General features: G+C 44.8%; 1 protein-coding gene, 1 long non-coding RNA gene and 1 other non-coding gene across 3 annotated transcripts; 2 read left to right on the forward strand and 1 right to left on the reverse strand.

Moving 5' to 3' along the window:
- Positions 1-9,140: 9,140 nt before the first annotated feature.
- On the reverse strand, positions 9,141-10,685 carry GSX1 (GS homeobox 1). The gene is made up of 2 exons (XM_077869646.1): positions 10,274-10,685; positions 9,141-9,805 (listed from the first exon to the last, which is right to left on the reverse strand). Exons 1-2 carry the CDS (start codon positions 10,683-10,685, stop codon positions 9,426-9,428), a joined length of 792 nt encoding a protein of 263 aa, XP_077725772.1. The 3' UTR covers positions 9,141-9,425.
- Positions 10,686-28,320: 17,635 nt separating this feature from the next.
- On the forward strand, positions 28,321-60,744 carry LOC144295792 (uncharacterized). The gene is made up of 4 exons (XR_013362883.1): positions 28,321-28,520; positions 29,176-29,260; positions 34,844-35,082; positions 60,620-60,744. It is a non-coding gene; the product is annotated as an uncharacterized LOC144295792 (long non-coding RNA).
- LOC144296639 (small nucleolar RNA U3) lies at positions 38,884-39,098 on the forward strand. The gene has a single exon (XR_013363661.1). It is a non-coding gene; the product is annotated as a small nucleolar RNA U3 (small nucleolar RNA).
- Positions 60,745-69,506: the final 8,762 nt, after the last annotated feature.

Here is a 69,506-nt window from a genome sequence, read left to right on the forward strand (position 1 = left end):
TGAAATAGATCAAGAAACTCAGCCTCAGGCAGATACATATCTGATGTTGATGATGGAGGGGTATTTTGATAACCTTTCCATTTAATTACAGGCAGTTTTCTTGATAGTGCACCAAAACATGAAAAGGGATAGTTTCTTGAATATTAGTTACAATGTGGAGTCTGAAATTATATCAATAAAATTTATGTGCTCTGTTACATTTCAATCTGCTGATTTGCCTTATACTTTGAATGGATATTTTACCTGTGCCTGATTTTGTAGTGCCACACATGGATCATCTGGAAAATGTTGATTCACTGAATTAATGCGTTATACACATGCTGATACATTTCATTATATAATATTTAAAAATTCATGTTTGTTAATGTCAGCATCTCATTAGAAAAATCCAAGTATTGAAAAGATGTTAATTTTGTAGTGATGGGTACATATATTCCAACATTTCAATTTTTGCTTAAAACCTCAAATTTTGGGTATCCCTGGGTGGCTCAGAGGTTTAGGGCCTGCCTTAGGCCCAGGGTGTGACCCTGGAGTCCCAGGATTAAGTCCCTCTTTGCTCCCTGCATGGAGCCTTCTCCTCCCTCTGCCTGTGTCTCTGCCTTTCTCTCTCTCTCTCTCTCTCATGAATAAATAAATAAAATCTTAAGCAAAACAAAACAAAACCTCAAATTTTATCAGCAGCAGCAAATATTGTCAGTTCATTTTTTTAAAGTAACAGGCTTACTTTGTTTTCAAGGAAATGTCTACCAAATACCCAAGTCTGAATAATTAGTTTGCCTGTCAGTTCTTCTTTCATGTAAAATGGTTTTCCATGAAAAAAAACCCCAGCTAGTTCAGCTTCCTACTTAACCAATCACTTGAGTGTTTTTTGTCAGGACTACTGTTTTTCATACCTTCATTTACAGTAGGCAAAAACTTAACATTTCATCTTAGAGAATATTAAAAAGGCATATCTTCAAAGTTGAAAGTCAAGTCTTTAAAGTTGAGCTTTAATCAAATTATCATTTCAACCACTTTATCAAGAACATTCTTAGGTGCAACTAGATACTTTTTTTTTTCCCCTGGGTGTGAAGAGGTCAAGAATACAGTGACCACTGCCTTGGTTTGTCTAAGGTGCAGGCAGTTTTGCCCACCTTTGCTTTTGCACCACTAGTGTAGATGCCACACAGTGAAAAAGAGAATTGAGATCTCAGTATCATTATGGAAATAGTTTTTGGCTTCTTGGACCCCCTTCAAGGGTCTCAGAGAAGCCCAGGGATTCATGGCTCATACTCTGTGAATGACTGAACTATAACATGGAGTAGTGATTGGTATCCAGAGTGGACATCTGTCATTTTGTCTGCTCCACATCCCTTCTTTCCTTCCAGAGACCTAGCCCCCACTTATTGTGTTCAACTGGAGCATCCAGTCATAGTATCCGCTCGAGGGCCACCCTTGGCCACAGTCACAGGATTGGCATATGACCCAGGCAGGGTCGATCTGTGGCTAGAATGGTTACCACCATGGACAACCTCTGCCACCACTCTGTGACCACTACCACATACCACTTGCCATCACTATGGGAATCTGGGCAAGAGAGAGATACTCTTGCTCTTTTGTCAGGGTGTTTAGCTGGGATGAAGTAAGCCTGAGCTGATTGTTACCATCTCCCCTTTTTGCCTACCTCCTAGCCCCACACTCCCACCCTGCAAGGAGAAAGCCTGTACAGCATGAAAGAATAATGCCAATGCACAGAGAGGAACAAAGTCAAAGGTTAGGGAGAGAGGGCAAGCTATCTCACCACATTGTCATGTCCCTGGAGATCCTGAGGACAATTCCATTTGGAACGTAATTGGTTCTGTGAACCAATAGATACCCTTTAGCTTAAAGTAGTTTGAATTCAGTGTCTAACACTCCGTAGAGAGCTGTGATTAGAAGAGTTAGCAAGCACCATGAGGACATTCTTAACAACTCAGAGAGTCTTCAGGGTGAAGAATTTCAGAGAATGTTTTCTCCCTGGTGAGTCAGAGCGAAGTATCACAGACTGCACAGTTCTGTGAATGTGTGTCAACCACCTCAAAGAGGCATGGCTAGGCAATCAGTCAGAGAGGACAAATGGATGTTGTATCTTGAGTCTCCATGTAGGCCGGAGCATGGCTTCCCTGTAGGTGTGGAAGCACCATTCCTACTGTCCTCAGGAAGCCCAGTGCTGTTCTAGGATAAGCCAGCTCATGCTCCAGTTGTGACTCATGCTATAACAACTGGATGATGAATTAAGAAACATCCACCCAAGTCTAAATGCTCCGGTTTGGCCAAAGGGAATGTATGGGTAACAATAGTGATGCAAAAGAGCAGTGGTCCAGGGAATCCTATTAAGTTGTACTGGTCACCTGGTCAGAACTGATTCTGTTTCAGGGACAGTCATACCTGTCCCAGGTCTGTTCACAATCCCATGCAGGTTCTATATTGCTCATATATGGCATAGATTACTGCATCACTCTAAATTCTTGGTTGCAGACAATCGCAATGAATTCTAGCTACTTAAGCAGAACAGGTATTGAATGGAAGGTCACCTGATAGTTCACAGAATCAATGGGAAGTACTGGTGAAATGCCTGGAAACCAGGCAGGCAGAAAGAGATGTAGCCAAAGTCTCACCACTGAGCAGTCTAGTTAGATGCCACCTCTAGGGCTCCCACCCTGGACTATCCCCATATCCCACCATTATCATAGGTCATCTGCCATCACTCGGGGGTTCTTAACTTTCTGGCCATAGGAAATACTGTCTGACATGCATCTCTGTGTCACTCTCCTCTAGAGTCAGACTCCCAGGGGAAATGTTGGACCTTAGGTCTGTGCACATGCCTGATCTGCTGGGAAGGTGGCAGAAGTAAATATCTAGTCCCCATTGGATCTTCTAGTGCAAAGTGGGACCCTTCATATGTCTACTCAGTGGATGCTTGCTTTATTCCAGAGCTGACTAATTTATATTTGACAAAATAAAATCTAGATGATGATCAAAAAAAGAGAAAGTGCTGGTCAGAACAAGGGGAAAAAAAACCCTGATGTCAGTTACATCCCTGACTTTAGAGAAGGGGAAACCAAGATCCAGGAACGTCATCATTTGTCCAAAGTTATAGGATTAGAGGCATAGTTGGGTCTGGACCTCAAATTCTTGACTCCTACTCCAGTAGACTTTCCTCTGCAATCTTATATTCTTGCATGAGCATGGAAGGGCTCAGAGAGCTCTCATCCAGGTCAGAGTTTGTATTCATTTGCTAAGGCTGCCATACAAAATACCACAGATTGGGTGGCTTAAACAACAAAAATTTATTTTCTCTACTATGAGGGCCAAAAGTTTGAGATCAATGTGTCTGCAGGCTTAGTTTCTTATGAGATCTCTCTCCTTGGCTTGCAGGTGGATGCCTTCTCTCTTTGTTTTTACATGGTTGTCCCTTTGTGTGTACCTATATCTGGAGTCTCTCTTACAGACACCAGTCATATTGGATTAGGGTTCACCCATATTACCTAATTTAATTACCTCTTCAAAGACCCTGTTTCCAAATACAGTTACAGTATAAGACACTAGATGTTTGGCCTTCATCATATAAATTTGGGGCAGGGAGACACAATTTGGTCTGCAACAGAGACACTCTAGAAATTCCTAACATCATGGAATCAAGGAAACAGACAACTACTTCCACCTGATACCTTTTGGTGAACAATGAGCCAATGGAGGTAGCTTCTGCCTCCCAGGATCCCAACAGCCTAAAGCTCAGTGGGACTAGCAAGGGAAGCTCCTCACTGCAGGATTGCCTGAGTGACCCCCACTTGCTCAATTCATATCCAGTCTCATCAGTTGCCCCCTGACTGTGGTGGCACAGGACAGAACTCCTGAGTGAACTCCTTCCTTAGCCACCACTGCCTGAAGTGAATGACAAGTCAAATGGCTCCCTCACATACTTCACTGGGCACTTCCTCCCTTGAGCTGGGAAGTCCCACACACAGCGGCTTGTATGCCAGGCTAGGAGGCATCAGGGTTAGCACCTGGGATTTCTTTGGTGGTTTCAAAGAAGCCTTCTAGAACCAGGGCTTGGATTCATCGTGACAGGATAATCTAAAGCAGAGCATTTAACTTCAAGATAATTTCCCTCTCCTAGAATCATCAACTTTTTTTTTTACCTTCCTTTTGTTTGAGCCTCTCAACACACACATGTTTCTGTTAATATATTAGTATTTGAAACTCACCTATGGGTTGCCATATATAAGACTGGATTCATGAGATTCTTGCCTCACTAGAATCATCGTATTCCTTACTTTGTGGGTGAGCTTAGTTCTGAAATAATCGGTAAGATAGTTACTTACCCTCGTCTGTGGTTCTGGGTTAGAGGCAGATAGCCTCAGGCAACAATGGTCCATACTGGTGAGACTTCTGTACCATCCCCCTTACATAGACCCCTTTTCTTGCCCCTGTACCTCTTCCACATCCCTTAGTTCTCAGGGATCTTCTGCTCCTTTATTGTTCCAGAGTCTTCTCTCAGAAAAAATTATGTATTCAATGGTTACTACTCTCAGGGCTACTTGTGTTGAATCAAATATGAGGGGCCTTAGCAAAAAAGAATTGATTTCTAGTTTCAAACTTACAGGCATTGACAAAACAGATAAGGAGTATGCTTCAGGAAGAACCATAATAGTGGTGGTGGTGGTGGTGGTGGTGGTGGTGGTGGTGTGTGTATGTGTTTGTGTGTGTATGACTTGGTGGGATGCCACCTCAAGCTCCTGTTGGGCTCCCATGGACATGACTGAAGTGGGATCCCAATTGTCTACAGGTCATGAGACAAATGGATAGAATATTATTGCAAAGGCTTCAGTGGCTTTGTAAACTCTGCTCACCCAGTTAAGACTGTGACCCATTCACCCTTTCAATCCACATGCCCCATGCTGTAGAGACTAGCTGACATGCTTCCATTGTGCAGGCATTTTTGGTATCTCCCCTAGCGTCCCCCCCACCCCAACCTTTTCTCTTTCCCGTTCCTCCTCTCACACCACACCTCAGTGCATGGACCAGTATCCCGGACGTATAAGGAGCACATATTCAGTGAAGGATAATTAAAGGAAAGGTAGAAAGGTGTGCTCAGAGTTAGGCTACCAAATCCTGGCCCCTGTGGACTGGCAAAAAAGATATGGCACAAAAATAGTCAGCAGAAAACACATGGGTATACATCAGTGGTTCTTAACCTTCAGTGTTTTTGCCCTCCAGAAGACATTTGACAATATCTGGAGACATCTTTAGTTGTCACACTAGGGAGGAAAGGGGGCCCTGGTGTCTAGTACGTGGAGGCCACAGATGCTGCAAAACATCCTGCAATGCCCAGACAGGCTTCCATAAGGAAGAATTATTTGGCCCAAAATGTCATTAGTATAGAGGTCAAGGAACTGGTCTAAGTGAAGGTGTAAAGAAGACTCCAATTTGGACTTCCGTGACTTCCAACACCTGGGAAATGCTTCAGAGGGGAGCTGGTACTTATTCTCTCTGAATGAGTAACTCCTGGGACTCCTGGAAATGTTAGCACTTGTGTGAGTTCTCCAGCTGCTCTGTGATGGATTCAGATCTGAGACTGTGAGTGGCCACTTCTATCATTCTGTAAATCAATCAACACCAACTCTGTCGGAGGCACAGTTGTAGGCACAAGTAACATCACCACCTACAAGATGAGTAACCATTTATTGAAACTTGGCAGACTTGTGCTTAGCATTTTATGTGAATTCTATCCTTTAATATTGCACAACAGCCCTGTAAAGGAACTATTAACATAATCCCCATTTACAGAAGGAGAAATTGAGGTTGAGGAAGAACCAGTGGCTTGCTCAAGATTGTAAGGAAATGGTGGAAACGCATTGCAAAGTCAGGCACTTGGATTCTAGGGTCCACACTCAACCACTGAATTGCACAGAGAACAGAAAGAAGCTGTCCTTGATATAGAATCGGCCGCCTGCATGTGGATTTGCCAGACTAAATGGGGATTTCCAGGAAATTTCATTCTAACTCAGTTTGATTTTAATTTCATATATATATTTTTTATTTCATATTTTGACTTGGAAGCCCCAAATTCCGGCTCAAAACACTGTGGGCTCAAAGAACGGATTCTGTGTCCCTAAGTGAGAAGCCCCGATTTCGGGTGGCTCCCCAATGGTAGGCGTGCCTTGCCCTTTTCCAAACCTTGCAGCGGAGGAAGGACTTCGGTCCGGACGGAGGCAGGGGGAGAAGTGTTTGAACCCGAGCGTGTTCGCACTCCGGAGCCGGTCGCCGCTCCGCCAGGCGGCGGCTGGACGCTGAAAGCCCTTGCGCGCCGCAGCCGCCTGCGTGCTCCCCAGCGCTGCGCTCCTGCCACCGCCTTGGCAACCACTGTGGCCGCCGCAAGGAGGCTGCGCTTTCTCCAAGCGCTCTCCAGGACACCCTGTCAGAAAGCGCAAGGGCTGCCCTTATGGGAGCGGGACGGCGAAATAAAGCCTTGGGTAGGGAAAGCTGAGAGGAAGAAAGGCACGCTCCCAGGAGAACTGGGTGCGTGTGGACCCTGCCGGCAGCAGTGGCTCTGCAGTTTCTGCGAGCAGCTGGGAACAGGAGGGACCTCGGCATAGGGTGGCAAAACTGCAGCGTTCGGCCTGGGGAGTACGCAGGAGGTTGGGGGAGAGGGGCGCTGTCCAGCCTCTACACATTTCTCCAAGCTCCATTTCCATCTTCTAATAGTCACCACCCTGTCCCAAACCCAAGGCCCTAGTAGGCCTATCTCCAAAGATGCCTTTCTGACGAGGGGTCTGTCACTGAAAGTTGGAAAGAGCCTGTCCCTGTATCCAGGGAAGGAACTGATTCAAAGTGAGCCCTCCGCCCTTTGCATTTACCATAGACCTGTTTCCCGAAGGCTGTGCTGCCCAGGGGCCCCAAACCTCAGTCAAAGGCAGACTGGTGGATTGCAAATGGCCAAAGGATATGAAACTTCACTCACCCAAGGGTTCTTAGAGTGGCGTGTGAGCTGGAAAACTGAGAAAGCATCCGAATCATTGATAAGAAAGCATTAGTTGGGATTCAATTCATGTTATGCCTCAAAGCGCCTCGGTTTCTTTTATATTGGTACAATTCCCCCCTCCCGGGGGTCTGGCAACGGGTCTGGGTGAGACTGGGGTTCAGACTGATGAAGACAGAGGAGGAACCAGGGAGGGTGCAGAGAGGCGGGTCAGACCAGCTCTCATCTGTCTCAGGCACAACCCAGGCATCTCACTCCAGAAGAACCAGGAATGCCCTATCCTGGAAAGCCAGATTGCGCTGTCTTTATTCTAGGAGAGCTGGAGAAAGCACCTCCCACTGAGCTCGACGGAAGGAAAAGATCATTTTAGAAATGAACCCCGCTTGTGTTGAGCAATCAAACTGGAGCACCTTTCATGAAAGAGGCATATATTTGCTTTGCCTAGACTTTGGAAGCCCCCGCTACCCATACACATATGGATGTGTGTTGGGGGGAGATAGATGTCTGGCAGAAAAAGAAGTGGCCCAGTTTTCCAGGAGGCAGACTTCTGGAGGCAGAAGTCTCCAGATTTCTGGAGGTCGAAGGAACCCAGATCCTCTGTCTCCCGGATCCGATTTCCTGAGCAGCAGAAACACCCCACTCCGCGGATGTGTGCTCTCCGTCTGGGCGGAAACCCCAGTAATTCCTTCTCCTTGTCCACATAATTCACAAAAACCTCGCAGATCTCCCCAAGGAAGGTTGGGGTGTGGATTTTTAGTTCCAATGGACTGGGGGGGGGCGTGTAATAAGAATGGGTGAGAACATAGGTCCCGGGGGCACCGGCGCCTGCTACATAGGGCCGCTCGCCCGGGACTCCCGCGGAACGCTCTGGGCCCTGGGAACCGTTGCCGCACAGTCTGATAGAATTTGCCTCAAAGCAAGCCGAGGGGGCCATTCCAGAGAAGGCGGTGCTATCTTGTTGGGAACTTATCCCTAACAAACAGGGTGAATAAAAAACAATTGATAAACATATCAGAGCGCAGCAAAGCACTGAGTTCTCCGGCTCACTAGGGAGTTAGTCGCCGCCCTTGGGGAGGGCGGTCTGGACTACCAAACCCGCAGGGATGCTGGCGGGGCCGGGTCCCAGGAAGGAAGGGGGCGCTGCAGGGGTCTGCACCAGAAGCACAGTGTGGGTGCGTTCCTTCCTTTCCTTCCGACTGGGCTCTGGGCTCTCCCCCCGCACTGGTGCACCTGGGAACCCAGACTAGGGAACCCCCGGGGCCAGTGGGGCACAGGAGTTAGAATCCTCGCGGCGCTGAGGGTGCAGACGGGGCTGGTGGAGCAGCAAGTGAGGAGCTGAGCTGGAGCTCCCACCTGCTACCCCATTCCTGCTCGGCCCCAGCAAGAAGCCCCAACCCAGGCCTACGCCTGTCCAGTCCAGAGTGGAGGCCTGGGGTCCAGAGCCACGTGGATTTCTAAGAAAAAAAAAAGTTTATTTAAAATTTTGTACATAAATAAATAAATAAATATCTTCTGGTATTACAGAAACCATACAACGACAAACTAGACCAGGACGGGGTGGGAGTCTGGGGTCTAGGGAGGAGAAAGGTCGCCAGAGGCGGAGAGCTGGAGTCTCATTTGGGGAAATGCGAAGCGTCTCCGAAACAAAGCGAGTCAGTTTCCCCGACACGGATACTACGGGCGACAATTTCTCTCGTGGGAGAGGAACTGCAGGGACAGCAAGGCCTGATTGCGTGTTAAATGGGCCCACTGACCTTCCAATGGGCCCCTCGAGGAGGGGAACAGAAAGGAAAAGAAAAGCAGTAACAAGAGTTCATAAATTGCATGTGTGGGGGGGTGCGCGGTGGATAAACGACGGCGGTGAAGAAGTAGGGACGCAGAGAAAGAAGTAAAAAAAAGAAAAAAGAGGGTGGGGTTGGGTGGGGTTAGCGAGCGGGCCTCTGAGGGTTAGGAGGCCCAGCTTGACCCAGGGTGGGGGCGGGGGGTGGGGGTAGAGGACGTGAGAAAGCCTGAACCCGTCCAGAGAGGTCGGGCGAGGAGGCGCCCGCGGCCAGCAAGGCGCAGGGCCGGCCGGCATGCCCTCCAGTGCCGCGGTGCTGCATGGCTGAGGACTCCAGCGCTTGCAGGATTCACAGCTTGGAGTTCACTTTGGACGGCCGAGGGCCCTGGGGTGGCAATACCAGCGTCAGGTCTCTGCAAAGCCCTTGGCGCTGCCCAGGGCCCACGGCATCGGCAAACCCTTGCCAAACCCGTGCGTGGCCGCGGTTGGGCAGCGGGTGCCTGGGAACAGGTGCTTTGTCCCAGGACCAGTCTCTGAGACGCGGGGAGGGCCTGGGCTGGGCGACCTGGGGAGGTGTGCGCGTCCCAGGGCCAGTCTCTGAGACGCGGGGCGGGCCTGGGCTGGGCGACCTGGGGAGGCATGCGCCTAGGGAGTGACCGTGAGATCCCGGTCGTCTTTCCCCGAAGAGGACGGAGACATGGGCAATTCGTCGTCATCCTCGGAGCACTTGGCTGAGGAGAGCGACGCGCATTTGCAGCTTTGCGGCGCGCCAGTGCCGGCACCCGCGCTCCCGCCGCCGCCGCGGTGGTTGCTGCCTTTGCCCTCCTTCTTGTGCTTCACCCGGCGGTTCTGGAACCAGATCTTCACCTGCTTCTCGGACAGATTCAGGTAGGTAGCGATCTCAATGCGGCGTAGGCGGGACAGGTACATGTTAGAGGCGAACTCGCGCTCCAGCTCTAGCAGCTGCGTGCTGGTGAACGCGGTGCGCATCCTCTTGCTGCTGGGCAGCTGGTTGGAGCTGCTGTCTGGAGGGGGGCGGGGGGTGCAGAGAGGGAAGCGATCAGACTCCTGCGCTGTGGGCCCGGTCCTCTGGTACAAGACCAGTAGAATCCCGGGACTTTGGTCTTTCATCCACCTCTTTGCCCCAAAAGAGACGCACAGCAGCGTGAATGCCGGCGCCTCCGTGCCGAGTCTCGGGACCCAAATACTCGGAGTCACGCATTCTTGGCACTGCTTTACCGGGCGCCCCGAACCTCAGCCTTCGCTCGCTCTTGCGCGTCCCCTCCAAAACTTGGACCTTCTGCCCTCACCCTCCCTCCTGGGTTCTGTCCCAGCCCTCCCTCGGCACCCCCCCCCCCCACCGCCCCTCTCGGGGTCCCAGCTTCACTTTCATCACCTCCAGAATGCCCAGGGACCCTCACCCCCCATCCCTGGCTCGCCAACCCTCATCAGATCACCTGTGCCTGCCCCATTGCGCAGCGGATTCGGCTTACCCACGGAGATGCAGTGGAACTGCCTGGGGTCGGGCAGCGGATACGAGGTCTGGTAGAGCGCGGCGGCTGCCGCGGCGGCGGCGGGGCCGTGAGCGACCCCGGGCGACACGGCCGAGTGCTGGCGGCCTAGGGGCGCGTGGCAGTACTGTGAGCCGAAGGGCGGGAAGGATGCCTTGAGCAGAGGCAGCGCGGGCGGCCCTGGGGGCCCGTGCAGCTGGGAGGCGGTGACGCAAAGCGGGCACACGCACAGCAGCCCGGCCTTGCGCGCGTGGCAGGCGCCGGGCGAGAGGCCGTGCAGTGCGTGTGGCGGGGGCACGGCGTAGGGAAACAGCGGCGGCGGGCTGCCCTCCGGGGCCTTCTTCTCGCCTGCCTCGCGCAGCACCAGCGAGTCCACCAGGAAGGAGCGCGGCATGGCCCCGGTGCGCGGTCGCCCCGCCGCCAGCCGGCTCCCCGCGCCCCGCGGACTTCGGGGCTCCCCACGCCCTTCCCCGGGCTGCGGCCGCGGGCTGTTGCCTGTTCCCGGGAGACGAAAGGCGCCGCGGAGGCCGGGGCTGAAGCTGCTGCCGCTGCTGCCGCTGCTGCCGCTGCTGCCGCGGGCGCCGCCCGGAGAGCTCGGGGTGCTGGCCAGCGCTAGTGGTGCTGAAAGGCGCCGACGGCGCCGCTTAAATAGGACTATTGCCATGTGATGGGCTACGCCAGGAGCGGCCGGGGCCTCTCAATAGGGTTTTTGTGCCTTTTCTCTTGGCATTCACTCTGCACGCTTCCTCATTATTTCACTTGTTAACTAAATGAACTGCATAATGTACTCTATTCTTGTCAACCCCACCCACGCCGTAACAGGCGCCCTCGCCCCCTCCTCTCCCTTTTGCGGGTTTATTTTCTCATTCTCTTGCGATTTAATATTCTTTTCTTTCTCTTTATTCCTTACTCCCCTTTGGCTTTGCATTGGCGATCGGCTGGTTTATCTTATTGATTTTGTACCCCCGCTGTCTCGCTTCCACAGATTCCCATGGGCGCACACCCCATCTCTCTGCGCACTCAGTGGCCCTCGTCCCCTTCCCTCATCTACCCTTGCTCCCCAAGATCATGCTCTCTCCAATCAATTGGCTCAGTTCTACGTTCTGCACCCCGCAGGTGTCTCTACAGCCGGTCTCGGATTTCCACCTGTGGAATTCTTTCCCCTCTTCCTGCGTGGGAGGACCGGAGCTAGTGCGGGGAGGATGCGCTGCTGCGGAGAGGGGCAAAGAGCTTAGGATCCCTTATCCAGCACTGGCCCCAACGCTTTCTCTTTTACGTTTTTTTCCCCCAAAAGTCTTAACTTTGATGCTGCCCTTAATGCCCCGTCTTTGTTCGGTACATGCTAGTCAGTCAGACTTTTCCTTTAAACGACAGGGCTGTGGATGTAGAGTGGAGAACAGTCTCTGAGAGTCACGGACGGAGACAAGGCATGGGGAATGAAAGCCTCCACCGTGAAGACGGAGCACCTCATCAGAAGAGGCGAGTGTAGGTGCTCTGCCGGGCGCAGACCCTTCCGGCGCCCTCTGCGCTCGCGCACATCTCAACAGACTCCGGTGCACTCGGAACCACTGCCTTCCCGAAGTTTGTCCCACAGGAGCGGCGCGAAGGGCAGTTGTATTCCAAGCTTCTGCTGCCTTTGCCTAACCCGGACGACCTCCCCTGTCCCCAAGACCTTCTCCAGCCGCCTGCTCTCTTCTTTCTGGTCACACAATGGTTAAACAACTTCAAACGCCTGGCTCTGTGTACACAGCTTCAGCCTTTTAAATAGTCTCCGGGCTCAAAGCTGCTTCGCCCAGGAACTTTTTCCATACAATGGGAAATTAGCATAAATATTTAGAATTTACAGCCCCGGACTTTTCACCGAAGACGTTTACTTTCGATTTTATTGGAACCAAATCACTGCAGTCACCTGCTCTGAGCCCTGAGTGGGATTGTGAGAAATGAAGGGGGAAGCTTTTCAGGGGGGGGGGGGAGAAATCAGTGCTTGGGAGTAAGACTGCCCCCAAATTGAAGCATTTACATGGTTTTTCATCATTGGGTAACATCTTTACAATAACAATAGCAACAAATTATAACTGATCAGAAAGCAAGGAGAATTTGTTGGAGAGAAAAAAACTGATTCCGTAACAAGAAGGGAGGCAATAGGGAAAATAACCTGGAGGAAGGGCATGTCATTTAGCCGGAGGAGTAGGGCTCAACGCTTCCTTCATTGGTTGGCATGGGGAGGGGGGGTCTGGCGACCAATGCTGCCCCAAGGCAGAAGTGTCCTCCCCAAGCTGCTCGCCTAAGAGTGGTGCTTGCAAGCTAGCCAGAGTGCATCAGTGCAGCCCAATGCCCGTTCTAATGGTTCTCTGAGTACTTTGGGCTGGCCAGGACTGCTGAGAGTGAGCCGAGAGCCGTGACCAGGGCCGCAGAGGCACCCCCCCTCCCGGACGATGGCGGGTGGGAGAGTCGCGGAGTGCCCGCGGGGCTCTACGGGGTGAAAGGGGCGGCCGCTGCACCCCGGAGCCGGCAGCCCGCGCAGGGCGCGTGCAGAGCTCTCTTGGGAACCGCAGCCCGCACCCGGGGAGGAAGGGGTTAAGAGACCCTGCCTGCGAGCAAGGCCAAAGCTACTGGGAAAGAATATCTGGGGGGAAAAATAACCAGTTTTTTTTCCCCCTCCAGCCTCTGGACCTTATTGAATGTCATTGAAGAAAGTTTTGAATGCCAGATAAAGAGAGGCGAATTAAAGTGTGTGACAGCGGAGGATAAGCAAACACAAAGAGAACTCTGTCACACTTTGGGGCAAAATCCGTGGGCTTTTTACCAAGTCTCTTCGCTATGATTGAATTAAGTAATAGGAAAACATTTTCTTTCAGTTTAGAGCCATTAGACAAAAACTTCAAAGCGAATAACACTTTTTAATGTGCGGCCCACAATGGATCGGGTTTTGTGCTGAAATGTTTAAATGGTTTGTTGTGCAACTCGGCGCGGGAGAGACCCGGGCCCGAGCAAAATAGCATCCCTGAGAGTGTTTCGGGAGGCCTGGAAGGAACGCACACTTAATCCGCCATCGCTAAACCCGGGGGGCTGCGGCCGGAAAGGGGGCTCCGGCTCGGCGGTCCCGGGAGGCGGGGCGCGCCCCAGGAATTGGGGGATTTCAGGAAAGCACTGTGCCCACGGCGAAGGCCGGGCAGGGGGTTCCGAGCCGCCCGGCGAGGGGCGCGAGCTCGCCCGGGGGTCGGTGCCTCTCAGCTCCGCAGCCAGCTCGCCCGCCGCTGCCCTCGAACCCCGGGCACCGCTGCCCGGGGACTCTCTGGCCGCCGCGCTGCAGCCGGGCCGACGCGCCTTCCGGGGCTGGCTTCGGCTGGGTTTGAACTTCACTACCCCGAGCAAACACCCTCTTGGGCGGGGCGGGGTGGGAGGAGGCGGCGGGATTAGCCTGACAGCCCGAGAGAGGGGCCCCGGGGAGCCCCTCGGCCCGGTGGGCCCTGCTCTGCCCCTGGAGCTGGTTTTCAAGTGTCCATCAGGGACAGTTCAACATGGAATAATTTCTCTTGTCCCGCTCTTTTCTTCTCTTTCATACTGCCTCCTTTCCTGTTGGTAGAGAGAGCATGCCATTTTTCTTCTGGAAATGTATCTCTGAGGTATTTGCAGCAAATAAGTTTCTGCAAAAGCTGCAGAAATTGGGAGGAGGGTCCCTTTACCTTGTTCTTTTATGTCTTCAAATGTCACTTTTCTTCTCAGGGAGGCTAACCCTATTAAAAGATATCACTCCTTTACCCCCACATTCCCCACTGTGGTTCCTTGCTTTACAAATACCTTCTAACTTTGTGTCTTTTACTTGTTTTTCTTTCTCAGCACTCCTCCCACCCTGCAGAAACATAGCTCCATTGAGGATCAGCATGTCTCTATTGTGTATCTTGTGCATGACTGTATCCCAACTCAGAAAAGTTCCTGGCACATAGTAGGTGCTCAGTATGTATTTGCTGGATGAATAAATGAATCCTGGCCCATGATTCAGGAGGTGGCATGGGTAAGAGGACTTTCTGGTTTGCCTGCTTAATACACAGAGGCACTTAGGGGCATGGTGTGGGACAACTTACCTGTAGGAATTGTCTGACTCTCTTGCAGCCCACTCTTTCCCCAGTGGCTGAATCATCACAGGAGCTCAGTGTGTTTGAGTGAATGGCAGATCTGTAGGCATCCAGCCCTCCTCAGGAGTTTCTCACGTTCCTTCACAGAGTCAAGATGGTCTTATTCAAGGCAGTTGCAGTGTCCTGCTAGGCAAGACTTGGATGAACCTATTAATAGCTCAAGGCTAGGGTTTATCATTTATGCCTTTTCATAGTATACAGCATATGGGGTTGATTAGAAAGAGAGGCAATGTGGTATATGCTCTGGAATTACCAGTGACCAATTCTGCCTTTTCTGGATTGAGGCAATGGAGTGGAAATTCTCATTGTAAGAAAGGGACTGCTCACTTAATCAGGCCAGTAGTGACTCAGACAACTCCCCCAGGAGAGAGCAGCCTGTCCACTTGATCAGTGGGGGAGGAGAACACCTGGTCTGACAGGGAATGGTGAGTGCACCTGGGAGCCAGGAGTGGAGGGTGCCTGGTGGGGAGTGGAGGAGAAGTGCCTAGACATGGGTGTGAGCAGAAGTGGAGGCTAAGCCACAAAGAGCCATGCTAATAGGTTTGTACTCGATCCTATTCAGAGGTTTTTAAGCAAGGGAACTTAAGAAATATAACTGAAAGCCATAGGAGGTCCTATAGATGGGGGCAGAGACAGGCCAGAGCAGGATCCAACAGAGTTGGCTTGCAAATGAACAATTTATTGAATTTTTGATGAGCAAAGTTAGGGAAACAAGCAAAGAAAAGATCAGTTCAAGTGATGGATAATGATGACCTGAGATCTGGAGAGGAGATAGGAGGATCAGAAAGGGGAAATATTTGAGAGAATTTGAAGGGGGGAAAGGGATGAGACCGATTAGGCATGTGTGTGTCTGTGTGTGTGCAAACACACACATGCACGTGTGTGTCGGTGCTGGAGGGGAAGGGCATGAAAGAGGGCACCAAACACATGGATGACTGCTGGTTGCTTGTTTGAGGGAATGAGTGGTAGTGATATCAAAGGCAGAGACAAGAAACTCAAGAGCAGGACCCACTTTGGCTTGTGAAGGTGCAACATAATGTTATATCAGGATGTGTTGCATTTTATTTTTCATTTTTTATTTATTTTATTTTTTTAAGTAGTAAGTAATGTGGGGTTTGAACTCATGACCCTGAAATCAAGACCTGAGTTGAGATCAAGAGTCAGACTCTTAACTGACTGAGCCACCCAAGTGCCCCACATTTTTTTCTTTTTTTTTTTAAGTAAACTCTACCCCTAATGTGGACTTCAACTCAAGACCCTGAAATCAAGAGTCACATGCTCTACCAACTGAGCCAGCCAGACAACCGAGATGTGTTGTATTTTAATCCTTAACCTCAAAGCATTCAGCTGATGTTCCATAATGAAAATGTGATTCTAGAGTTAAGTAGAGAGATTAAAGATGGAGAGAGAGATTTGGAGCTTAAGTATGCAAACATGGTAGCTTTATTTTTATTTTTTTTATTTTTTAATAATAAATTTATTTTTTATTGGTGTTCAATTTGCCAACATACAGAATAACACTCAGTGCTCATCCTATCAAGTGCCCCCCTCAGTGCCCATCACCGATTCTCCCCCACCCCCCGCCCTCCTCCTCTTCCACCACCCCTAGTTCGTTTCCCAGAGTTAGGAGTCTTTATGTTCTGTCTCCCTTTCTGGTATTTCCTACCTATTTCTTCTCCCTTCCCTTCTATTCCCTTTCACTATTATTTATATTCCCCAAATGAATGAGAACATATAATGTTTGTCCTTCTCCGACTGACTTACTTCACTCAGCATAATACCCTCCAGTTCCATCCACGTTGAAGCAAATGACGGGTATTTGTCATTTCTAATGGCTGAGTAATATTCAACATGGTAGCTTTAAACTTAGGATGGATGAGCTTGTGGCTGTGGAGTGTAGGGAAAAACTAGAATTATAGATATATCCCTGGAATCATCCATATTTAAAGTGGCAGGTAGAGGGAAGTCTCCTTGCAAGTCAGAGAAGCATTTTCAGCATCTGTCTTAGACCATTAGATGGTATTTAAGATAGAAGCTTCATGCTGGGAATAGGAGAGCAGAAAGATGGGAGGAGCCAGAAGGTCAAGGAGCTGCCTCCTATTTTATGAGTGAAAGATAAATATTTATCACTTTTAATTATTATTTGAATTTTCTATTACATGCAGCTATATCTCATCATAACTAGCATGGTCCCCACTTCTGATCCATCCAGATGATAAGAATCAAATCAAATGAAGGAATCAATGGTAATCATGTCATAGCCTCTTGGACATCCTCTTGTTCCTTCCCAACTATATTACAAACCCAGGGATAAAGACTTATTTATATTGGTGTCACCAACCTTTCTTAGAATTTTTGGTACGTTGTGTATGTTTAATCAATGTTTAATGTTACTACTAATGGCAATAAGTAAAGAAAGCTGTCCTTTCTTTGTACCTATTGACCACATCATAGCTGCATATTGATGAGCATCACAAAATTTCATAAGCTTTCAGTACTTTTTAGCTTTCTATAGTCAAAGTGGAATAATCACTCACCTCCTTTGAAAGAATTAAAGATGATGTATATGTAACCTGAATGTTACGGTTTTCTGGTTAGTGGGTATAGGTGAAGGCAATTAATATCAATAGCCTAGAGCTTCTAGTTGAACTTTGCAGGACCTGACCTCACTTTTAGGATGCCCCACTTTCTATCAGGTTTTCTGGAAGTGGGCTCACATGCCTTAGCCATAAGCCATAGGCCAGTCTGTTAGTTGGTACCCACCCACCGTGTGCTTCCTCTCTAGAGAGTTTTCTCCTTAATCCATGTGCTCAGCCTAGGATAGATCTACTGCTTCCATCCACATCTTGTTCCAGGGAACACTGTTCATTCCCTATGTATTGCTAAAGCCCTAAGCATGCTATTCAAGACAGAGCATGCCCTCAGTAAATGTGAGCTGTGTGTATTCTTTCCTGGGTGATGGGTTACAGGAATGTTGGTGATGCCTTCTTTCAGCATGGATTGTCCAGCCTAAGTCATTCACCACAAACCCTTTCCTTTTATTTGACCTTGACATTGCTGGAAGCAAAGATAATTTCTGCAAGGATGAGGGCATTCTCTAACTCAGGGACCAGGAAGATGAATGTGGAACATCTTACTGAGAATTCCAGTAGGAAGTTTTTATAGATCTAAAAAGAAAAGGTGGTGGGTTTGAAATAGAACCAGTCTTACCTAAAGAGTTTTCCACTGATGAGTGAACATGTGACCTTTAAGCCTGGACTTCAGAATTAGTACCTGTTTCCCCCTTATGGATGACAAACACTCTTGAGACATGAGGCTGGACTGGATAATATGTGGCCTTGGGCAAGATTCCTATCAGGAAATTTGGTTTCAAGATCTTTCAGTGTGAATGTTCCATGTTGTCTTTCTCTGCAGGAAGAGACTACCGCTCAATGATCGGCCAGGTGGCAGCATAAAGCAATAAAACCCACAGACCCGAGTGACCTCTGTGGCTACTCCATTCTCTCTCCACACATTCCTCTTTCTCCACTGTTACCAGAGCAAACCCAGGACATATCCTTGCTTCCAACCTTCCATTCTCTGAAAGCCTTTGGCTCAAAAACACTCCCCCACCCAAAGCAAAAACAAGCTTCTAGAAGAGAAAGAGTAGATAATTTGTTTAGGGCTGAAAATCTGTGGTATGTCATAGAGATCAGAGCAGATTGGTTTAAAAAGCCCTGTGGATTCCTGTGGCCATCACTCCCACTTCCACCACCCCTAACACAACCCCAGTTTGGTTCAGCAAAGTACTTGAGGTAGCAATTTCACAGAGCCACAGTAAGCAGGTGATTGATAATGGCTGTGTCTTTGTTATACTTTGAATAATAGGAAGGAACAAGAGGAAGGGAGGGGTTCTCAGAGAAGCTCCTGTCAAGATACCTCAATTCTTGTAGGAGCTGCTCTAAGATTGTCTTAGTGATACCCTTAACCCTGGCAGGAGGCTGAGCATTTCTACTCTGACATTGAGAAGGATAGGGGCACCTGGGTGGCTCAGATGTTTAAGCAGCTGCCTTCCGCTCAGGTCATGATCCCCGGGGGTCCCGGGATCAAGCCCCACATTGGGCTCCCTGCTCTGCGAGGAACCTGCTTCTCCCTCTCCCTCTGCCTGCTACTCTCCTTGCTTGTGCTCTTCCTCTCTTTGTCAAACAAATAAAATCTTAAAAAAGAGAGAGAGAACACGATAGAGGCATAGAGCCGCCAATGGACCACCATGTCTTGAGGTCATGTATGATTCTAAAAGTTAATGTCCTCATCATTTGATACTCTTCATCCTCAAGAACCTTAATTCCCACAGAGAACCTTAATTCCCACAAAGAACATTGTGTCTGTCATCAATTACTTGAGTAAGTGTAACTGTATAGATCTCTGTGTCTTTTGGGAGTACCAGGTGAATGTCTCCAGTATAGGAGGCCCTGTAAAAAGGAAAGAAAATAATTTAGAATCCATAGGGAATTGTTTAATAGTGAATATTCCCTGAGTAGACCTTGTATGTCAAAGAGAGGTCCTATTTCCATCTAACAAAGTAGAATTAGTGAATAAACCGAATCCCTAAAAAAAAAAGTCACTTTCTTTTACTTCCCAGGCCATTAAATAAAGGCTAATACCATGGGGCAGTTCATATCAGCTAAAGTCTTAGAGTTAGTCTTAGCTGGCTCTAATCTAGGACAGCAAGAAGATATTACCTCTGTCTTGTCTAGTTTGTATCCCAGACACAAATACTTCCCTAAGCCTTTGTTACTGATTAAAGATCAAAACACAAATTGGAAACAACCTGAGAGTCTCTCCAACTTATTATCTTGTCTTAGGACCCCTTGATAAGCCTCCTGACCCTGCAGAAACTTCACTCCTCATGACTGTACTCTGGCAGTGCCTCCAATTCATAGTGCAAGTGGTCCCCATGTGGAGTATAGACACTGCCTTATTCATTCCTAGCTCAACCTAAGACATCGTTAAAGGGGCAGGTTCTAAGATGATCTATCTCAACTTTCAGGTGTCTTTTTCTTTATTTCTTGATCCTGTGATGGGTGCAAAAAATATGTACTACACTTAGCACTAATAGGGCTAAGCTCTGTGGGCAGTAGTTTCATCCAGCTGGCCTGTTGATTTGTTTCACAAAGGACTTCAGGTAGACAATGGTGGAAACAGATGCTTCCCCTGTGACTATAGTCACCTTTAGGTGGCATTTGGTTTATGAGAGGTTAATTTCTAAAAGATTTTTAAAACCAAGCCAAGTACCTTTGTAACCAAAATTATATCAGACTACAACATGGGACTAATAAAATACAGATTTTATATTCCTGACAAGTGCATCATTTTATTGTTAACATATATTATAATTCTGTTTTAGGACAGAGTCTAAAAGGTGGAGATTTCTTTGGAGTTCCTCAATTCTTTGTTGAGACAGACTTACAGAATGATATTCAGTTTAATGAGATCAATTGGCCAGAATTTACTACTTATATGCTAAGCACATGTACTAACTTATTTAAGCCTCACAGTCATTAACATGAATTTTAAGTTAGGAATTTAAAATGTGTATTTTACTGGTCAGATACTATAGATGGGGACAGGTTTTGGTTAGTAATCTGCATGACTGGGAGTTCCTATACTTGAGATAAGTACTATTATTATTTCTAATTCACAGATATGGAAACTGAGGCATAAAGTAACTGGCCAAGTAAGCAGGGCCTCAGCTAAAATCTTGGATGGTAGTGGTGGTTATTTCTAAGATGAAGGGAAGAGTGGGGAATAGGTGAAACCAGCAATTTTCTGCGACTCTTGTTCTATCTACTGAACAAATGTTCACTGAGTTTCTGCTTTGAGCAGGGTAACACAGTTGTTAGGAGAGGGGCCTCTTGAAGACATTCTGGCTATGATTTGGGGCAAGTTGCTTAATTCTCTGAGCCCCCGTTGCCATTTCTATGAATTAGGACTCATAACAGTGCCTGCTTTGTAGAACTGTGGGGAACTGAAATGAATGAAAAGACCTCCAGATCAGGTGGCACTGTGTCTGTCGCATAGTAAGTACTCAGTAAATGTTAGTTATTATCATATGCATGTATCATACAGGTGATTTATGGAAATAACAGAACCCAGCCACCTGTACTGCATAGGAAAGGCAAAGGCCTGTGCCAGACCCAGAGGATTGGACAAGTTAGAAGGCAGTTCTGAGAGATGCCCTGCCAGAAGTTACTTCACAGGACTGAGGATGAGCATTCTGGATCAGCACCAGGAGGCAGAACAGAGTAGAGGGCCCCAGACACTGAACAAAAGCTTGTTGAGAGAGAGTCAGCCAGCCAGGACTCCCATTCCAAGAAGAAACCCTAGACCATGATTTAGGCCAAAGACACAGATTTTCCTTTCCTTTCCATTCTCTGTGAGATGCTGGGGCAGGTATGAGAACAGCTTTGTGACTGGGGAATCTTCCATTGAGATCTGGCTTCTCTCTGATCCAACCAAGGATATGAGCAGCCCCTGTGAGAGCAGGTGAGAAACTCCTCTGTGTCATGGAAAAATTAGAGGAGGGTGTACATTTAAAAAAACCAAACCAAAACAAGAGCTGTAATTGGTGATACTAGGGTTGCAGTAATGAGTATATATGCTTCTTTCTTTTTTTTTTTTTAATTTTTATTTATTTATGATAGTCAGAGAGAAAGAGAGAGAGGCAGAGACATAGGCAGAGGGAGAAGCAGGCTCCATGCACCGGAAGCCCGATGTGGGATTCGATCCCGGGTCTCCAGGATCGCGCCCTGGGCCAAAGGCAGGCGCCAAACCGCTGCGCCACCCAGGGATTCCCCTATATGCTTCTTTCAATATTTGTAGTAGATAGACTCAAGGAGGTTGCTTTCTCTTTGGCTAATATGCGCAGGGAAAGAAGGAGAAAAATAATGAAGATTTTTTTCCCCTTTTTCTTCTCTTTTTTCCTGCTTTACTCCTCCTTTCCCCAACCTCCCCCTTCTCCTTTCCCTAATTGTCATCATCACCATCATCGTGATCATTATCATTTTTACCATCATCAGAAGTTTCTAGTGGAAGGCATTGAAGCTTTAGAAAATAATGAGGTTTAGTCAAGACTTATATTCATCAGTGCATGAAGCAGAAACCACTCCAACTATTTTATGAAGTCTAGGGAGAATTTAGCACATGTTTACAGAAGGGATGAGCAGTAGATTCTAGGCTAGGCCTTTAGGAAGTTAAAAATTGCCTAATTAGCCTGCCACAATCAAGAAGAGAGCCAAGATGCTGCCACAGGAACAGTGGGCACCAATGTACGTCACAGTCATAGCTGTGGTCTGGGGTCAGTGACTTGCTGTTTCTATAATTTCCTTTTGAGACAATGAAACTAGTGATCAGACACTGGAAAGCTAGTGTAGAAAACTCCGAAATCTCCACGACCATCCTTGCTAGGAGCAGCAGCTGGCAGGAGGGAGGTGGGCTGTGGGGACACAATTTTCCATGAGTCTCTTGTGTCTGCACACCTTATAGATATACTGTCTGCTTTGTTCTAGACTGTCTTTTCAAGGCTGCTTGCATAGAAAATAGCTTTGGAGATAGAGGTAGCATCCTCTTCCAAAGCAAAGTGCAGGCATGTCTACTACCCACTGTAAGAGATTTGGGTTCTCCTGTGTCTGTGGGGGTCACCTGGCCCTCTTCACATTGCCCTGGGGGAACTGGGTCTTGAGGAATCAGCACAAGAAAATGCTGACATTCTGGCTACTGCTACGCTGTCATTATAAGTCCTTTGTCTCAGACCCAGGAGTCTCCTGCCTTCTCCCAGCATCTATGATACTGTGGTGCACTAACTTACTAGCTTGCATGTAGAGTAGACTCTCAGACCCCACAGATTTCTTGACAAGTCTCCCCTCACTTCTGTCTTCCAAATATTAAAGAAGTACATTTAATCTCAGGAACCTTATATATAACCTGAACCTTGGCTGCAAGGGAGTCTGAATCATGTGGGTTTAACTTTCCATACTCTGTAGCACAGAAAAGCACCATGTGGACCACACTTCTCTCTAGGGCCTTGTCATCTAGTTGGGATTTATAATAATAGCTACCATTTACTGGGTTCCCACATCATCTGGGAGCTGTGGTGGAGGGTGAGTTACAAAAGTTATTGTGAATCCTCACATCAGCTCTACGAGATGGATATTATTTTACTCCTTTTCTCTGTGGAGAAACTTCCACAGGGATTCAGAGATGCGCAGGACCATACAGTTCTAAGTGTCTGAGTCAGATTCAGACTTGGGTCTGCCTGACTCCACTGCCCAGCTAGCACAGATGGTAAGTACCGGTGCAGTCTTGGTGAAAGTTTTGTTCCAGAAGCATTCAGAGAAGAGCTCTCACTAACCTGGGGCAGGGAGAAGGAGGGGAGGCTCATGTGGTCTTTCAGGAAGTGTAGGATTTAAGTTAATGGGGTGCAAATGGGTGGATAAGATGAGGAAGAGAGAGAAGCTGGGAAGGGGGCATTGGACAATGCACAAAAGTCCACGTCGGGAAGATAATGAATCTCGGGGGCGGGGGATAGAGGGCTAGTGTAAAGGTCTGGTATAAAGGCTAGTGAGTTTTAGAATAAGACTTAATCCCTACAGATAGTGGTAGAAATACCAAATTGCCATTACATGTCTCCCATTACCTTCTTTTTGCCACCGACTTGTCTTTCAACCCCGATGATTCCTGGGACAGAGAGCAGCTCCCCATTTCCCTAAGCCCGGCAATGCTGGGAGGGAAAATGGCTGCCGGTTCAGCCACCACTGCGGCTGTCTCCAAGGCCAGGGAGGCAGCCTCTTGCCCAAATTCTCCAGTGCAGGACCAGCAGAAGGAAGGCGTTAGCATAAAATGGAGAGAGAGCATGGAATGTAGCTCACATTAGCAGACAATATTGCTTTGATTGCAGACAACACACATGAATTGAATTGATAAAGGAATCTTCCCATCAAAGCCAGAAATGAGTGGAAATTAACTTTAACAAAGTAAGCAACCGTGCTCCAGAGACAGATAGAAGAAACCTACCGCATTCCTTGTACATGTCAGAGACGTCGAGGAGCAAAGTGTTCAGGCCCATCAGCGAGCGCAAGAGTGATTAATAAACACTTACACGGACATTCATCTGACAGGCGACTGACAAAGCCCCACAATGATGGGGAGAAGGGGCATTTCTTCTTGATAGATGTATCTGAAATGCTCATTTACTCCTTTTTGATGGATTTAAATGTCCAGGTATTCTCTCTCCATAGAAATTGATTCTGAAATGGTGCTGGGTTAAAAATAAGAGCTAGAAATTTAACTACGTCGAGGTGGCTGAAAATGCATTCGTCCTCGTCATCGATGCATAGATTGAAATGTGCTGTGGTTTAATGGAGGTTTGCGGGGGCGAGGTGGGGGAGGGCTACTTCTCCTTATCCTTTCTTAGAGTATAACGTGAGAGACGAGTACGAAATCGCTTTGCCTAAGATTCTTTGAACAGCTTTAGAGACTACATACTAGTCTTTTTCTCTCCATTCTGAAACATTTTAAAAATTATCTACTGGAAACCAGTTCTCAAAGAATAGGCTTAAATTTGGGCCTGCTAAGATCTGCACTAGGTCTGAATTTAACGTGGTCCCCAGGAAGTAAAGAACCTCATGTCTTCAGGCCCCCCTCCACTTTCCTCTTCCCAGATAACGAGGCAGGGTTGGGTTTGGCAGATTATATTTACTCACCATTGATCTCAACGTCCCTTCCTCTTGTCTGTGAAGCCCAGCCCCAAGCAGGCTCCTGGCATTTCCACTTGGAATTCTCTTTTGCCTGCTCAGGCAGACCTTATGGAAGTGTGTGTCTGAGAGGAGTCCTATTTACGTAGCAATTGTGCAATTTCTACCCACACCAATGGCGTGATGATGCAAAAGGTACTCTCAGGTACAAGTCTCCCTGGAAGTCAGTATGTGTCTCCATCAGTCTCCAAACTCTCTAAGGGAAGAGAAGTCTGGCTTTGGGCTCTATATAGAGCAACTGTAGCTGATTTCGTCATTCCCATTCCCAAAGACTCAGATACCATAATGGTCTCATGAACCTTAAAGTAAAATATAGGAGGCACTCTTAAGGCCCTAAGACTCTATTTTTTGGAATCTATACCTGGGCATCAAAGCACAATTCATGGTCTCTGCCAGCCCCACTCTGTCCCTATAGAGATTAAACAGACTGTAGTGAGCAAGACCGTCTTCCTTTGGGTTTTCATCCATGAAAGAATCAAAAGAATTTGATAAATTAAGGAATGTTGTCCAGTGCTCTTAGAAGGTGGCACTGTATCTCTTAGGAATTCTCCCAGCTGCAAATGACAGAACATTTGACTAATAGTTCTTTAAATACATAGGACATGATTTCTTTCCTAAAAAAATTTTTTTTAAAGATTTTATTTATTCATGAGAGACACACAGAGAGAGGCAGAGACACAGCAGAGGGAGAAGCAGACTCCATGCAGGGAGTCCGATGTGGAACTCGATCCCAGGCCCCGGGATCATGACCTGAGCTGAAGGCAGATGCTCAACGATTGAGCCACTCAGGCGTCCCCTACAAAACTTTTTAAAAAAATCAACAAAACAAACAGCTATGCAGCAAAACTCCTAGGAGACCCCGGCTTCTCTTATCTTTCCTCTCTGGCATCCCTAGTCTATTGTCTTTTGTCTTTCTGTTTGTCCCTCCATGGTAGATAGAAGGCTGCTATGTTCCAAACTTCCCATGTTCCAGGCAGGAACAGTAGAAGAGAGATGGACAAAGTTGTGGGCCACTACCTGTTCATCAGGAACCACAGCTTCCTGGGAGCTCCAACCCTGTCAACTTCTGCTACATGCCACCCTAGTGGAAGGAAGGGAGCCATGGAAAAGGGGAGAGGGTGAGAATTAGGTCAGCCAATCAATGGTGTCTACAAGTACCAGTAGCAATGACCGCACAAAAGAGAATTAGAGGGCACCTCTGGCATGGAAACTGTGATCAGGGATGTCTTGATCAGCTTGGGGTGCTATAACAACCACCATACACTGGGGAGCTTAAGCAATACACATTTATTTTCTCACAGTTCTGGAGGCTGGAAGTCCAAGATCAGGGTGCCAACAAAGTTGGGTTCTTGGCAAGTGCTCCCTTCCTGGGTATCTTCACATGTCTTCACATGGCATGTCTCTCCCTTGAGTGGAGAGAGAGGGAAAAAGAGCAAGCTCTCTCCTGTCTTTTCTTTTAAGGGCACAAATCTGACCATGAGGGCCTCACCCTCATGACTTGATTACCTCTCAAAGCCCCGCCTCCTATTACTATCACCTTAGAGGTTAGGGATCCTAACCAACATATGAGTTTGAGGGATGAGGGACATAAACATTCAGTCCAGAAAGGGATGATGGGAATTGAGGGACAGGTTTTTTTTTTTTTTTTTTTTTTTTAAGATTTATTTATTTATTTTTAGAGAGAGAGAGTGGCAGGGGCAGGGTAAAAGGGAGCGGGAGAGTGGGAAAATCTCAAGCATACTCCTCAATGAGTGGGGAGCCCAACGTGGGGCTCAATCTTACAACCCTGAGATCATGATTTGAGCTGAAACCAAGAGTTGAACACTTAATTAAGTAAGCCACCTAGATGCCCCATGTAGGGTAGGTTTTTAAGTGAGATTGACTCAAGACTTGACACCTCAGGGTCCTGACACTTTGCCACCTGCCAGGCTCACCTTTTCATTTCATATTTGATTGAAATAGCTTGTCTGCCCATCCCCTCCCAGGAACCCTGGGAAGGCCAGTGCCTGCCAAAGTTTCTGGGGATCCCTGCATACTGCTTCCACTGAAGCCCTCCCCTTCTCCCTGCAGAATGACTCTCATGCTGAACTCCATCCTTCCTCCTTTATTCTCCAATGGCACCATTGGGCTCTTGCATGCTTGTGATGTTCTCTTTTCAACTCATCAAAAAACTAGGAGTATGCAAATATCTTTCATTCATTTCAGTTGGCTGGTGTTTACTTTAATCAACTTTTTGCCTAAGAAATTAAACAGTATTTAGGAAAAAATTTTTCTCAAAATGGTGAGTCTGCATTTTTAAAGAATGATTTCTGAAGGATGATTTACCTTTTTTTCATTTTTAATCTAATTTTCAAGCCTTTTCAGAACAATGTTGTCACCTTGAGATACATTTTTCTTTTCTTTTCCTTTTTTTTTTTTATAGAGTGGGGGGGCCAGAGGGAGAGAGAGAGAATCTTTAGCTGGCTCCACACCCCAATGTGGACCTCCACATAAGACTTGATCTCATGACTCTGAGATCATGATCAGAGCTGAAATCAAGAGTTGGACACTTAACCAACTGAGCCACCCAGGTGCCCCAAAGTTTTCTTTTTTTATCAAGTTTTTTTTAACTTTTTTTTTTATTTAATATTTTATTTATTCATGAGAGACGGAAAGAGGCAGAGACACAGGCAGATGGAGGAGAAGCAGGCCCCGTGCAAGGAGCCCGATGTGGGACTGAATTCCAGAACTTTAAAATCATGCCCTGAGCTGAAGGCAGATGCTCAACCACTGAGCCACTCAGGTGTCCCGACTGTTGTTTTTATTGTGAACTAAATACATAACTGAGCACTAATTAGTATCACCCATTTTAATGGACTTTATGGTCATTCATTTCCTAAGACCCAACAATCATATTTATTTAAAAAATAGTGAGAGAAAAAAAGCTGAAGTTGGTTTTTTTTGTATGTTTTAAAAAAATTTTTTGCCCCATCACAAATACGAAAATGAACCTATTCTTGTTTCTTTAGTAATAGCTAAGGGCAAAGACCACAAATTAAATTAACCTCTCTCCATTAGGCACAATCAATGGAGATTTAGGTTTTTTTCCCCCTAGTCTAGACTCATATTTGAAAATGAATGTTAGAATGAGGCACATTTCCTGCAAAGGCCTGAGGACAAAGGGACCTGCTGATTGTAGTCCATGTGACTCCGGGAAATGCCAGTCCTGGAGCTCAGGTTTGGGCTCTCTCATGGCCGGAGGCAGTGATGGATGGAGTTCTAGTTTGAAGGTCTGAGCAGCCATGAATGAGACACTCCTGCTGTGCCTGTTGGGGGCCGAGTTTTCTCAACAGCCACAGTTGGCTGTCAAACCCTGTGCTGTTTCTATGACAGGCTGAGCTGGGAGCTGCTGCTGATAGCGTGTTGGGTGAACACAGACCCCCACGTCCGAGCATACTGAATTGGTGGAGAGCCAGGCAGTTGGAGGATGTTCAAAATCAAGCCATCAGGGATTTGGTAGAGCTCTGAAATGAAGAGGGGACGTAAAGCTGCTTCCCTTTGGGATGGGTTCCCCCAAGACAGCTGGGACTTATCTTGAGTAGTTTGAAGTACAACCTTGAATGCTGTCGCTTCCATGTCTTGCTGTACAGCCCTAGCTTCAGCTGAGGGACTCGCCTCTAGGCTAAATCACCTATGTCTGCATCATCCAAGATTGTAATCATTTGGAGAGGGGGATGAAGGGGAGATGTCTTTTAGTCCCAGGAGCCAGAGGCCTCTCCCAAAGGATGTGGGTGCAGGTGCTTGAGACCCTTTGGAAAGAGAGGGAACAGGGGAGATTGTGGAACCAGAATGGCAGCTGGGGCTGGAAGCTGAGATCCATATGCCCTTGTGTTGGTCATTCATTCTCCCATGGGGAGCTCCTACCAGGGCACAGGCCTCATATGACATTCTCACAATCACTCAGGCTTCTTCCTCAGGGGTCCTGCAGGGCAGTCACAGGCACCTGCTAGAAATTGAGGTCACATAGACATGTCTAAGACACCATCTGTGCTGCCGTGGAGACCTGCACATATGAAAGAAGGGTGGGACATCACCACACAGAACAGTGGGGGCCCAGGGAGGACATGGGGAATTTGTCAGGGTGGGTGATTCTTGAGCTGAGGTTTGAGCAATGAGAAGGTGGTGTTCAGGTGGACAATGAGGAAATATGTCTCAGGCAGAGGGTGCATGTGAGTGAAGGCACAGAGCAGAAACAACCTGGCCTCTGGGAGAGACGCAGGGAGTTTTATAGGACTGGAGTACAGGGCTAAAGCTGGAGGAAAGGTGAGACCATAGTGATAAATGGGGTTTAGATCAGTGCTGCCCCATTGAAATATTACATGGGCCACATATGTGATTTTAAATTTCATTGTAGCCATATTTAAAAAGTAAGGAAAAAAACAAGTGAAAATCATTTTAATAATATATATATTATCATTTTAACATGTAATCAGTATAAAATTAATATTAATGATATATTTTATATTATTTTTCTAAATCATCAGAATCTGGTGGGTATTTCACACTCACCCGCATTGTAAGAGTTTCATAGTCACGCATGGCTAGTGGTGCCGGTACTGAACGGTGCTCATCTGTGTGAAGGGCCTATTGGGTAGCCTGGGGAGTGGATGTTGTCCTGAGAGCAAGCAAAGAGGGGGGTCATTGAAGAAGAGAATAGCGTGGTTACTTTTATGTTCTAGAAAGATCTCTGGCTAGAGTGGGAAGGAGAACCAATTGGGACAGAACTGCAATAGACCAGGCAAAAGGAAATGCCCCAAAATAGAACACCCTGCAAAAACGTGTGTATGTGTGAAAAAGAGGAAAAGTTGAACATGCACGTATTTCTTGGGAAATGCACCTAATAGTAGCATTACAAAGCAACATTTCTTGTAATAAATGTGGCTGATTTAACCACGTGTTTTTTTTGTTTTCCATGCAGAAACTTTCTGGTGTTGGGATAGCAGAACTCCCCTTCCCCCTAGTCCAGGCAGAGGCTTTCTGGCTTCGGGTACCTGGGGCTGCAGGTAAGGGCTCCGAGGTGGGAGCCAGTGTGGGCAGGCAGGAGGTTGGCAGTGCAACCCCACCTCTCCTTAGGGCACAGAAAGATCCCAGAATCTCAGGACATGTGGAGCTGCGTTTTCCTAGCCACTTAGGCTTTGTTCTGTGCACCTTCTTTGAGCCTTGCCTTCCTTATCTCCAAGATGGACATGATAGCTCACCTGACAGGTCTATTTGGAGAAGCACATGGAAAAATAATATAGGAAAATAGCCTGGAACAGAGCCACAGATGGCTGCCACCCAGTGAGCATTTGGGGCCATCTCATTCTGCCACAGGCTCCCATGCATGTCCAGCAACCTTGCTGCCCCTTCTCCTTTTAGTTAGTGAATGGTGGCTGAGAGGTACGAAAGGGACCAGTGTGCAGCCATTAGGCACTTGTTTGTAGGCACTCCATAAGAGGGAATACTCTTCCCCTCTCTTCCCTTCCCCTATCTTTCCTTTTCTTTACTTCTCTTTCTCTTCCTTTCCCAGTAGTCTCTCTGCCCTTTCTCCCTGTTTCCAGAATCCAGGCTTCCGACTCTGCTTCTCAGCATATGTGAGCCTCAGTCTTCTCTGCAAGCGTGCATAATTATAGCTGCCTCCTCTAGGGCGATTGTGATGTTCATAAAGTCAGGCCTATGAAAGCTCCTTGTTGATTGCATATCACCAGAGAAAATGACTCAGGACTTGTTCTGTCTCGCAAGGACATCCAGAGGATGGTGTCTTGTCTCAGCAGGGTTGGTAGTGCTACAGGGTGTGTGTCTGTGTGTGGGGGCGGGGGGGGGCTGGTTAGAAGAGGCTGGAGAGGCTGCAGGTCTCAAGGAGAGAGCCAAGTGTTGGAATGGTAAATACACTTGCATATTTGTGGGTGTTAGTATGTTCTGGATGATCAGAAAGCTGCTTTGGTATGTGTGTGGTCATCTTCCTTTGTTCTCTCCTTGGGTTGGGTAGAATCAGCAATCATTACCATGCTTGTTGGAAGCATTGTTCGAATCAGGTCTTGGTGCTACACGAGTGCCCCAGACACTGAAGGTAAATGAGAGACCAAGGAAACTTCCTGAATACGAAATACTGTCCGGAGAAGTCTTGGAGATGGTCTATTTACATAAGTGCCCGTGAGCGTGAGCGTAGGCAGGAAGCAAATTGTAAATCTGCCTCAGCTGGAGCTGCAACATGGAGCCCTTTGCAGAGCTGGGTCCCTAGTGCATCCTCAGCCCATACGGGCATCTGCAGTCTGTTCTAAGGGGTAGTCACACCCTCCAGGCTGACCTACTGATACTTGGACACATTTCTGAGAGCCCATCTGGTTGAACAGCAGTTCTGTGTGTGAAGAAACCTAGAGCTTGCAGTCCTTTGGGTCAGGGTCAGGTGCATGTTCCAGGACTATGAACAGTGTGAACTTGAGCAAGTCATTTACCTTCCCTAAGTCTGAGTGTTCTCAATGACAAAACAAAGCTAAAAATACTTAGTTGCTTTTCTGGTGTAAGACACAAATGAAAGGATGTGAAAAGTGCTTAGTAAACAAAACCTCTGGGCCAATGTGTGGTACTATTATTATTATCTGTTCTGTGAGGGACTTTTCAAAATGCCCCGCAGGACCCCTGAGGAGGAAGTCTGAGGTGATTGTGAGAATGTCACATGAGGGCTGTGCCCTGGTAGGGGCTCCCCATGGGTACGCCGGTGCCCAGAGCACTGTATCTGGGTCATGCGGCACACCTGTCCCTGGTTGATGGCCCATGCATCAATATCAAGCCTCTTGAGACCTCAGGCAAATCCAGGTCACTACAGTCAAGGAGTCTGGACAACTTGGACTTCATCCAACTGTCAGTGGTCTCCAGAGGGCTGCAGGCTGGTGAGTGCAAGTGGTACAAGGTCAAGATGGGAAAGCTGACCAACCCAACTCCCATGAGGTGATTGTCACCCAGGGTGGGCCTACCAATGACCAGGAGCTGGTCCTCTGCCTTGCAGGACTTATATTTTCCTTCAGAGTTAATTACACTTAGTAGTTCAGACTCACCTTCCCAAGCTCACAATAGGCTAAGGCATGAGGCTAGAATACCCATGTACTGGGTTACAGTGAAAACATACTGGTCCAGTTGACCAGGTCAACTCATGGTTTCCTATTAGATGGGCTATGTAAAAAGCAGAATTGTCAGAATTAACAGTATTCATATCAGATCACCAGATCAGCTTGGAAATGGAGCAAAGGGAGTTGCTTAGATGAATTCAGTAATAATATTAGAACAGATGTATTCTTTTTGCTACAAGATAGCCCAGTCAAGGGAATAAGGCAGGGTCAAGTTCTTGGTCAAACTGCTCAATTTCCAGACATCAGACGGGCACTGCCAGCATTGGTCTTGGGACTGTACTTTTTCTAACCTTCCATTATCAACCCATCTGTCTTTTCATTGGCATTTCCTTTTTTTTTTTTTTTTTTTTTTAAGCTAAGGTTCACATCCAGTTAGGTTAGAGTGGGACCTGTGGGCCCAGGATCCATTGATTTTCCAGGTCTCTGCCTGCCTCCACTTTGTGTCAATTGCACAGTTTACCTCTACAGAGCAGTCTTATTCCTTATTTCCAAATGTTTTGAAAAGAGAGGCAGGTGGAGACCAGGCTGGGGTTGGAGGGTGGAGTATAATGATTCCAGGAGGTCTGTCCAACTTGGAGTGAGATGCCCACCTGCAGCTGGTGGACACTGGGCTCAGGGCTTAGCCACTGAAAAGAGCTAATTGATTATGAGGGTGGTGGTCAGGCCAATACATGGGTCAGACCTCCAGTACAGCAGAGCCACATGACTCACCCAGGAAAGCAAGGCAGAAACCTGGTCCTGAAGCCTGAGCAGGCCGAGGCAGGTAGTGAGAGGAGAAGACAGACAGCAGGGTCTTGGCTCTCCTGTCTTCCCCCCAGGGCTCACCAGTTACAGAGAGAGCCACAAAGCCTGTGCCCCATGCTGTTGGGGACTGGGTTGGGTTGGTTCAGGGACTGGAAGAGGTGGGCCCTGCCTATGGTCTCTGAGAGCCTGATACACTCAGCTGCACGGCACCAAGACTAGCAAAAAAGGTTTGGAAAGAGGGTCATGTTGGCAAATGTAGGGAGAACTAATGTTAACCTCATGGGCCAAGTAAATGTTCTCTGATGTCTTTTAGAAATCTATTTGCCAGGTCACAGTGAGATAGCGACCTCCTGGTGATCTTCTCTCTGCCTGAGTCTCACCCCCTAGCAGCTTGCTTTGGGGACAGGCCTGTGTTGCCTTTCCCAGACTTTGAAAGACCACTTGCCACTGTTACCCACATCACTGTGTCAAAGATTCTGTGCCAGGGTAAGTGGTTACAAGCACTGACTTTAGAGAGAGATGTGGTTTGAATCCCCGCTCTGCCACCTGCTGGCTGTGGGACATTGTGCAAATCAGTTAACCTCTACACCTCCGCTTCCTCTCCGGGGAGTATTCATTTTTACCTCATCCCTTTGTCGTGAGGATTAAGTGCCAGTTCCTGGCCTAAGGAAACTCTCAACCAATCTTTGTTGACTGATAAAGTGAGGTGATGCTTGTGAGGTTCTTAGACAGTGAGTGACGCTTAGGGTAAATATTCAACAATAATAAGCAGTATTAACATTGTCATGTGTGGGACTTCAGAGCTCAGGGCCCAGCCACAATGGGCCACCTGAGCTTCCAGGCATAGCCATTGAGAGGAGAGTGATGGTGTCCATCGAAAGATGAATGGATAAAGAAGCTGTGGTGTATGTACACAATGGAATATTACTCAGCCATTAGAAACGATAGATACCCACCATTTGCTTCGACGTGGATGGAACTGGAGGGTATTGTGCTGAGTGAAGTAAGTCAGTCAGAGACGGACAATCCTTATATGGTCTCATTCATTTGGGGAATATAAAAAATAGTGAAAGGGAATAAAGGGGAAAGGAGAGAAAATGAGTGGGAAATACCAGTGAGGGAGACAGAACATGAGAGACTCCTAACTCTGGGAAACGAACAAGGGGTAAGGGGTGGTGGAAAGGGAGGTGGGCAGGGGGTAGGGGTGACTGGGTAACAGGCACTGAGGGGGGCATTTGATGGGATGAGCACTGGGTATTATGCTATATGTTGGCAAATCAAACTCCAATAAAATAATTACAAAAAAAAAAAAAAAGAAAGGAGAGTGAACATTTCCTGGTCCCTGGCCATGTGGCCATAGTGCAAAACTCCAATGTACACAACCAGAGGCAATTTGAAATTATGATAGCTTGTTTAAAGTATGTCTGGTCAGGAACCCACACCCACCCAGGGATGATGTCCTCTTTCGCACCTCCCCTTGGAGGAGCACAAGGGTCCATGGAAGGGGCGTGTGCCTTGACTCATTTTTCCCATGCAGCGTCTGAATTTACTCCCTCACAGAGGAAGCCAGAAATGGAGTCCACATTGTTTTGTTTTCATGGCTAAAGGATAGAAGCATATGTTCTTCTCTTAATGCTGCACAGATGGCCCTAGGAGCATCTGTGAAACAGCCATTTCATGTCTTGATGAGGCTTCATGTCCTCTAGGCACTGACATGCATGGAATCCACACAGAAGAGCTCCCAAGATAGGGATGCCTGGGTGGCTTCAACTGGTTAAGCGTCTGCCTTCGGCGCAGGCCATGATCCTAGGGTCCTGGGGTGGAGCCCCATGTCGGACTACCTGCTCAGTGGGGAGTCTACTTCTCCCTCTCCCTCTGCCCTTCCCCCCTGCTTGTGCTCTCTCTCTGAGAGGTTTATTTATTTAAATAAATAATTTTTTTATTTAAATAAAATCTTTTTTTAAAAAAGGAGTTCCCAAGATAAAATAAATGGCAGCTGCTTGCCTTGGGGTTAATTCTACCCAGTGCCATACCCCCACATGGCGCAAGTCCCCACCGTGTCCTCAAATGGCCTTTAGCCTGAGAACCAACACGGCTGGAGAAAGATGCAACTTTGGGGTTTTCAGGATCTATGAGATGAAGAAAAAGAGCGCTCAGCCACCCTAGCCCTCTGTTATGTCCCACTCCTCTGCCTGATCAGACTTCCTGTGGGGACCCCCCAGGTCAGGGAAAGATGGCTGTGATCTAGAGAGCTTGGTACCCAAAGGCTGCCTTGTCTGTCCGTATCATGGTGGAAGTCCATCTGTGAATTCAGAGCTTGCTGGCCTCTCCACCCGTGCCCCTCTCAGTGTCACACAGTGAGGAGAATCGAGAGATGGCTTCTGGTTGGAAAGCACCCTGCCTCACCTGTTTTAGACCATGAATTTCAGAGAACCTGTTTTTGACATCAGTTGCCCAAGAGGTGGCAGATAGCATTGGAAGAGAGTTCAGGCAGGGCTTTCCTGCCTCACCCCGATTCCCATCTCCAGCCAATAGAGTCAAGAGCATGGCTGAAAGTAGTTTTTAAAAAATTATTAAAAGTTAACTCATCATCAAGCCAGGATGCCAGGCAGGTCCTAAGATCATGACTAGTCAGAAATTCCAGAAAACAGTGGAGTTTCAACTTCCAGTTACTTCTGAAGCAAGACCCCGAAAATGATTCAGTCATAATTATTTTTCCAACTGCTTTATCAATAGAGTCATTCACTGTTACCCAAGAAACCACATTTCCCACACCTGGCCTTCAGAAGAGGTGGGAAGGAGCCATCACCCTCTCCCCGACCTCACTGCCAGATCAATATTCCACTCCCTTCCAGACCTATGTCAGCATCACCGAGAACAACAGCAATCGTGGTGCCCAATGGGTGTCCACCGTGTGCGGGGCTCCTGCAATCTTCACAACAGTGCTGTGGTTAGCATTGTTTCCCACTTCACAGGTAAGGAAATTGAGATCCAGAGATTTTTTTTCATCACTGAACTAAGACCTCCTGATTGTCCCCTCTGTCCTCAGTTTCCTTTCAAGAAAATACTGCCAGAAGGAGAACAGGACACAGACTCCTTTCTGTCTACCCTCTCCACTTTCATTCTTCTTGCTTTCCCCTTCAAAAATAAGCATCGTGTACCTACTGGATGTCAGAAACAGTCCCAAGCTGTGGGGATTCAAAGAGGAGTAAGAAAGACTGCCTCTGGCCTTAAGGAGCACATCCTTTAGACATCATTCCGATAGAACGTGATCCATGCTCAAATATATATGTACTTGGTGCTTCACAAGGGAGATGACAGATTGAGTCCTTCAAAAATATTTTTAAATTGCTGGAAGTAATAAATATAATAGAAAATATTATTCTATGGCTAGAATATTAAAAATTTTAAAAAGACATGCATTATTCATATTCTTTTTCTTCAAAATATTTTCAAACAGAAGTAGGATCATGCTGTATTGATTTTTGTTTTCTTTAATTGACTTAATAGTTTTTAAAAAATATTTTATTTATTTATTCATGAGAGACACACAGAGAGAGGCAGAGACACAGGCAGAGGGAGAAGCAGGCTCCATGCAGGGAGCCTGGTATGGGACTTGATCCCGGGACTCCAGGATCACGCCCTGGGACAAAGGCAGGTGCTCAACCACTGAGCCACCCAGGCGTCCCAACTTAATAATTTTAATAATAGATTCTTGAATGCATTTTTGTTAGAGAAGTTCAGAAAATACAGATAAAGTTGCAGTTAACTTTGCTACCCCTGGTTTCAGTCTCAGAGAAAATCACTGTTAAAAATTGTATTTGTATTCCTCCAGCCCTTTTGCACACATACACACACACTCACAATCTTCTTTTTTTTAGACCCCATTCCATATAAATGAATATACTTTTACAACATTTCATGTCTGAGAAATATTTCATTATATATTACACCATAAATGATTCACTGATTTACCCTATTGGGTATCATGTAGATTGTTGACAATATGTTTGCTATTACAAACACAGCTGCAATGAAACATCTTGGCTCTAACTCTTTGAGCTTATAATGATATCATTTTTCTTAAGAATATCATTCACAGAAATGGAGTTTCTTTCTTTTTTTTTTTTTTTAAGATTTTATTTATTTATTCATAGAGACACAGAGAGAGAGAAAGAGAGAGAGAGGCAGAGACACAGGCAGAGGGAGAAGCAGGCTCCAAGCAGGGAGACCGATGTGGGTGGGACTTGATCCCTGGTCTCCAGGATCACACCCCAGGCTGCAGGCTGCACTAAACCACTGTGCCACCGGGGCTGCCTAGAAATGGAGTTTCTAGATAAAAGAATACTTACGTTTTAGCACATTTGATATATATTCCTTTCCAGAAAGCTCATAACAGCGTATATTTCTGCCAGCTCTGTATGCATGCCTATTTGCTCTCTCCCTCATTCTATACTGATATTTATATGGATTTTGGATTTCTTTGATTACTATAGTGATTGAATACTTTTGTGTGTTTACTGATAATTATTTTTCTTCTTTACTCATTATAGATATTCATCCTTTAGGTACTGAAAACTTTAACCATTTGTTACAGGAAATCTTTACTACTTTGATTTGCACTAAAGTACTTAATAAAATAAAAAAAAATTATTAGAAAAAGACAGAAATGTAGAATATAGATAGCGCAAATCCCCTATATGGAAGGATGGAGTTGTTGTGTCCTTTTCACCTCTTTTCCCCCATTTGGTCATTACTGTGAAGGTCACAGTAATTTTGGTATATACCATATCACAGTTATGCTTTGAGAAGTGGTCAATTTTAGCAAATCCAGAAGGAAGACAAGACCAATCTTGAGTTACCAGAATTGGGATGGGTGGAGAAGTAGAAAGGATCAAGGGGAGGTTGTGTGGAAGAGTTCAGAGATCAAGAGTACAAAGGAAGGAGGGACTGTCAAACGTCCAACTGAGATAAATTCCATATGGACTGAAGGAAAACAGAAAGATGTGTTTGCATCATCCTCTGTATGCCATGTCTGCCAAGACTGGTTTGACAGCAACGTTGTTTTCTTTCTGATAGCTCTTGACTTTGTGCCCTACCAAACAAAGCAGGTATAATCTCAATGCCACTTCCTAGAGAAAAGTGCCATTAATGGTTGTGGTAGGCTTACTAATGTCACCACAAAGACATCCACATCCTAGTACCTTGTATGGCAAAAAGAAATTTTGCAGATTGATTACAGATCTTGAGGGGAGAGACTATTATAGATTATACAGGTGAGCCCAATATGATTGCAAGTGTCCTTATAAGAGAGAGACAAGAATCTGAGTTAGTAGTAGAAGTGAAAGTGGAAGCAAGGAGTTAGAGTGACAGATGGAAGGAATGCAGGAATGCAGGTGGCCACCACAAACTGGAAAAAATAAGGAAATGGTTTTTCCCCTAGAATCTCCTGAAGGAACCAGCCCTGCCAACACCTTGATGTTAGCCCCAGTGAGAGTTCAGACTTCTGATCTCCAGAACTAAAAGAGTAAATCTGTGTCATCATAAGCCACTAAATTTGTGGTAATTTGTTATAGCAGTGAAAGGAAACTAATAGAATGGTAGACATTTATTCAAGCAGATTGGTTGTATTTTTTTTTCCTTCTACATATATTACTAAATATGAGTGTGTATATGTGTGTATCTTAGATGTGGTCTATTTGTGTGTATGTTTATGTATCGATATCTATAGCTCTCTATGTATCTATATCTACATCTATGACATCTTTCTATGTCTGTGCATATAAATTTACCTAACTTAAAAACAATAAACAGTGTGGTATTCTAATATCTAAATGGAACATACTTTATTCAGCTAATTCTCTCCAGAAGAATTTTTAGGTTGTTTTAATTTTCTTTACCACCACAAATAGTCCTATTGCTAATCCTCATACATGTATCGTGTGCACTAGTTTGTGTATTTCTGTAGAATAATAGAAGTTCAACTGCTGAGTCACACATTTTAAAAAAAGATTTTATTTATTTATTTGAGAGAGAGAGAGAGAGGAGGAGGAAGAGGAGGGGCAGAGGTAGCCAGAGAAACAGACTCCCTGCTGAGCACAGAGCTGACATGGGACTTGTTCTCAGGACCTGGGGATCATGACCTGAGCCGAAGACAGACACTTAACTGACTGAGGCACCCAGGTGCCTCTGAGTCACACATTTTAAACTATAATAGAAAATACCTGGGTGGCTCAGTCAGTTAAGCATCTGACTCTTGGTTTTAGCTCAGGTCATGATCTCAGCGTCATGGGATTGAGCCCTGCTTGGGCTCTGTGCTCCGAGTGGAGTTGCCCTTGGAATCCCTCTTCCTCTGCCCCTCCTGCAGCTTACACATGCCCTCTTTCTCAAATAAATGAATAAATGAATAAATAAATAAATAAATAAATAAATAAATAAATAAATAAATACAATCTTTAAAAAACTCCAAGATTTCTTCCAAAAATTTGTTTTAGGCTTTTTACTTTTTAATTCTGGTTCAGGCACTTTTCATATACAGAAGTTTTAAACATTTGTGAAATCAACTGCCACTCCTCTCATTTAACATTTTTTACCTTTGCTATTCCACTTAGACATGCTTTCTCCATTAGCAAGATCACAGAATTATTCATCTGTAGGTTTTATTCTAGTTTTAGGATGGACACTGAAGAATGTCCAAGAGTTTGCTAGGAAGACAAATGGATACTGCTAGACTAGAGTGAAACTAGCAATGACTCAGTTAAAATATTCCCTGACTTAAGACTATACTTTTAGGGATCATTTCTATAATTTGTTACTAGAGAATGTTTCTCTAATCATGTCAAGTACCCAAAACCATGAGAAGGAGACACCATGTTCTTTCCTGAGCATGAAGCTGGCCCTAGGTATTGTTTCTGCAACCGCCTTTTGCCATTGATGATTGTTTTTCTCCTCCTTTGGGGCAGTAAGAGGGAGAGGACACAGTCTGAGTGCTTTCTGTTTTATTTTAAGAAATAGATTTCCTAACTTGACACACTGAGATTATAAAACAGATGAGCCCAGTAGCTGTCACAGCCTATTTTTGTTCTCTGAGGAAGCACCATTAGGGTTCTTCCTCTGTTGATGATATGCTGTGCCCCATATATCACCACCATCTCCCAGCCTCCTGGCCCACTATGTGCCAGCCAATTGATCTGCTTGCAATCTCCAGAACACCTACTTATTCTTTCTCATCACCTGGTTTTCACACATGTCCCTAACTCTGGTTTGGGTGTCATTATTCTCCTGATTATAAACTATTAGTTGGGGAGCCCGGGTGGCTCAGCGGTTTAGCACCGCCTTCATCCCAGGGCCTGATCCTGGAGACCCGGGATCAAGTCCCACATCGGGCTCCCTGCATGGAGCCTGCTTCTCCCTCTGCCTGTGTCTCTGCCTCTCTCTCTCTCTTTATGTCTATGATGAATAAATAAAATCTTAAAAAAAAGAACCGGAAAAGATAACTACATAAATAAATAAAAACTCTTTCTTCTTATTTAAATCTCTCTTTAAAATAATCCACCATTTTCGGGATCCCTGGGTGGCGCAGCGGTTTGGCGCCTGCCTTTGGCCCAGGGCGCGATCCTGGAGACCCGGGATCGAGTCCCGCGTCGGGCTCCCGGTGCATGGAGCCTGCTTCTCCCTCTGCCTGTGTCGCTGCCTCTCTCTCTCTCTCTCTGTGACTATCATGAATAAATAAATAAAATCTTTAAAAAAAAAATCCACCATTTTCAACAAATAATAATAACATGCTGTGGGGTTTATAACATAGGTAGAAATAAAATGTGTAGGGCACCTGGGTGGCTCAGTTAGTTAGGTGTCTGCTTTCAGCTCAGGTCATGGGTCTCAGGTCCAGGTTATGGGGCCCCATGTTAGGCTCCCTGTTCAGTGGAGAGTCTGCTTCTCCCTTTCCCTCTGCTTCTCACCTCTCCTCCACCCCTACTTGTGCTCATGTGCATGCTCTCTCTCCCAAATAAATAAATAAAATCTTAAAAAAAAAAAGACTGAGAGGGGAGAAATGGAAGTATACTATTGTTTCTTTATTTTTTTAAGATTTTATTTATTTATTCATGAGAGACAAACACAGAGAGAGAGAAAGAATGAGAGAGAGAGAGAGGCAGAGACAGGCAGAAGGAGAAGCAGACTCCATGCAGGGAGCCCGATGTGGGACTCAATCCCAAAACCTCAGGACCACAGCCTGGGCTGAAGGCAGGCACCAAATCGCTGAGCCACCCAGGGATGCCCAGTATATTTTAGAACAAAGAATAGTACTAGGATAAACACAGTAACTACCTAATCATATAGAAACTGATTCATCCATTCATCCACAAATCTAAATGAATGCATCTGATAGCAGACCTTGAAAACACATGGTGCAAAAAATTATAGAGTGCAAGGGGAAATAGAAAAATCTATAATTATGTTTGTAGATAGAAACAAATACACAGAAAATCAGTAAGAATATTGAAGCCTTGGGGCACCTGGCAGGCTCAATCAGTAGAGTATGCAGCTCTTGATCTTAGAGTTGTGAGTTTGAGGCCTTTGTTGGCTGAAGAGATTACTTAAATAAACTTATTTAAAAAAAAAAAAGACTATAGAAGACTTAACCACCACTATCACCCAGATTGATCTCACTGACGCTTATAGGACACTCATAAAACAAAGGCAGATTAAACATTCTTTTAAAGTACATGTAAAATAATGACCAAGACAGATCATATTATGAAGCAATAAACAAGTGTCAAAAAATTTAAAGCATTCAAGTAAAACAAAGTATGTTCTTGAACTGCAATAGAATTAAATGAGAAATCAATTATAGGAAGATATCAGGAGAATTTCCAAATACTTGGAAACTAAAAACTACACTTCTAAAAAACATGAGTCAGATAAATTTGAATGTACTTTTGAGATGAATAAAAATGAAAATGTAAAAAAAAAAAAAAGAAAATGCAACATGAAAGAATTTGTGAGATAATTGTTAAAGCAGTACTTGGGGAAATTTGTAACATGAAACACCTATATTAGAAAAAAGAAAAGTCTCAAATCAATAACTTCAGTTTTCACCTTAGGAAATGAAAAAAGGATGAGCCAATTAAACTTAAAGTAAGGGATCCCTGGGTGGCACAGCGGTTTGGCGCCTGCCTTTGGCCCAGGGCGCGATCCTGGAGACCCGGGATCGAATCCCACATCAGGCTCCCGGTGCATGGAGCCTGCTTCTCCCTCTGCCTGTGTCTCTGCCGCTCTCTCTCTCTCTGTGACTATCATAAATAAATAAAAAATTAAAAAAAAAAACAAAAAAACAAAAAAAAAATAAACTTAAAGTAAGCAGAAGAAAGGAAATAATAAGGATCAGAATGGAAATTAATGAAACAGAAAACAAAATAACAATAGAGAAAACTCATTAAACCGGAAGTTGGTTTTATTTTATTTGCTAGAGGAAAATCAATTTTATATTGGTTTATTTAATTTGGTGTGTATGTGGGGAAATCAATAAAATTGATAAACTTCTACCATATTGGTAGAGAAAAAAGAAAATACACAAATTACCACTCTAAAAAATGAGATAGGTGACACCACTACAGAGTCTACAAATATTAGAAAAGATAATAAGAGAATATTATGAACAACAGTATTACCATAAATTTGACGGATTAAGTATTGTTCAGTTTCTGGAAAGTACAAATTGCCAAAACTCACTCAACAAGAAACAGATTACCTGAATATATCTATGAAAGCAATTAAGTTTGTAGTTAAAATTTTCCCTCAAAGAAAACTCTAGGCCCAGATGGCTTCACTGGTAAATTCTAGCAAGCAGTTAAGGAAAATATATTACCAATTCTACACAATTTTTAAAAGTCTAAATAAATGATGAGGGAAACAAACAAATAAGGATTTGCTGATGTTTGGAGAGCACTTGAGGGACCTCTTGTCACTTGATGAGCCAGAGGACTTCTCCTCCCTAGTCCTGGAGGAGATAGGAGTCTTATTATCTGAAGCATGTATGGACTGGAGGCAGCAATTTGACCGATAGTCGTGAGATGAGATGCCAGAGCACTTGCAGCCAAGATTTGGTCCTCTAGCAGGATATTTGAAAAATTTTTTCTAGGGACTCCAACACACACACAGACATAAAGATACTGATGTTAGTGGCCCTGCAAACAAAACAGTCTAGCAAAGAAGACTTAGACTGTACAACCCTCAATCTTATGTTGAAAGGTTCTAATGGGCTTTTCAGCTTCTTTAAATGTTAAGCATATACATTTAAATATATGTGAGTAGATCTTTCGTGATATAAAAATGTTTTTTAAGCTTCTTGGATGGGTAGATTCGTGTTTTTCCTCAGTTAGGAAATTTTAGCCATCCTTTATTCAAAAGCATTTTCCCCCTTTCTTTCCTTTTGGAACTCTTTTTTGTTTGTTTGTTTGTTTGTTTGTTTGTTTATGAGAGTGAGAACAAGGGGGGGAGGGTCAATGAGAGAGGGAGAGAGAATCTCAAGCAGATTCTCCGATGAGCATGGAGACCCACATGGGGCTTGATCTCATGACCCCCAAGATCATGACCTGAGCTGAAATCAAGATTTGAACGCTTAACCAACTGAACCACTCAGGTGCCCCTCCTTCTGGAATTCTGTGCAAGTTATGCTTGATGGTTTCCCACAGGTCTCCAAGGCTCTGTTCAATTTTCTTTATTCTTTCTGTTTTCCAGATAGGATAATTTCTGTCATCCTCTTTTCTTTTCTTTCTTTTCTTTTCTTTTCTTTTCTTTTCTTTTCTTTTCTTTTCTTTTTTTCTTTTCTTTTCTTTTTTTCTTTTCTTTCTTTTCTTTTCTTCTTTCTTTTCTTTTTTTCTTTTCTTTTCTTTTTTTTTTAAAGATTTATTTATTTATTTATGATAGACATAGAGAGAGAGAGGGGGGCAGAGACAGGAGGAGGGAGAAGCAGGCTCCATGCCGGGAGCCTGACGTGGGACTCGATCCTGGGACTCCAGGATCGTGCCCTGGGCCAAAGGCAGGCGCTAAACCGCTGAGCCACCCAGGGATCCCCTGTCATCTTATTTTGCGCTAAACCGCTGAGCCACGCAGGGATCCCCTGTCATCTTATTTTCAAATTCACTGATTCCTTCTTCTGCTCCCTTATATTTTCTGTTGAGGCCTTCATTTTCCAGTTTTAGTTATCTTACTTTTCATGCCAAGATTTTCCACTTGTTTCTTTTTCTCTCTCTCTTTTTTTTTTTTTTATGAGTTCTAGCTCCAGGTTGATATTCTATCTTTGATGAGTCATTGTCATTATACTTTTCTTCAGTTCTTTAAACCTGATTTTCTTTAGTTGTTTGAACATATTTATAATAAATGCTTTGAGATCTTTGTGAAAAGTTCAGCATCTGAACCCCCTCAGAGACAGTGTCTATTGACTGCTTTGCTCCCACTGACCCAAATCTTTAAAGTTTTTGTTAGAAACTGGATAATATATTACAGCAACTCTAGCCTGAGATTCCACTCCCTACGTAGGCCTTTTAGAAGTTATTGCTGTTGCTGACTGTTTCTTTGGTGACTTGCCTAGACTAATTTCAAGAGCTCTGTTTCTCTTACAGTGTACAGCTCCTGATGTCCCCTGTCCATTTTATTTAAAGTGTCATTTTGATTTTTTAATACTGGTTTCCTAGAGATCGTCTCTATCTCAGTGTGATTTAGTGATCAAAGATTGTGCTCAAACACTTAAGATAGTAAGAATTTCCAACCTTGGCTGATAGATCTCTATGGGGTTGGGGAACACGCTCAAAGTTCAGGTCATTTACAAGTCTTCCTTGGATTTTGCTTTTCACCAGCTCCCTGTGTGTCTCTCTGTGTGCATGCAAGGCCTGTATTCAGCCAGGGACAGATGGATAGCTAGACCACACTCTAATCTCTCCTGTACATGCACATAGCCTTGGAAATGTGTGTAGCTTTCCAGACTGCCAGGGACATGTGAGAAATGACTGAGACCATTATGGCTATCTCCTTCCATGGGTCTTCCTGCTACATTTCTGTTATTTGGCCCAATATGAGGTTAGCTGCAATGTTGGTCTTTCCTACTTGTTTGTAACTACAATTGCTACCATTTCTTTTTTTTTTCTTTTTTTTTTTTTTTAAGATTTTATTTATTTATGACACACACACAAAAACACAGAGGCAGAGACACAGGCAGAGGGAGAAACAGGCTCCATGCAGGGAGTCTGACGTGGGACTCGATCCCGGGACTCTAGGATCACGCCCTGGGCTGAAGGCAGCGCTAAACCACTGAGCCACCTGGACTGCCCAATTGCTACCATTTCTGACAATGCCCAGGGTATGAGGTTTTTCTGCTTCTGCTCCTCATCAAGTCAGCCTTGTCTGGTGAAGCTGCTGGGTTTTTGTGGCCTGCTCTGCCTTGGTGGAACTACCAGACTAGAGCCAGGGGACAGAGCACAGGCAGATGGTAACGGGGATCAATCCCAGGCTAAAATGACAGCGGTCCATGGTTCTTACTTGAGTTTCGGTAGTCTTTCTTGAAGAAATATTTCTCAAGTTTTATATGCCTTGGGTTGATTTCCAGCATCCTGAAAATGCTTTTGGCTCTTTTGCTGAGTTTTGTCACTGCTGGTTGAGAAGAGGGCTTGCCAAACTCCCTACTCTACTATTCGGCCTTGTCATAACAATACAAACACTGAGTTCTGTAGCCAAAGCGTCTAAGACATTATATTGGGAGGGTAGAAGAAAAGAGATTGAAATCTTTATATTTTCAAATTAAGGTTCAAATGATAATGCCTAAAGCTGAAAAATTTTAAAGTAGCACTATGAACATGTTTTTTTAGTGATACAAATATACGTATAAGATAAATCAGTTAAAATAATTTAAAATAGTTACATGGAAGGGGAAAGGGGCAGAGGGGTATAGGATATGCCTTCAGCCTCGAAGAAATATATTGATTCAATAAATGGTGTCTATATATAACTTTGATAAAAAGTGGAAAAAATTTAAAGCTAACAGGAAAAAAAATAAACACAAGCCTTTAAGGTCAGTCATACCTGAACTTGAATTTGGCTCCACAATGCTAGCTGTGTGACTTTTTCACAAACTTGATACCATCAAGTCTCCATTTTGTCTTGATGAAAACACGTGGATGATGGTTGTTTCAAAGAGTTATAACACTAGCACATACTATGAGCCAGGCAGAAAATATTACAAAGTAGAGAACAGACTTTGTTTCCCTGTCTGCAGGTAGGGCCATATGTCCATCACCCTTCTTGCCAGCCCAGAGCCTGTGCGAATGGATTTTTGCATCTGTCTAGTTAATGGCTAACGTAGGCCAAGCGTGTGAGGTACTGTCTCAGTGACTATCCTGGCTATATCTGCTTCTGTCCCCCACTAGAATGTAATCTCCAGAAGGGCAGGAACTAGTCTGTCTTCCTCCAGAGTGCCTGACAGTTCATGGATAACCAATAAAATTTGTTGAATGAATCAATGAATCAGGCAATCTGACAGGGGATTCTATTCTTCAATTAATAATGTTTTCATTACCACAGCACAGGCTGCTCTCCATTGAATCTGTGCCACAGAGCAGCCGAGGTGGCTCAGCAGTTTAGCGCCGCCTTTGGCCCAGGGTGTGATCCTGGAGACCCCAGATCAAGTCCCATGTTGGGCTCCCTGCAAGGAGCCTGCTTCTCAACCTCTGCCTATCTCTCTCTCTCTCTCTCTCTCTCTGTGTCATAAATAAATAAATAAAATCTTAAAAAAAAAAAAGAATCTGTGCCACATATGGACAAACAACTTAAGGACAAGATAGCTTCCAGGGAACATTCCAGAACATTGTTATCCTTCCCAAGTACAGGATGCTAGCTTTGGCTTTTGTTTTTGTTTTTGTCTGTCTTTGTTACTTAACAGAATTCTATTATCTTCTCCTCAAAGGCTTCAGTTTCTCTCCCTGAAACAGTTTTGTCTTTTTTTTTTTTTTTTTTTTTTAATTTTCATGAACCTCATCCTAGTACTTTATATTGATGTCTTGGGTTACAGTCCAGATTTGAACTCAAGAAACTAACAAATAGTTCGTATTCAATTCAGAGCTTTGTTCAATCAATTCGATATTCTAAAATACAAGTTTATAAAAACCCTATAGACAGGGTTATGAGCACCTTGAAAGGTCCTGAACTTGCAAAAGGAATCATCTATGAATTCTGGTAAAAAACCAACCCACTGATATACCTAACATATTATTCAATTTATAAAACCTTGACATAATCACCTGAGGATATCTAAAGTGAAGTTCATGGGAAGTGGGATGTACTCACATAAATATTTTATGCCACTGTTAGTGTTAGTGAACCAGTGTGGCCACATAACCCTGATTTCAGCTTCTCTTCTTATACAACACTGAAAATTGCCATTTTAACTTTGAGTAGCATTCTGTAGGTTAAAGGAAGAGAGAAAGGAATACAAGATGAATGGTTTGGGCTCAAGTTGGCTTTTTCCAGGCCAAAGTTTATTGTTTACATGAAAATCCCTTCATGTTGGCCAAGAGTTCTCAAAGGCAACTGCCAGGCTGCTGGCACCATCAAAGGACTTATTCCCTGAAGAAGGCCAAAGCATGTGGAATTCCTAAAGAGATGCCTCTTTGGTTGGGCACCAGGGGACAAGCAGATGAGAATCTGGCTTGGATGACAAACCATTGCTTGTACCAGCATCTTGAAGGGGCCAGAAACATTTCTGACTTGCAACTGGGTCAGATGTGCTGGCAAAGAGCCATCTACACGTCCCATTGTCTATAATTTGATGGCACAGGACAATGAGACCCCCTCCCCGCCAGCCTGGGTGATCATGGAGCAATGCAAAACTTATTGGTCTGGGGTGGGTGGATGAGGAAGGAGTGAAAAGTGCTGGTCTTCTTCTAACTTCCACCCAAGAGGAATAATGTGCAGATCAATCTGATAGCCCTAAGACTTACTTGCTCCAGCCATCTGCAAGGTCACGGGTCATGGTCTGCCACATAGGCCAGCCTATCTCCTCCAACCCCAGGACTTGAAGAGAATTACTTATCTTCTCTGGTCATCTGTTCCTCTCTGACACTAGAGATAATAATGCCATCCTTTCTGAGGCATTGTGGCCAATGATACGGGCAGCAGAGCAGCAGAAACTGCTGGCGAGGTCACCTCTGAGCAAGACTATGATTTTCACCGGCCTTTGATACTTTTACTTTTGTGGTCCTCTTCCTTCATGAAAAAAAATTTTAATTATATTTTTATGACTGTATTGTTATAAAGGTGAATATATTAACACATAGTAAAATATTTTTTTCAACTGTGAAGTTAATTTTTTCTTCTGATGTTAAAAGCAATTAAAATATTTTCATGGGTCCCTAAAACTACTGTGTTCCCAGACACTATACCTGCTGTGCCCAATGGAGAAGTTGGCCCTGCCCACGAAGGGACTCTAAGACATGAGATTCCTTTTACTACACATACTGGAGGTCACACCTAAGGGCTGGGACTTGGGGAGTTAGATGTAGATTTGTACTGTGGCTCCATACTATACTGGCTGTAGAGCCTCAGGTATGTTGCCTAACTTCTCTGAGTCTCATTTTTCACCATATTAAAAGGGAGGAAATGATACTTTCTCAGTAGTTTTGATTTAAAGATTAAATACTTAACATAGTGCTCATCAACTGGGAAATGCTCAGTAAATGGATGAGAGCAATGATAAAACACTCCAAATGAGCATTGTTCTTCAAAGTGCAACTCATCAGGGATTCCTTCTATTTCCTAAAAAGTGGAAGTGGAACTGAATCCACAGTTCAGAGGGTTATGGGGCCATTCCAGAATCTATGAGGAATGGGAGGGCAGGGAGCAGGAAGACTGTCATAAAAGTCAAGAATTCATCTCCTTACCCATTTTGCTAAATGCCACCAAAAAAAGCGGCCTCGTGTAGCCCAACTAGTTATTTGGAGATTTTCTCTTCTGGTTCAGGCAAGGATGGAGCAAGGCAGAATGGACCTAGATCTAGATTTGCCAGGGTCAAGCATGAGGACTTTTTCGTCTCAACAGGTTGCTTTGCCCAAAGCAGGGCCCAGCATAGCATTAAGCATGTGACCATAAGAATAATAATGTGAGTCCAGTGGTTTTAACTAATCCAAAGAAGTGATTATAAATGACAATACCTGACCTTTTATAGGACAGGTTCCAAGTCGATCATGTGGTAAAGAAAAACAAAATATAAAAAATCTCTGCTTCCCTAGTTCCAAATGCATGTAAACAGAGATTTAGTTGCATGCTTAAGATCCTTTAAAATGCAGATAACTATGGGAGGCTTAGGGGCTATCAATCATTCACATCTTAGACTGAATTATTTTAGTGAGCCTGATTTTTCTTCAACATTTAACTGAGATTCGCATTGCTGCTGAACAGGAGTTTAGATGGGATGAGGAGAAAGAGGAAGAGCATATTTTGTTCCCTGGAAGCACCAGCTAAGTATTGGGACCTGGAGAGGACATGCGCATTGGGTGACTAGGAAAAAGGGAATAGAGAGATGGGGAACCTTTCTAACTTGGAATTTAAGCAAAATGGTGAAATCAGGGTCTTTAAGTGATTTATGAAAGAATAAATTGTCATTTCCTTGGATGTATGGGTTTGAATTTCAGATCTGCTACTACTACTGAGTGCCTCTGAGTCTAGTTTTCTTCAGTCCTAGTTTGTTTTTTGTTTGTTTGTCTTTAACTTGTAATAGAGAAAGCAAAAAAAATACCCACTTCACAGGATGGCTGTGGAGATGGCTTGAGATAAATCCTACAGTGCACATTTGAATCTTGTTAAAATGCAGATTTAGATTTAGTAGGATTGGGGTGGGCACAAGATTCTACTTTTCTAACAAGCTTCTAGGTGATTGGACCAACTGGTGCTAGACCCAGTACGTGTATGCTCTACTTGTTCAGTATATAGGACAGTTGTACAGTATTTAATATAGTGCCTGGCATTTGGTCAGTCTATCATTTTTGGATAAATGGGAAAATATATCCTTGATATAGTATAGTTTTATTTCCTATGATGCAAGCTGGGACAACAGTCGATTCTCACCATTGAGGACGTGATCATTGATGGCACTCACAGAGCTACTGTGGGGAGACAGGTCACTTCAGAGTCAGCCGTGGTCATCCTCCACAGGCTTGTTGGTGAGAGGCAGTCAGGTATATGACAGTAACAGAGCTATGGCCTGGCCTGCTGGGTGGGTCCCTGGGATGGCCTGGCTTGCAGAGAAGCTCAGAGAAGCTGATATGTAATTCTGAAGTCTCATACCATGAGACCATGGGAGACCATGTCCCCACTGAGGGCACAGTGGAAATGGAGAAAACATTAACAGGCCTTTATTCTTTCTTCTAGCCAACTTACCTTCTCCTTTTTGCTGGGGGGGACATTATGTGAGGCAGCACAGGCTGTGGCAGGTGGCATCAAAGAGATAAGCCCACAAGGTTGCTAAATGTCTTGTGTGTAGCTCCCACGGGTTTTACTTCTTTGAGGGACATCACTGCCCCACATTTGAACCAGAAGGAGGAAAGGTGTGGCCTATGTGTTATGGAGAAGATAGCAAAGTGCATCGGAAGGAATATGGACTCTAGGGTCGGTGAGAAGCTGCTTCCAGGCTCAGTGTTGTGGTAGTGAATACCTGCATGGCTACAGACCTCACAGTGATTATCTGAGCCTCAGTTTTCTGATCTGTGAAATGGGGCTGCCCACACATAACTAGCAAGGCTGTTGTGAGGAATCAAGGAGATGATGTGTTGTTAGATGGCACCTTAATAAAATGGCACCTTTAAACTATTTTTTAATTTATTTTTTATTTTTAAATATTTTATTTATTTATTCATGAGAGACAGAGAGAGAGAGAGAGAGAGAGAGAGGCAGAGACACAGGCAGAGGGAGAAGCAGGCTCCATGCTGGGAGCCTGACGTGGGACTCGATCCTGGGACTCCAGGATCACACCTGGGTGGAAGGCGGCGCTAAACCACTGAGCCACCCAGGCTGCCCTAAACTACTTTTTTAAAAGATTTATTTATTTATTTATTTTAGAGAGAGAGGGAGAGAGAGAATGCTGGTGTGGGGGGAGAGGGAGAGAGAGCCGTAAGCAGACTCTCCATTGAGCACAGAGCCCTACAGGGGTCTTGATCTCATGACCCTGAAACCACAACCTGAGCTGAGACCAAGAGTGTGATGCTTAACTGACCCTACCACCCAGGTGCCCCTAAGATAGCACCTTTAATGTTACGGGTTCTGGCTAGTTTCTGGAAGGCAGCATGCACTCAGAGAGATAGGCAAGCTCACTTGGGTTTTCCATCCCATCATAATCTGCAGTCACTCATCAGACACTGTCTTGGCTCTCACACCTAACAGTCCTATATTGTGGCCACAGGAAGGTGGCTTGGGCCCGGCTAGCCCTTTCTGGCTTGTTGAAGTCTCCTTGCTCCTGTACAGTTACAAGCCTTACAGGAGTCAGGAACATCTACATCTATAGCAAGCTGAGCAGATCTGACAGCCATTGTGCACAGTCCTTAAGGATGGTCACTCAACCCTGTTCCACCCATACCCTCCTGTTGGCCAGCAGAAGAGGAAACAAAACGTTTTCATTAACAACCAGGGAAATCTAAGCCAACCTACAAAGTAACCAACCTAGCCCTAAAAGAAAACAGAATGTAGGAAAAGATTTTAATGAAAATTATTGAATATTAGAACACTTAGCATAGAGACTGTGAGCAAAAGATTAAGTTAGTTTCGTAGACTGGTAAAGCACTGCAACAGGTCCAACGTTGTTTACTGGTTTAGAAGATGTTTTCTGGAGTGCTAGTGGTCTCCAGCATGCACTGAAGGACACCAACCCATTTACCACATAGAAATCCTTGCACACCGGTACACTGGCTAAATGTTAACCAGAATCTTAAAAAAAAGAAAAAAGAGCTTCAGCCTTTTCATTCATATAAAAACATCACTCATCACCCTGATTATTTATTATGCTTGATTTCAAAGCCCTCTCCCTGGCTATAATCCCAACAGGGTCAAAGAGGTAGGGTTTTGACCATGATTTTTCATGGGGCCGGGGCGGGTGGGCAACCAGAGAATCACAAATAAAAAATGACTTCTTCCCTCCTCTTGAATTTCATCTCCTCTTCCCTCATTCTCAATTTCCAAAGATCCATGCCCCTTATCTGCGGTGAAGCAGGGTATATCTTCTGCAGACATTTTCTCAAATGATAAAGGAGGAGGGTCACACAGTCTTGAGTCCTCCCAGCTTGACAGTGAGCAGATCATTCGGCCCCATGAAGACCCCACAGTTACATGAAGGCTACTGTCATATGTTTTCACATGTGATTAACGGATACAGATAGAGGAGGGACACTGAACTTCAAATGCTTTGAAAAAGGAGGAGGTGAGATCGGGAAACCGTGCGCCAGGCCAGCCGTCTGTGCAAAGCCTGTGCCCAGATGAGCAAGCTTTGCACCGACCTTGTGAGCTGTGGCAGGGTACACGGTACCTCCAGATCTGGGAATCTTCCAGACCAGTAGCCTTCTCATAGACCCTACTTCCCAGCATCTGCAGAACTTGACTTTAGGAATTCCTCCCACGCTCACCCCTACCTCTTCCTGCACTGGGTGCCCCTGTGCATTTGGAGGCTGGGGGAGGAGGATGGAGGGATACACACTTGTGAAATAAACATTTTTGGGCAACCTCCAAATTGTTTCAAAATCAGCGGGACACATGAGCCAGCCACAATAGGTTCACTTTCATGTGGATGCTGGAGCAGGCAAGACTTCCAAGTAAAAACTCTGAATGTGAATTTAGCTAGTTTTGGATAAAGACGCCTTTCAGCGTCAATAAACACCATGAATGCAGCCGTGGTGGAGTTACAACTTAATGAGATGAGGGGAAGTGCACCGGGTCAGGCCTCATCTCCCAGCTTCTGTCATGCTAATCAGCTGGGCAGCCGGCAGCTGAAAAACTGCTGGAATTTTTATTTGCATTTCATTTACTTGGAAGGAAATTGACCCAGATGGTCCACAAAGACTCTAGAAGGCTGGCAAGCAGTGTGGGGCTGCACACTTCTCAGAGGGCCTGCACTTGTCTGCCCATCCTTTTTTGAGCCTAGGGCATAAAAGATTAAAACAGCGTAAGGGAATTGATTTCATGATTTTTAGATAATTTCCCCAAGATTTCAGAAAGGACCTCAATAACTAATTTAATCAGCCAGGAGCTCAATAGTAATTAAGAGGAAGAAAAGCCAAGATAATGAAAGAGGTGGTGAGGATTTTTGCTGTTGCTGGTGGGAACCTTTCTTAATTAGGGAAAGTCTAAAATCTAAATGATGTTAATGGAGACAAGCATAGGCCCAGGGAGCCAGCGGCTGGCGCCACAGTCTCCCTGTGATGGATTGCCCACGCAGTTCATCTTCTGCAAAGAGCCCAAACAATTGACCATAGAGGTGCCCTGCTTGGCATTTCCGTGGGTATTTGCCTGAGTCTTGAAGGTTGGGACTTCTGGCAGGGACTTGTCTCCACCAAGTCCCTTCCAAAGGGGTGGGGGTGGGGGGCTCCTTCCCATCAGGTGAGACTCATACCTCATGGCTCTGTGAAAATGTGGGATTTGGGAGTACAGGCTGTTGGATCAGGCTGTCTGTGTCCAAAGCTGGGCTTTGTCAGATGTCAGATGGAGATAATAATAGCTCCCTATAGGGTTCTTGTGCACTGAAATGAATGTAAGGCATGGAAAGTGCTTAGCCCAGGGCCACGAACGTAAATATAGCCGAATAAGTGGCAGCTCTCAGGGTCTATGTTACATGGACATTGCCTTCAGGTCTTTAAGTAAAAATATCTCCTGGATAGATGCAAAACGGGTTGATATAAAAGATGATACCCTCCCCATTTCATTTTGGTGGCTATAGACACCTGGTACACAGCAGATAACCAGTAAATGTTGCTTGAATAAATGCATGAAACATCAAGTGTCAAAGAATAAGCACATGCTTTGGATTACACAACAGGGAAGAGGGAAGGAACCAAGGATTTGTTTCATGGAGCCATGCCTTCAGAATCCACCTACCAGTTCTGGCCCCGCCTTGAATCAGTCTGTATCAAAACTCCCCTCAAATCACAGGAATTCTCTCCAAAGAATGGCTACCTTAGTCCTCAGCTCAAATGAATCAACTAAGGCTTACCCATGTTCTGATCTGGTCTTGTGACCTGAAAGCAAGTAGAGAAAGGATACATAAATTAACAGGTCGTGTCTTTGAGGATATTGAATGCATGAACTGAAATAGAGTGTCTGATGGCCAGTGCTGGCATTTGTTTCACTGACTCTATATTTTGGACTGTCTGCCCTGGGTGCTCTTTCCTGGGAACTGAGAGCCATATGCTCGGTGGCTTTTAGGTTCACCACCTTCCCTCTGATTCTCACCTTTCTCTGACCTCCATGGTCACCTGCTTTTTCACCTCCACCCTACCTCCACTCCCAGGCTTATAGCAAGACCCCAGTCCTGGTCTCCCGCAGAGGGTAAGCCTGGTTTGCTTGTCACCTTTACTCCATAGTTTTTTGCTTCTGCTCTTACCTAAAAGGGCAAGAAAGAATACCAGGCCTCAGCTCTCATGGAACGCATCCTGATTTATGTATAAATCTTTATCTTAGGTGTAAATATAAGGGTTTCTGTATAGCGGCAATGAGAAACATTTATTCTACCCGAGTGCCAATAAATGGCACTCTCTTCACTAAAAAGAATGTCTGTAGATTGGCTTTAAGTAACAAATATTATCCCATTGTCTTTCAAACATAAACCAACTTAAACTATCTTACGCAAATTATGAGAGTTTCTTGTGAAGATCCCAGAGTGGGCAGGCATCCCAGAGACTAAGATGCATCCTGCTCTTGGGGATGTGCTGGGAGTTGGAACTTGAACTTGAGGCCTCTCTCTGTCACTCACAACTGCTCTTCCCTAGGTATTTCTTCATTCTTCTCTTGCACTCTGCACACTGGCTTCTTCTGTTGTTTTGAGTCCAGGGTGGAACATGGCCTACAGGGATGCCAAGTTGATATGTTACAGATCCAGGTACCCAGAAAGAACCCCAATCTCTTGATTCTAATTCCAAATTCAAGGGAAGGGAACCTTGAATAGCTCTTTTGGGGCAAGCACTCACCTCCCCATCTAGGGAAGGGATGAGGTCAAATGGCTGTCAGAGTTAATGAGTTAATATTTGTAAGGTAGCCTTTACTTAGCAGACAATGAGCATCATAACTAGTTGAAAATAGAGGCTCAATTGATTGTAAAGAACCTAGAAGAGAAAATGTTGCTCCTCACTCTCATTTATCAAGAATGGCGCAGAGAAAGGGTCCAGGCAGACCTTAGAGACTGGGAACCAGCTTCCTTTAGACAGTTAGTGGGGCAGTGGTACCCGCTGAATGTCAATGGAGAAAAGAAAAAATACCCCAAAATTACTCTTCCCTGCCTCCTGAGGATGTGTTCTATAAGTAACCTAGAATTCTAGATCGGAAAGGCAGAGTGAGCTGTCCTATAAGGGATGGAGGAATTTCCCTCCTGGAAAGCTTGGGTTGGGGGAGGGAGGGCGAGGTGGGGGGAGAGGGTGGGGAATTCAGGTGCTTACTCTCTTGAAAGGGTACCTGGCCAATGATTGAGCTAATTCCCTTGGGCCATCTGAGTTCCCCAAGAATGAGCTTTATACCACAGAGCACAGAGGACAGTGTAGGTTGGAGGGAGCCTGGGCAGGCACTTGTTTCAAAGAGAGTAATATTTCAAAGTGTCTTGGTAAAGACAGGTTTTGCATTAGAGACTTTAATGCCTCAGGAACTGTAGCTCAAAAGCAAGGAGGAAGCTGACAGAATGGGAACCCTAAGGCATTTGCTCTCTACCAGGAGTGATTTTGCCTGCCTCCCCATCCTCACAGCCCTGCAGGAGCCTTTGGCAATGTCTGGCGATATTTTTTGTATGTCACACTGGGATGGGGAATGCTACTGATCTAGTGTGTGGAGGCCAGGGATGCTACCAAACATCCTGCAGTGCCCAGGACATGCTCCCACAACAAAAAATTATCTGGGCCAAATGTGAGTAATCCTAAGGTTGAGGAACCCTGAAGTAGGGAAAGTCTTTCTTACACTTGAAAGATTGTCAGCTTTCAGTCGTAGAGGTGCCTGGTGGTAGTGTTGACAAAGGATGCTGACAAAGATGGTGAAGTTAGCATTGGCTGAGGGGTTGGCCAATGTGGTGGCCATGTTGTTAAAAGCATACAGAACTTGTAGGCAGTCATTTGGATTTTATATCCCACTTTCATTAAATAGTTAGTGACCTTGGGCAAATTATTTACCCTGTGTGAGCATCAGTTTTCTATAAAATGAAAGTGATAGTAATACTATCACACAGGGCTCTTGTGAAGAGTAAATGACATAATGCACGGCAGTGTGTTCACCACAGGGAACCTCTACCTCTGCTCGAATCTGCAGTGGGGTTTCCTTCAGGAAGCAATGGCAGGTGGAGCAGCTGGAATTGGGTGCTGAGACTGAGTATAGAAGATGGAACTAACTAGAGTTTGAGAAAGAGATGCTGGAGATACATTCTTTTCCTTGTTGGCCTACAAAACAAGAAATGGGAGAGTGGTAAGAAGACTTAGTCACTGCCCTCCAAAGGATCAAATTGTCCCAGTTGGGTTCGACATTGAGGCTGATCAGTGAAGGCATCCTGGTGAGATAGGACTCATCCAGATATCCAGATAACAGTAAGAAGGGACCATTGGCAGCACTTTACAATCTCCTCTGTGTCTCTCTTCTTCCAAGGAAATTTGAGGTACCTTCCTAGAGCTCCGCTGTGCTTCACTTTGCATTGGCCCTGCACTTACCTAGTGAGCCACCTAGATGGTATCTTAAGTGGGGTCTAGATACTTCCTAGTGAGGAGCATCTGGGTGGCTCAGTGGTTGAGTGTCTCTGCCTTTGGCTCAGGTTGTGATCCTGGGGTCCTGGGATCGAGTTCTGCATTGGGCTCTCCACAGGGAGCCTGCTTCTCCCTCTGCCTATGTCTCTGCCTCTTTCTCTGTGTTGCTCATGAATGAATGAATGAATAAATAAATCTTTTTAAAAAGGATACTTCCTAGGCAGGCTGCAGGTGATGTGGCTGGAGCACAACCCTGAAGTAGAAAAGAATGTTGGAATTACTTTTAGAACCACTGACAGAAGCCATTTTTCATTTCTGGTTGCATCAGACACAAAGTCCAGCATGTATGAACAAGAGTGGTGTATGTTTTTCAAGTGGTAGATTGTGGAAACATCCCAAAGAAGATGTTAGAAGTTTTAAAAGATACTCCATACAACTTTGTATGCATCTTCACATAACACATTTCTAAAGAAAGTGGGATTTTTCTTCAAATAAGAAGAGAAGGTCTACTCAGACTGACAATGTTTGCTGACAGATGCAGCCAGCTCCCACGTCTCTGGCAGAGGCCTTTGGAACAAGGGAGCAAAGGTCCAACTACTCAGCAGAGGTCCCCAGCTCTTGTGGAAACCAGTGCGAGGACAACTCCAGAGAGAAGGATTTGAATTGTGGCTAAAACATGTCTCTGCATTGGTGAACTTTACAAAGTTCCAAGTCATCTGTGCTTTCAAAGTCACCAGTGACCAGCAACTCCAAAAAGGTCCTTGGCAATGCAGAGAGAAGCAGAGACTTTCATATTATAGTTATGAAAATGCACCCAAACACCCACAGGCATGTTGGGGTTAAGAAGCTGCTGAGGTCAGGGGAAGAAGATGCTTAAAGCAGTGAGTCTGGCAAAATAGGCTCAGGTGCAGCAAATAACAGCACATCATTTATATTGAAAAGCTGTTGGGGGGCTCAGACCACATGAGAAACAGGGAGACCTCTTGAACTCTTTCTGTTACTAATGCCAATTTTGGAGAAGGACTAGGAGGAGGAGAAAAAGGAGGTAAAGAAAAAGGAGACAGATTTCTACAAGCTTGTAGAAAAATGCAAGGCTGATGACTTAGCAATTAGATCCCCACATCTGGCTTTGGTGGCAGATGCTACTGCACTGAGGCAACATCTGCTGCCCTTAAGAGATTGGGAATTCCCCGGGTCCCAACTGCCAAACAGTGCCTCTCTGCCAAAGCTGCAGGGGCCAGCAGAGCATGCTTGTCCAGTGTTTTGCTGTGTGCCAGAAGATGGGCTGAGTCTCCAAGGAAGCACAAATCCCAAAAAGCCAAGAGTTTGCAGAAGAAAAGATGGGAAATGACCCTAGGGCTTTATTTTTTTTATTTTTTATTTATTTATTTATTCATGAGAGACACACAGAGAGAGGCAGAGACATAGGCAGAGGGAGAAGCAGGATCCATGCAGGGAGCCTGATGTGGGACCCAATCCCAGGACTCCAGGATCATGCCTTGGGCAGAAGGCAGATGCTCAACCACTGAGCCACCCAGGTGTCCCTTTAAATAGGCTTTTTTTTTTTTTTTTTTTGACCCTAGGGCTTTAACATGAGCCACTTTATCCTTGTAGAAATCAACTCCACTTAGATGGGCAAACTGATTCTCTTCCCCAGGAGCAGTAAGGGCACCAGACCAATGTGGTGATTGATGTAGAAGGATGACATGCTTTGTGGTCATAAAATATATGAGAACTAGGTCACTAAAGTGCAATCAAGTTTTTTTGTTGTTATCATTTGTTCTATTAGTAAATTTAAGACCTGGAAAGGCCAGCCCCCTGGAGCACAGATGTTTTACGTGGTTCTACAGTAAGCAAGTTAGGTGCTGTTGCTGATAAAATTCCTTAAGAAGACCATGTAAGTGATAGATGAGAAGTATCCTGATCTAGCAGAAACAATGGAGGTGGTGGCCTTTGCAAGAACTGACCTTGTCTCTTACAGGTTCTGTCCCTTTATGGCTGTTAGGAGGCTGTCTAGAATCAGGTAGTTCACTGGGATCCCCATTTGATGGGCCTAGAGACAGAGAAGCAAACACACTCCAGCCCACTTCTCTCTTCCAGGGCTTTACTCCAGGGAACTCCACTGCCTGAGCCCTAATTTTATTTATAGGATCCTCAGTATCTGAGAAGCAGAATAAAGTTTGAAGGAGAGCTCATTGACTATGGCAAAAGTGTTTTCTTCACATGAGTGGGATGTCATATTTGTTGATGGCATCATCCTCGAGTTTCTTTATCCTTATGCTTCTCCAGTTATAACACTGAGTATTGGTAGGAATATTTGGTAGGGATAAAAGAAAGAAGTCAAGTTTTGCTTGCTTGTTTTATCAGCTAGGAAGGCTATCACACGTATACCAGGTGGTGGGTGCATTTCAGTGTCGTGGAGGTGGTATTTAGAGCCCAGAGTGAACTAGGGGTTCTTATGTACCTTTGCCAAGATACTAGATGAGCAGCAGATATGCTTTAAGTCCTAGGCCAACTGGATGGAGCTGGTGTCAAGTCTCTTCCAGACAGCTGGTAATGCTGATGGGTCTGTCACTCTGCTCCAAGAAGAACATAAATCATGAAGGATCTAAGGAGGGAATAATCATATCTAGAAAAGATAATAAGAGATATATTTTTAATTGCTCAAATTTTCTGTTAGCATTCAATTTGTGTTATATCTATCATTCCTCCCAAAACAAGGCATTTTTTTCCTGTTACCAATCATTGTTGAATTTTTCCCATACTATTTAACAAATAAAAATAATCTGTTAAGTTGGGGCTTTCCTGTGGACTGAACGCTTGTGTCCTCCTCCAAATTCATATGTTGAAGCTCTACCCCCCTAAGTGGGATGGTATTAGGAGGTAAAGCCTTTGGGACATAATTAGTGTTAGGTGGGGTCATCAGGGTGGAGATCTCATGAACGGGAATTACGAGAGAGCTTGCTTCCTTTCCGTTCACTGCCATGTGAGGGTATAATGAGACATTGATGGTCTGCAACTGGGAAGAGAGCTTTCACCAGATTCCTACCTTGTTGGCACCCTGATCTTAGACTTCAAGCCTCCAGAGCTATGAGAAATAAATCTCTGTGGTTTATGAGCCACCTTGTCTATGATATTTTTGCTATAGAAGCTTGAAGGGACTAAGGCCTCTCATAGGGGTCTGTAGTGGGGGCCATTGGTCCTCTTAATTTATACTGATAAGCTGAAGACTTAGAACCCATTGGAACCCATCCTAAATATATCTCTTAACTCTTTGGTCCAGGCCTTCATTTTCTCATGTATAAAATAAGGTTGCATGACCTTATGGGTGTATTGTTTTGAAGCTTTAACAAAAAAGATAGGAAAAAAAAAGAAGCAGAATGGTGTAGCAGAAAGCACTGGTTTCAACGTCAGACCTGAACCTCAATATATATGTTTTCTTCATTCAGTTCTTTTTGTCTGCCTATCTGCCATATAGCCATCTTTCTTGCCTTATTCCCTCTTTTTCACTCTTCCTTCTATAAATATTTATTGAGCTTCATAATATTAATTAATTGTACTTCCTCTTCAAATCACTGCTGGTTTCTACTCTTTCTCCCTCAACTTGTTTTATTCTGTCTTGTAGCCAGAAACCTTTGAAGTTCCCAACATAAAACATAATGGCTTTAATATTCCAGGATCCACCCTGGACAAAGAATGATTCTGGGGTCCTGGGATCAAGTCCTGCATCAGGCTCCCCGCAGTGAGCGTGCTTCTCCCTCTGCCTATGTCTTTGCCTTTCTCTGTGTGTCTCTCATGAATAAATAAATACAATCTTAAAAAAAAAAAAAAGAAAATAGGACATGACCCAAAGCTGAAGGGAGACCTAATGACATGAATGACTGGGTTGAGTAGTGGAAGATATATAAGCCATGACATATGGAAAAGCCCTAGATTAATGTCAGTTATTCCATGTTCTCTCAAACTCCCCATCAACAGTATCCTTACTGGATAAACACTGGAGACATTCCCATCAAAACCAAGAATAACAAGCAAAGGCATATTATTATTATTTAACTCTGTTTTGAAATTTCTGGCCAACAACGTTGGAAAATTGGAAACTGCCAACATGCTACATTACACAACTCCAAGGAAAATTATTCGTATTGGTCTATGTGAATGGCGCTCTTGGAATTGTGTAATTGTGCCTGTTCATGGCAGCCTTGGAAACAAAACTACTATTGGAAAGGAGAAGGAAAATTATTATATGTAGATAGTATAATTTCTACTTAGCAAATGCAGGAACTGAAAACTATCAAAGTTAATAAAATAATGCACCTAAGGTGGCAGGCATGATCATGTTATTTATAAAAAAGAAAGTGAGTAGGGGGATGGGTGAAATAGATAAAGAGGATTAAAAGTACACTTAGTGTGATGAGTGCTAAGTAATGTATAGAATTGTTGGATCACTATATTGTACACTTAAGGCCAAGGTAGCAGAATAGGTTAGTTACACTGGAATTTTTAGTTTTAATTATTATTTATTTATTTATTCATAAAGATTTTATTAATTTATTCACGACAGACACAGAGAGAAAGAGGCAGAGACACAGGCAGAGGGAGAAGCAGGCTCCGTGCAGGGAGCCCGACGTGGGACTTGATCCTGGGACTCCAGGATCACACCCTGGGTCAAAGGCAAGTGCTAAACAGCTGAGTTACCCAGGGATCCCCCCAAGAGTATTATTAATTTAATTTCTAGGAGTCTGTCTTCAGCAAAACTGGTAATCAGAGATGCAAACAAAATTTTCACTTATGTAGAAGGCTGTTCCAAATAATCCTAAATTGTGGCTTAGATTCTGGGATTCTGCTGAACATCTAGCTATAGTTGGTGTCCTGATCTTTCCCCATATATAGTTTGTACAAGTTGATGTGGTGGGGAGGGGTAGTAATTCTTGAGAGATTGAGTGCTTTGGTGTCTGGGCCAGAGGCTGACAACAGGGAATATGGAAGAAGACATGCTCTCCCTTTCTGCATGAAATGCATGCCCTGGCATCGCTCACAGTGAAGGGGACCATTGCCATGTCTTGCAATGGATACATTGAGAACATAGTGGCTTTGGCAGAGGTCCCCTTGTCGCTGAAGACACCAGCAACGGTGGTCATGCGGATGACTCCCTCTGAAGATTTATGAGTAAACAGTCATCCTTCAGGAAGATGAAAAAGGAGAAAAGTGGCCCCAAGCACATTTACATCACCTCTGGAGTCTCCCAGAAGATAAGATTTTTTTAAAGTAATTTCTATACCCAACATGGGGCTCAAATTTATAACCCCAAGATTAAGAGTTGCATGCTGTACTGAGTGAGCCAGCTGGGTGCCCCTCCCAGACTTTAAGAGAGGTTCATAGCTAAGGATCAGCTGATAGGGGCCATGCAGCTTCCGGAATGAGGTTTTGCTATTAACTAGGGTACTTGTGGCCATAAAGAATAGAAAGCTTATTCTAGCTGGCTTTGACATTAAGGACACCCCAACCCCCAGCCCACCACCCTGAGAGCAACCCTGGCTTTTTCCTCTCCCTTTCTCCTCTTGACAATGGGTTAACTTGTTCCTAACTATCTGAAAGCTCCCAGTGACTTATCCAGTAAATCTACATAAGCATAGTGAGGAACAGATCACAGAAGTGGAACCTGCGTATGATATCTCATTAACAAACTATAGGGAAATAAGCAAGTGGCTGCTCCTTTGTCCATCCAGATGAATAATATCTGCCTTTTTGTAGAATGTTTTGAGATTACGTGAAAGATGTTTCTATTGAATTTTTAACAAAGTGGAAAAACATTATAATAAAATGCTGAGTGAAAAGTGACACTTTACAAATCCAAGTTATGGTATGATTCCTATTTGTTAGGTAGGTAGATAGATGAGAGGACTCAGAGTGAAGTTTAACAGTGGCTCAGTGTTCTGGGATTATAGCTAATTTTTAAAAATTTTTTATTTATTTATTCATGAGAGATGGGGAGAGAGAGGGACGGAGACACAGGAAGAGGGAGGATCAGGCTCCCCGCAGGGAGCCCGATGCGGGACTCGATTCCAGGTCCCCAGGATCAGGCCCTGGGCCGAAGGCAGACGCTCAACCACTGAGCCACCCAGGCGTCCTGATTATAGCCAATTTTTATTTTCTCTGAAATATTTTCCTATGTTAAAAATATTTTCTGCAAAAAGTATGTATAACTTTATGATCAGAGTAAATTATTAATATTTTCTTTAAGATTTTTAATTTATTTATTTATTCATGAGAGACACACAGAGAAAGAAAGGCAGACCCATAGGCAGAGGGAGAAGCAGGCTCCATGCAGGGAGCCTGATGTAGGACCTGATCCTGGAACTGTGGGATCATGCCCTGAGCCAAATGCAGACACTCAATTGCTGAGCTACCCAGGCATTCCATAAATTATCAACATTTTAAAAAAATTAACGGCATAAATACTGGTTGGGGATATCCTGCCTTTTAGGCTATAGTACTATAATGTAATTCTAACATTAACCACCGAGAGTTAGTGCAGACTCAAGGGTTCATCAACAAGACTACCCTTGTTTCAGATGCCAGTTGCAAGTTTGGAGGTCCCCAGGCCAACCACACTTCTGACCACAACTGGCTTTCAATTTGGGGCTTCTCACAATCTCCTCAGGTTTGAAAATTCTCTAGAAAAACAACTCCCAGAACTTAGGAAAGTCCTATGCTTACAATTGCAGTTTTTTTTTTTTTTTTTTAAGATTTTATTTATTTATTCATGAGAGACACAGAAAGAGGCAGCAAAATAGGCAGAGGAAGAAGAGGATTTCCTGCAGGAAGCCCAATGCAGGGCTGGATCTCAGGATCACGACCTAAGCCAAAAGCAGACGGTCAACCACTGAGCCACTCAAGTGCCCTACAATTAGAGTTTTCTTATAAAAGACAAGTCAGGTCCAGTTAAAGGAAGGGTTAAATACAGTGAAGTCTTAGAGGGTTCTGAACACAGAGCCTCCATGTACTTTCCCTGTGGAATTACCATACATCACCCTCCTAGCACACTGATGTTCACCAACCACAAAAACTCACCCAGGTTGCAGTGCCCAGTGATTTTATAATGTTCACAGTTTTCATTGGGATTTCATTATGTGAGGCATGATTGATGGACTCATTGACTACAAAATGAATTCAGTCTCTAGGCTCCTTCCCCCAGGAGGCACAGGTGGCTCAAGATCGTAACCCTCTAGTCATATGACTGATCTTTCTGGCAGCAGCAGTCCCATCCTGACTCACCTCATCAGCATCAACTCAAGTGCGGTTGCGGGCCCACCGTGAACAAGATACTTCTGTCACTGAAGAAATTCTAAGATTTAGAGGCTATCTCCTAGGAACCAGGGTTAAAGACCAAATTCTCTATACTACAGTATAAATGCATTATGTAAAAAGTTCTTAGGGTTTTCAGGTTCTCAGTGGGAGTCTGCAGTGTTTTATGGCAGCCAAAAACAATAAAACCAAAACAAGCTAACATTGGCCTGCAACGTTGGAACCATAGTGTGTTAGTTTGTTGGGGCAGCCATAACAAAGTGCCACAGACAGGGTGGCTTAAACAACGACACTTATTTTCCCACAGTCATGGAGGCTGGAAGCCTGAGATCAAGGTTTTGGCAGAGTTGTTCTCTTCTGGTGCCTCTCCCTGACTTGTAGATGGCCATCTTCTCTCTGTGTCTTCACATGATTTTTTCTGTTTGTGTCCAAGTTTCCCCTTCTTATAAGGAAACCCATAATATTGGATTAGGGCCCATCCTAATGACCTCATTTTAGCTAAATCATCTTTTAAAAGATCCTGTATCTGAAATACAGTGATATTCTGTAGTACTAGGGGTTAAGACTTTGACATATGAGTTTGGGGGGAGGGACACAATTTAGTCTAGAACACTCCGCCCTCTAGTCCCTCCAAACTCCCGTCTTTCTCATATGCAAGATACGTCCACTCTGTCCTGACAATCTCAAAAGTCAGCCCATTCCAGCATTAACTCTAAGTCCAAAATCTCACCTCAGTATCATCTAAATCAGGTGTGAGTGAGCCTGGAAATATGATTCATTCCGAGGTAAAATTCCTTCTATCTGTGAACCTGTGAAACCAGACAATAAGTTCCCTGCTTCCACAATGCAGTAGGGGATAGGCATGAGATGGATATTTCTTTTCCAAATGAGAAACATCAGAAAAAAGAAAGAGGCCATCATTCCCAAGTAAGCCCAAAACCTAGCAGGGTGAACTCCATTAGATTTTAAGGCTCAAGAACTATCCTGTATGGCTCCATGCTGCATCCTCCAGGCCTACTGGGCTGGTCTTGCTTTGGGGCAGACAAGGGCAGTAGCCTGGCCCCTCTGAACCTGAGGAGGAGATAGTCCCAGATAGTCCTAGCCCTGAGTTTTTTGAATTAACAATTAACAAGAAAGGATGCCAACAAATCCAGAGATTCTCTGTGTTTTCCTTCAGCCGCAGGAAGAGAAGAAACTGCCTTTTTAAGCACAAGGTCCTAAGACTGCCCTGGAGAACAATAAACTAAGACTCAGTGTTCTCTAAGCTTCATTCTACGAAAAACTCAAAACTGTTCAAGAAAAAATAGGATCTGTGGGAAAAATATAAAGGCAGGCAGTAACTTTCCAGAGGTGTTAAGTATCAATATGGTTTTTGTCCTAAGAGGGGATTAAGAGACTACAGTTCTCAGGTAAGCAGAGCTAAACAGGCAGAGTGAGGGAACAGGATGGAGGCCATGATCATGCCCCTCTTGGCTCATCCAGTCCCTTTTGTCCAGTCGTAGGGAACGTTCTCTGGGGATAGCATGAAGAAGGGGCATGAGGCACGGGTGTGATTTCTGTGAGGGCGAGCATGGGGTTAACAGTTCACTTTCTTGGGCTACCTTCATGACTTCTACTATTTACCTCTTTCCCCCAGAGATGTATTTTTATTCTATTTTAAAAGCTAGCCTCAGGAAAATATCTCTTATCCTACAACAATAACCCCTAATGAGTGCTTGTGCTTTTGTACCACATGCTCAGCCGCATCTGCAGATTCACAGACCTGGTGATTGGGAGGAGCTTACACAAAATTCCCCTCAGAATGTGGGCTTTGGAATCACACGGATCTGGTTCCATGCCATTCTTTGCTATGTGGCCTTAGAAAGCTACTTGACCTTTGAGTTTCAACTCCTTCACTTATAAATTGAGGATACCAGTGGCTACTTTAACAACGATGCTGTAAATTATACTGTCATCGTACCTAGCAACAGTTAGAAGTGAGCTTTCTGGGCACCGATATATTTTTCTATGACTTTGGAGGACCCTGTTCTGGAAGTTTTGAGATTTCTACAAGTATGTTCACTCACTGGTCTTTTTGCATCTTTCTGAGTTTTACATAGAGCCTCTAAGTAATTCTTTTTCATTGGGAAATATGGGAGAAAAATAAGACTAAAAATGAGATCGAGAAAGAGCAGGCTAAGGTGGATGTAGCTGGAGGGCACTTCTCTGGCTTTTTGTTGACAATTCTTCTTTCTCCCCTGCCTCCCTACCCTGTTAAATGAGCACTGTTTGTGACCATTTTTGCCATATAAACACTCACAAGAGAAAGACAGACTTTTCAAAGCTGACATTCCTAAATATGTCAATAAGAAAATCCAAGCTTGCTTCAAGTCCAAGAGTGCATATTTGCTAAAAGCACGACATTTCTGAGCAAGAGCAAATACGCAGCCCAGAGCGATGGGGCCAGCCTCAGTGTGCAAGGCTGCTCTGTAAGGTGGACAAAACCACCTCTTGGGAAGAAACTCGAGTTCAAGGGAGTTCACTTCCTTCAACCCCGGCATTTGTTTCATCCTTGCATAAAATTAGAAACAAGCTCCAGTTTTTCTCCAGAAAGCTCGTAGAGCTACAAGCCAGACTTCAACATCCCTAAAAATGTCCTTTGCCTACACACCAGATAGTTCAAGGAAGCCGAAAAGTACCCAGGAGAAGATTTTGTATGGGAACGTTAACTTCCCATTCCATTTGACTTTTGGTCTTTAAAATACAGGTCAAATCAATGAATTTAATGAAGGCCGTTTAACACAATGGCTTCGCCTTGCATTTTGACCCACATAAAGGGGAGGCAGTCCAGGTCACAAAGCTTTAGCAGAACTTTAAGTGGTTAGTACACAAATGTGACAGAACGTTTAGAATCTCAGGGACTTGCAAGGCCTATTGACAAGCAGTTAAAAGTATTTGAAATAGCTGCATGAATGAACTTTGATAAGGTAGCACTATTGTCTTCCGCCGCCTCTTTCTCTTCATAAGAAAACTCCCCCAAAAGAACAAGAGTCAATGAATGTGAAATGTAGTGTCAGTTTTACTGGACTCTGGACGCCTTTCAGCGCTGTGGACTTTTTGTGGTGAGTTCATGCTACTTAAAAGTATTCTTCCCTCAGAGTTTCAACTCTTGCAAATGGCGACGTTTCAGTCAGCTACCCACCCAAGTCTTTTCCAACTGTTTTCACACCGTGAATAGCTCTCTGAGTTAAAAGAAAAGTGAAGATTAATTTCAGTATTTTTGCCTCTTCTTGACACTTGGATTTTTCGAGAGAGGACGCATCATCGCTCACCCTCTGGCTCAGTGGAAGGGGGGGGGGTGAATAAGCCACGGGGGTGGGGGTGGGGTGGGAGGAACAAGCTATGTTCTTCTGCAGCTTAAAGATGATTCCCTCGCACCCAGGGCATGGGCAGGAAGCTCCATTTCGGAAAACTGCCCCTCACCTTAAAACTGGGAGAGATGAGGAGACGCAAAATCTGACTGAGTGTTAAATTTTCAAGAAATATGTAGGGAAGTGGTGGGGGAGGTCTTTTCAGCAAAAGTGCCCTAGGACACTGTGGGGCCCAGTCCCTCTATGCCAAGAAAGGCTCCTTTCCAAGGATCCTCTAAACCCGTCTTTATATCTATATATTTATATATATGTATATGTATATATATATTAAAATCAGAAAACATCCGTTTTTCCAAGCTGTGTCTGAAATATCAGTCCCCAGGGGGGCTCCACCATTGTGTGAAAGCCTCCTGGGCCCGTTGGGAAGTTGCATGGAGATAGTGGTAGGATGCGAAAAGTCTACAAAGACCCCGTCTAAAGGGCCATGTGTTGGTTTCACAGGGTTTCATGGTTCTAAGATTGGCTAAATATGCTTTGGGGGGTTTTCTCAGTAAATCTCTATAGATAGATTTTATTGTATTTTACCCTTTTGTCTGTTTTTTTGTGTTTGAAATTTCTCCCTTATTCATTGACCAGTAACTTTCTGTCACCCATCTTTGACTTTTCTCCTTACATCTGCATTTAAGCTGTCATTTACTTCTGCTGTTCCCTCCTCTCAATATCTGACAGCCAAAGCCTTCATGTGCTTTTATCCCTTTGTGTCTGCATTATGACATAACCTGTGCAAAGTGGCCCGGCTCCCCAATTCTTGTATGTAAAATTTGCAACATTTTTTGAGACGGGTCAGTGCCCATTTTTGGGATCCTTTTCTTTATCTGAGTACCGTGTTAAAACTTTTTGCAGATGTGGCCTATTCAGGAGCAGGCCGAGGCTGCATGCAGAGATGGGGAAAAGAAGAAAAGGCCTTCCTATTTTGTGATTGCCATAGTAACTCAAACATTGCCAGTGTGTCTGCTGGTCCGGCGGCCGCAGTCTGCGAACTTGATTTCCTGTGCAATCAAGCCCTCTACTGGAGATCATGGCTCGTGTGACATGGGGCTATGCAGAGGACAGTGTGCTTGTTAGGCCTGAAATTAAGCATTTCACTTTAAAATAATACCCATTTGTATCCATTTTGTTCAACATAACAACAGCTGCTGTCCCTGGAATGACAGACTTGCCTTTTTAACCAAAGCTTCATATGACATTTATGAATGAGGCCGGTTCCATTCACTTGCGGTCTGAATTCACAGTAGTTATTTTTGCTGGGTTTTTTTCCTTGCCCAGCATATGGGTGAAATTCAACATGATTCAAGTAATTATATACACAGTTCACGAGGAGGAAAAAGCCTGCTTTGTTTGTATCATCCCTTTTAAACTAGTTAGTGGGCTTTAGTCCTTTTTTTTTTTTAAGGCAAAATATAGAAGATGAATTAATGCCAACTTTAAAAGATGTTGATACCCTCGAAACAGGGAACGATAATGAAAGAAAGGTAATGTTGTCACCGGGTTTTGTTTATTTGTTTTTGGGTAAACAGCTTAAAACATCAGTCTGAGTTTCTCAGTGGGAAAGGGGCAGAGAAATCCTGGGCAGGGCCCTCCTGCTGAAGTCATTAAAAAAAAAAAAAAAAAGACCGCTCCGAATTCTTGTTTTGCTTGCCAAGTGCTCAGAGTCCAGAAACATGAATAAAACTGCACAAGGCGTTACCCAGGTGAAAATGCCCGGTTTGGCACAAAAGGCCAAATGGCTGTCCTCTTTCAGAATGCTCTACAGTTCCACGGTATCACTGGTATGAAGAAAAATAATCAGTGCTGTCACCGCGTTAACCAGAAAATGCAGTGCGAGGCTGACCCGTGACCAACAGCACTGCCAGTAGGTCCTCTCCTCCCCCGCCCTCTCCCTCTTCGTTTTGATTCACCAGCAGCTGTGGCAGCAGCAGATTTACTAAGTCTGACAGAACACACCGTGCTTCGTATCTTGGCACCAAAGGCTTCCCTTCCCTTCCCTTCCCTTCCCTTCCCTTCCCTTCCCTTCCCTTCCCTTCCCTTCCCTTCCCTTCCCTCTTCCCTTCCCTCTTCCCTTCCCTCTTCCCTTCCCTCTTCCCTTCCCTCTTCCCTTCCCTCTTCCCTTCCCTCTTCCCTTCCCTCTTCCCTTCCCTCTTCCCTTCCCTCTTCCCTTCCCTCTTCCCTTCCCTCTTCCCTTCCCTCTTCCCTTCCCTCTTCCCTTCCCTCTTCCCTTCCCTCTTCCCTTCCCTTCCCTTCCCTTCCCTTCCCTTCCCTTCCCTTCCCTTCCTTCCCTCTCTCAGTTGTCCACGGGCAACTTGACCCTGTGAATTCAGCAGCACCCAGCAGTGCTCCCGAACCTGAAAAGGGCAAGAACCTGAGAGGATGACTTTCCCAGTCGGGGAGTTTCCATTGCTCTTGACACGTACAAACATTTAGAAAATTAAAATACTTGTCTCTGTTGCTCATGGAGCTCGGACAAGTTATTCTAGCTTCCCCTCCTTACCCCAGTTTGTAGAAGTAACATTGAAAGGCAATAGCAGGTCCAATTTCAGTGGAAACCATCCTCCTGCAGCTCTACCCCGCTTGTATTCCAGCCCTTTCAAAGTTTCCTATTCCACCGAAAAGTCGTTATATGAGTGTAAGCTGTAGGTTCAGGCAGGAAAACTTCTCTTCCTAAACATGATGGGTTTGATTTTTGTGTTGTATATTAATATATATTGATATATACAATTGTATATATCAGTTGAT

This window comes from Canis aureus, chromosome 24, assembly GCF_053574225.1.
Source record: "Canis aureus isolate CA01 chromosome 24, VMU_Caureus_v.1.0, whole genome shotgun sequence".
Classification (NCBI taxonomy): domain Eukaryota; kingdom Metazoa; phylum Chordata; class Mammalia; order Carnivora; family Canidae; genus Canis; species Canis aureus.

Excerpts from the sequence above, each read along its gene's own strand:
- GSX1 (XM_077869646.1), bottom strand. The coding sequence starts at position 10,685 with ATGCCGCGCTCCTTCCTGGTGGACTCGCTGGTGCTGCGCGAGGCAGGC. Across the intron at positions 9,806-10,273 it reads GTTCCACTGCATCTCCGTGG|ACAGCAGCTCCAACCAGCTG; the intron begins GTAAGCCGAATC and ends GCCCCCCTCCAG.